General features: G+C 33.6%; 2 protein-coding genes across 2 annotated transcripts; one reads left to right on the top strand and one right to left on the bottom strand.

Annotated features, from left to right (window-relative positions):
• Nucleotides 1–30,798: 30,798 nt before the first annotated feature.
• On the bottom strand, nucleotides 30,799–57,844 carry LOC149529376 (protein PAT1 homolog 1-like). The gene is made up of 5 exons (XM_089810380.1): nucleotides 56,994–57,844; nucleotides 49,458–49,606; nucleotides 49,059–49,124; nucleotides 34,307–34,376; nucleotides 30,799–33,803 (listed from the first exon to the last, which is right to left on the bottom strand). Exons 1-5 carry the CDS (start codon nucleotides 57,082–57,084, stop codon nucleotides 31,744–31,746), a joined length of 2,436 nt encoding a protein of 811 aa, XP_089666506.1. The 5' UTR covers nucleotides 57,085–57,844; the 3' UTR covers nucleotides 30,799–31,743.
• Nucleotides 51,331–53,979, top strand: LOC149529377 (uncharacterized). The gene is made up of 2 exons (XM_089810382.1): nucleotides 51,331–53,626; nucleotides 53,768–53,979. The coding sequence occupies exons 1-2, from the start codon at nucleotides 53,237–53,239 to the stop codon at nucleotides 53,939–53,941; spliced, it is 564 nt and encodes a 187-aa protein (XP_089666508.1). The 5' UTR covers nucleotides 51,331–53,236; the 3' UTR covers nucleotides 53,942–53,979.
• Nucleotides 57,845–72,089: the final 14,245 nt, after the last annotated feature.

Raw genomic sequence — 72,089 nt, 5'->3', positions numbered from 1 at the left:
AAGATTCATCATACAAGGATTCCAACCTACAATAATCTCAAGTGCAATCGCCCTCATCTGCCTATTTGTCAACACTAACCTCCATTTTACCAACATAAAAACTTGTACCCTGGGTAACACTTTTCACGTGATCACTGGAAAGCTATACATCAATAGTAGTTGACTACTCTTCTTCTTCAAAAACCTTTATTTGAAGCTCATGATCTATTGGAAATTCCTCACACATTTTTGTCCTGCCCCCTACAAGAAAATCCTGAACCAAATCCAAATACTCTCTTTTTGTCATCTCAATCTTATTTTGCTGGTCGAGATAAAAATCCACATAATTACTGAATGGTAAAACATTTTGAATTTGATTTGGAATTTTTTTATTTCCTTTGTAAATGTTGAGTATTTTAGTTCTTATATTTGTTGAATGGAATACCCACAGTTTGGAATTTTCAATTCTTTCCTCAAGATTACTATACCCCATGAAGGGTCATCTATTGGCTCATATTTCATCCTTTTTTTAATTACTCAAAGAGATAGAGGAGTAGATTCCTTTGTTTATTTTACCAGGCTTAATTTGGGTGAATGCCAACTTCTATTGTTGTAAGACCTTTGTTCCTAACTTGTAAATGAGATCATCAACATCTTTGCTAGCCTAGAAAGGATCTTCTATTTGTTTCTGCCCCAAAGGAATTTTCTTGTATAATTGCAAACCATCATCTGGCCTTGAGATCCTTCCCACTAGGGCTAAAAAATGTGTTGCTTCCTTTACAATCAAATTTCCTGATGCAGCTGATTGTTGGGATTGTGAACAAGAAATCAGCTCATCTGAGTTGTGTACATGAAGTTTGCTGGACTTTTCTAGTGACTTATTTTTCATGGAATGATCATTTAAGCACATTTTTGCCTTTGCAAATACTTGATTCATCCTTTACTTCACATTGCACTTCCATTAATCTACTGGCAGAAGCAGAAACAGCACTACCATTCAATGATGTGCAAGTAACTCTGTGACTTGGAAGAGTATCAACTTGAAGATAATTTTTAGGGAGAGACTTTGAAGATGTAAATTCTATATCCATAGCTTGTTCAGCCTTCTTAATTTTCTGCATGATCATTTCTTGGGTTCATGCATCAGTGACTATAGGAAGTGGCAAAGGAGCAACTGGAGGTGTAGTCTAGACTAGCTATGGCATTGATGCTTTGTCTTTATTAAAAGCTTCTAAGAGAAGCATAGCCTGCTTATCTACTCATTTTTCTCTCAATTCCTCAACTTCCTCCATAATTCTAATCTTTTCATTACTCCTCCCCTCTAGATCCAGATATTTTGCTTCTTTGAGCTTTTGTTTTATTTGTTTTGTAATATCTTCCACCTTAGTTGACTTTGTAACTTCAGACAGAGAGATTGTAGTTGTAGCCTTGGCATCATCATCCTCAAGACATCTAAGGGCTCTTGTAATTTTCCTTTCACATTCACCAATATGCCTCTCAAGAACATCCTTCATTTCTCTATCATAATTATCTTTACCTTTTTCCTTGGCGTCTTCATATTCCTTTCATAGTTGCAATGAGTGGATTTTTGAGTAAGCACCTAAATCCATTTTCTATTTAGTGTAGCCTCCTATACAGGTAATATCACACTAAAGTTACCATCCTGATAATATCCAAACCATGTAGTCTCTCGTGGGATCAAAATAGTATCATGCTTGAACATGACCAGGATCAAATTTTTAAAACTACTAAAGTGCTCCTTACATGTAGAATTTCTATGACTAGGCAACTCATTATTAAGCTTTGGGAGAAATCTACACCCTTTTAAGTAATTAGATATATCAATTGGGATTTTGCGATAACCACTTGGAGCTAGGTGTTCCTATACAAATTTAGAATACAGTTCACCCTTTGTCAAGGCATCAACAAGTGCACAGATAAATGATGTCTATAACCTATAATGTTCCCGCCTATTTTTGTCTGATTCCTTAGTCGACATGTCTTCCTATGTTGGCTATCTAAACAGTCTGGAAAGTCCCACGGTAATAGTTTTGGCTTACTTTTGGCATTACAAATTCTTGCATGAACTCATACGTTACACTTTGAAGTTATCAGCACGTGGATAACCCAACTATCAAAACTCGGTGACCACCACGTTGAAGAGTCGTAAGTGTTGATATCGCCACGTATACCAATGGCAACACCTATCCTTAACAAATTTTGAAACAAAAGAAGCGTTACAAAGTGTCATTTGGAATTCCTGCCACATCCTTCCTCATAAGCTTCAAAGTAATTTATTTCAAAATATGGCTTCAGCAGTTTTCTCAGCACAACCTTTACCCAAAATTTTCAAATAGCAGCAACACTTTTGATTTGCTAGATTCGGATAATAGTGTGGAAGCACATAAAAGTGAAGAATTTGTGACTTCCTCTACATCAGTTGATGCTAGCGTAGACCAAAATGGTCTAGAAGACATCGATGATGATGTTCTCCATGTCAATCAATAATTTTCTATAATCAATGAATCTTAAGCCTATATATGAACTGTTCTCAGAAGTTGCAAGCCTGGGTTTCTATATACCAGCTTCCCCAAGCTACAAGAGGTGTATCTATATTTGTAGAATGACCATTTCCATGACTTCCTTGTTACTCATCCTCTGATCTGGAGTAAAAATGTACGTAGTCTAATTATCTTTGTAATACTCCTCAATAAGTTTGTATGCATCTTCAATGCCCTTATCGACAACCTTAACATTATTCAAATAGATTGATGAATAGGGGCGATGTGCATGACCATTTGTATCATAACCCAACAAATGTAAAAATATGACTAATTTTATCTTGATGCAACAACTACTTCAATACATGATCCTTGTTTGATTTGATTAATAGGCCACAAAAATGATCATACAACCACTCATCCATGAATGATGCATCTATGAACAATAGCTTTGAAATCACTAGCAACTATTGTTCTAGACTTCCCAACCTCTTGCACATACAATGGCAGCTCAGAACTACCTAAGGTATTAGTTAGATTGTTGCCTCTTTGAGCATCTTTATTATTCAAATCATTTATACTTGAATTGTTCTCTTTAGTTGCACTATTTTCATCTGTACCTGTTTCACTTTCTCTAGATATAGTACAAGTTACTACCAAGTGAAGTCTCGTTATACAACCAAAGAGTCTCCCACCAATATTCCCAACCTATGTGTCCTGGCCTCACTATTATCCTTTTGCACTTATAACTAATGTACTGTAGATAATGTTTGTTGTCATTGACCCGTACATTGCTAACCCAACAATATCACTACTAACAAATCTCCATGAGCCATTGATAGCCTCCAATATCATACACTTCAAACAAAGTTCACAAATACTAGTGATCAAAAGAGAATATCATTCATAAATTTGTACTTTGTCTGCCATGAAACCTCTAACTGTACCCAACAAGATGGCAGGTTTGAAACTCTGATACCACTATAATATCCCAAATAGGATATTTGCTAATTTTTCTTATTAACAATACATTTAGAGATAAAAAATTATAGATAATTTCCAACACATTTGAAAACAGTAGGAATGCCAATCGACACTTTTCTAGCCACTTCTTGAATACAATATCAAACTCAAATATAAACAAAGGTAATATGAGACATTGAATAAAACCAATGGTTCTCCACAAGATAACAATTTGTTATTTCCAAATTAAAATTCAAGATCTCAAACATATAACCATGAATTATCAATTGATGAGATGAAACCAGCAAACTCTTATAATTCCTTAAACAACGTTATTGCCTTAAACAGCAACAATATAACAACCAGCAACTAAAACATCATTATATTATACAACAACAATGCAATAACCAATACACAAAAACCAATCCTAAATACGGATTTAACAGTTAGATTGGAATGATAGGATAAGAACCTGTAAGCGTGGATAAAACACCTGAAGTGATGTTTTCTGAGACAATGGGTTTGTGTCCACTACCTACTAGCATGAGGGGCTATGTCCTCCAACTAGCTAGACACTGAAGCTTTCTAAGACTCTCACAAGAGAAAAAATTGAATTGAATAATAAATCAAGCATGCCTAGCCATGAGCCTTTTTTCCCTTTTTAATACACAAATTGAGACTCTTCCACTCCCCTCTGGCCTTTGTTCTATTCCTTGACTCTTCAACTTCTCTCTAATAAATCATCTTATTCTCTTGTGAACACATGGAATATTAATTTGACCTTTAATAATAAATATCTAGCTTACATAGTCAAATTTAATATTGTAAATTTGTTCTTGCTTGATAATTATAATGTCCCCAAAGAAGAGACATTACAAAATGCATAAACATGAATGTAGTAATGCCTCTATATGTTGGTTTTAGGACAATGTATGTAGACATTATGCATTGTATTATTTTTGGGGTTAGAGAAATATGTGCAGTATGTCATTGTTATGATTAGATTATTCTGATTGGTGGGTACTATTCATCTGACATGAAAACTTTTACAAATAAAGCATGGGCAAGTGGAAATTTGTATGTTTCAATATTGTTGTTTTTCAAACCTTTTGGGTCGGTGATTCTCTCTTTTCCTACTATTATAAGCTCCTAAAAAGAATGTGTTGCCTTCTTATATGCATAATGTTATGGGTATATGCCTCATTCTATGATTCATCTCTATGTTGATTAGATTAGATCTCATATGAAGAATTTACGACATTCATTCATATATCTTGCTTCATCTTCCTTCACCATATCAATCTACAATGATGAGATATTCGACGATCCACTAGGATAATGTCATTGGTTAGCCTTAATGTCAGTGAATAATGCAAATGTTGTAATTAGCTAGATCTTAGAATAATAATGTAGAGATGGTAATGGTCTATTATTTATTTCACTCAATTTATTTTGCATATTCAAATTTCAGAATTGATTTTCATGAGTTTTATTATATGTTTAAGTGTTAGGATTTCCTAAGACTAATATGAGAAACTTCTTCTGTATTAGTTTTAAATCCATTTTAAATCATTCCAAATTAAAGGGATTACTCATACAGTTATACTACTTCATGTGTTGGTGATTGAAGTCATGTGTCCCAAATACCTAAGGTTGGATAATCTCCTAACTATTTGGGTTTCAAATCTGGAAAGAATATCACAAAACCTATGTTTTGGTTGGGTAACCAAGGATAAACTACTAAGGTGGATAATACTTCCTTCACTTCTGGTTCTGTAAGGCCAAGGGGGGCTTCCCTAATGAGTTTAGTCAAATGAATCTATATGCAATCAATAAATTCCATGTTGCAAACCACATTTGTTGCACATTTTACTCCCATATAGTTTGTCATGATTGATCTATGTGTTGGTTTGAATTTGCAAGTTGACACCTTTATATGACAAAAGAAGAGCTTATCAAGTAAAGTGCTAAAAAATGGATCTACTCACTTTCATTGCTTTTATACATCTTTATATGAAGGCATGGAAGAACAACACAACTAAAAATGTATATAAAGTTTTGTTTGTTTTAAATGTGTTGAGATAATTGAAAGAGGAACAAATCATATTTCGGTGCTTGTATGATTGTATCCTGTTGGGCACAGAAAATAGGCTTTATGCAAAACATGAAACAACTAAAACCAAATGGGTTCCTTGATCAACATATATTTGAAAGTACTATATATTCAAAGAAACACATAAAGTAGGTTCTAAACATGCAAATTAGTAAATAGTAGAAGTTATAAAACTCTATAAGTGTCATATCATTGTTAGGATAAAGAACTTTGCTTCTTTCTTTAGATCCTTAACACCTTTGTGTGGGGAGGAAAAGAGAAAAATGTGCATCAATGTTAGAAACCTTATTCATACATTTTTAAAGGAAACATGCACCAATGTTGTGATACATTAGTGCATCTTATAGTTAAACACATGGGTGAACAAGAGCCAAGCTATAGTACAACAATTATGCATTAGGATATAATAATCCTTATAATGGAAAAAAATAGCACACACATGCCCTTTCCCCTTACATTTTAAAATTTCATACTCTTGTGCAAACTAATAACATTGTCGATAGTTGACATTTTTTCACATTTATGTTGGCCTGGTATATGAAGTATGTATTTTGAGCCACTATTTGTACAATGAGGTACTATTATTTCAATACTATTTCCTGTATGATATTGCTACAAAATTTAAATGTTGGCCTGATGAATATCAAAATCCTTAGGATAAAGAAAAACATTAGCAATCCACTCATAATCTTGATGAATTTCATCAATGATAATTGGCTAATCTTCTCAATGGTACCTAATTTTTTCCATACATTTTAAGAAATTAAAATTGAAAAAAAAATTAAGAAATGAGAAAGTAAAGAAAATTGAAATACTGACCATAGTCTCCTTGATTTTTGATAGCAATGACAACACCCTTTTTCCTCCTTGATCGTTCAATGGATTTTATTAATGATATAGAAGTTCAACGTAGCATTGTTAGGAAGATCAAGCTCGTGTGTGTACTTTCTATTTTTCTTTCCACCCAAGTAGTATTCATAATAAAATCTTTCGAAGATGTTAGAATACACAGATGCAAGAAAATAAAAGTTGCATGTCCTTTACATAAATGTATTGTATATTCCAATGAGACGGATTGCCATGACCAAATACGCATGAGTAGAGGAGCTTTCATCAAACTCACCAATATTCTAAAGGGGAAAGGGAGCATTAAAAATAGGATAAACATGAAATTGGAAGAACAACTAGTCATGTCCCTCCATACCCTTGGCCGCAGTCAAAGGAATCGTAAGATTGGCCATAACTTTGGTCACTTAGGAGAGACAGTTACTTGCTAATTCCATAAGGTCTTTAAGGCTATCATACCACTCCATACCAATTGCTTTTTTCCCTCTTCTCCATCTATTCCTCTAGAAATTGTTGGGAAAACTTGTTTTGATCCCTACTTCAAGGTAAATCTCCTACTGACATTTATTTTGTTGCTTGAGTATTTTGCTATTTGTTTGATAATAATATCTCTTACATTAGGATTGTATTGGAGCTACCGATGGAACCCATCTACCAATTACCATTGATGTGGACAGCCAAGAAAAATATCATGATAGAACAAGGTAACCTGTCACAAAATGTAATGGGTGTATGTTTGTTTGACTACAAGTTTTCGTATGTTCTTGTTGGTTGGGAAGGGTTAGTTGCAGATAGTCATGTTCTTTCTTTGGCTCTGTCAAGAGCAGATCTACTACTAGTTCCCCCTAGTATATTAAATCATATTTTTAATGATTATATAGTCATTATTGTAAATGATAGTTTTATGCTATTTTTAATCTATAACTTATTTTTCCTTTGTATAGGAAATTTCTATTTAGTTGATGTTGGCGGCTATCCAAATGTTCCTAGATTTCTTACCCCTTATCAGTGTACACAGTACCACCTAAAAGAGTTTTCCAAAGCAAATCCGCTCAATAATGCACGTGATTTTTTTAACCACTAACACTCCTATCTTAGGAATATTATTGAGCACACATTTGGTATTTTAAAGCAATATTTTCCTATCCTAAGGCATGTGACATCCTATACTATCATGACTCAAACAAAGATTGTGTTAGCATGTTGTATACTACACAATTCCATTACGCTAGAGGATGGCATTCCACCCGATGTGGAAATTAAAGAGGAAGATGATTGTAATGGAATATGTGTGCTAATTCTTGATACTTATGGGATGACTCAGTGAGAAAGAGATGACTGGAAAATTTTCCAAATGAAATATCACAAAGAATGTGGTAGGACTGCAGATTGCGACATTAGTTGTTCTTTTTATTCGCATTGATAGTTTTATTGTTGGATTTACTATTGACTACAGTTTCAAATTTTGTACTAGTAATATGTCAAATACTAAGATTTTACTCTTTCTTATAAAATATTGAATAAATGTATGCTTGAAGGTTTGAAATACTAAGATTTTACTCTTTCTTATAAAATATTGAATAAATGTATGCTTGAAGGTTTGAAAATTTTTGGGTAAAACAAACATTTATTGTTCATGTATACCCCTTTTTGTTTTTGTGAATTCTATGTGGTACTACTTAATATTTTATCCTCTGTGGTTTGCTATCGAATTAAAATCTTGCATTTTCACTTTATCTTTCTCTATTCTACAAATGTTGGTGCCACTAATATGAACGGTTTCTACTCTTTAAAATGACACTGTGAGCATTTCTTTAAGACTATAATCTCTAGGAAAGTTATTTTGTGAGGCTTAAATGTATTATTAAGATATTCTCATCTCTAGATATGATATTGTCACGTGTGTACTTTGCTTTCAGTTTTCTTTCCATTGTTTTGGAACATCAACTATCGCAATTTGTTTACCCATGCTACCAATTGACAATTGCTTACTCTATTTGAACATTTGTATCAAATCCTTGCAGTTGTATATGATTCTTCAATTGTAAACCAAATGTTTTCTAGATGATATGGTGAACCTTGATTTACACAGGTATTCTGTCATTTTTATTCTTACTTATCATTATTCCACAGTGTTGGTTTTATTAATGCAATTTTGAAACAGAATTTTGTGAATTTTTTTCTTCAAATCCAACAACAATCTGATCAAATACACCAGTAATAGAGAAGTAATTATATGCCCAGCAACTGAAAAGAGGAGAGTGGTACCCAATTGTAATCCTTAGTTTATAATAATCTGTAGCAGTCATGGTGATATCGAATAGAGATGAGCAAGTAATCTATTTTGTGAGCAAACTCCTTTGTGTTCATTCCTATCACAAACATTACTACATATTAATGATCTTCTATTATTACATCAGCCAGTTTCAGTTGAGGTCTTATAACAAATTCAGATTTCCATGAGAAAATTCAAAACTTAAGAATACCTATACATGCACCAAAGTTCTGTCTGGAAAGTCTCCCATCAACATCAATCTGACTTAATCTTCTCTCTACTATTTTCCAAGCATCTTCCTCAGCATTTCTATCCAAAAATCTCAGACTCTTCAACCCCTTCTCTGCACTCGATGTAGTTCTACCAAACTTAGACCTTTTAGTAGCATCAGAGCTTCTAAAACTGGAGTTTTTGTTGATCTTGAAGGTGGACATCCTTGCCAACATCTCAGATTTAACTCTGGATGAAAATGAAATTTTTTGTCCCAGATTAGTCCTCAAATGCACCTCTAAGAATGTGGATATTGATGTGAGTTAACCCCTGTATTATTTGTTTATTTTTATAGGAATTGATTTTGTGCTTGTGATATTTGTTGTGTGATTTCTCCTCAGCAATTGTTTCTTTGAGGAAAGAGAGTACTTACTCAATGTAATGATTGAATGATGTTTATAAAGATTGCATGTTTATTGTTCATTGTGAGCTTTTCTACTCTTAGTTGATATTCTATGAATCAATCATCTATCTTGTACTTCATCTTATTAGGATTTCTTTAGAATATGCATGAGTTTCAAGAATATTAGCTCATGGAAGATCAAGATTCTGATACAAGCTAAATTTAATAAAAAGTTTCACTTGTTTTGCAGCAATATAATAGCTTCTTATCTTAGAAGTGAAAGTGTCTTTCACAAATCTATTGATGATCGTATATAAGGAGGTTTGTGTGCCCCCCCATTGTTACCCATGTTTCTATCTCTATTGTTAGTTCTTCTAGAAGTTTGAAAGTGGTATGGACAAGAGATGGAAAGAAAACTCCTGGATTTTCTCCTTGAGCAAGTAAATCTAAGAAGGAATGGCGAACGAGGTTTTTTGGAAAGAAGCATGGATTGCCATAGAGAGTAGATTAAATGAAGAATTGAAGTAGAATCTTGGAAAAGAAAACTTCAAAAACAAGTTGAAAACATGGAAGACGGGGTATAAAGTTACGAAAGACTTATGAAATACAAGTGGATTTTCTTGGAATGAGTCAACTCAATGTGTGGATGTTGAGGACAGTGTATAAGAAGATATTTTGAAGGTAATGTCCTCTTCAAAGTGTTTTTCAATTCTAATGTCAGAAAAATATCTAATTATGTAATCATGTCAACTTGTAGAGAAAAGAATTCAAGACTGGAAAAGTGTACAAGAGGCAATCATTCAACTATTTTAATGATCTAGCAGTCATTGTGGGGAATGACATGGAGGAAGGAAACGCAGTTGCAACGGCCATCGATTTGGATGATGATGAGGACTTTAATACACTTGTGAATGTTGTAGTTAATTTGGATGAAGATTTCCTTCACTCAAATCAGTCCATTGCATCCACTAGAAACAATCCTTCTACACCAACTACAAGGAGGCTAAAGAGGAGGAAGGCAAGCATGGCCACTTCTTTGGATGTAATATCTGAAAGCATCCATATGATACATGAGGGAACCAATAACTCTCACACTATCAAGGTTAATAAAGAGGATACTAAGAAAGATGTTTCAAAAGTGTTAGTTGCCTTGAAAGTCATCCCTGGCCTTTTTGTGCAAGAACCTACAAGAGCCATTTGGTTCTTAGAGATGGATGCAGAGGTGAGGGAAGATTATGTTAAATATAAGTTTGGAAGAATATAAAGGTGTTGAATTATGTTATACCTTGTGAAATTTGTTTAAAAAATCTACTAGAGCCTTGGGGCTTATTAAGCAATTCTCATGAGAAGACTTGCTTTACATAAGGAGAATATTTCAATATAACCTGTTATCAATGGGTTTTGAAAATATCATCAGATCTTGTTGATTTTAAGCTAATTAAATCCATTTTTGTTTTGTTCAAGCTCTTGTATGCAAAGATGAGTACTCTTTAATTTATTTTGAAGTTCATTTGTCCACAAATTTATGTGCACAACTTCTACTAATAACATTCTTTGGCTAGCTTGAAGTACATTTTCCAATTTTACTGTGTGAGCTTTAATTTATATCTTTTTTTCTTTTCAATCTCTATCCTTTATCCTCTCTTTCAAATGCTCATTTTTATTGTCTAGTTTCTTATGGAGATTATCATTTATAAAAAAACTCCCACCATTAGTATTTTTTCATGTATGGAACTTGAACTCGTTAAGTTTGTAGCTTCAATCAGATTGTTTTGATTATGAGATTCATTGTTGATGGAAAATCATCATATATATATATATATATATATATATATGGTTAATTATATTATTGTTAATATATTTATAATTATATAATGATGATTAACTGTAGAGACATGTCTCTTCATGAGACGTGTCTCCTCTCATATTTATAAGTCTTCAAATCTACATTTGGAACACACCAATAAAAATGGCAACGTTATTACTTTTGCAAAAATTGATCCTCAAAACTTAACATTGTATCAGAGCAATAGGTTACAAAATGTAGAAAATAGAAAGAGGAAATGAAGGGGGATTGTGGAGACATTAGAGAAATTTAAATACTTCTATAATATTTCCAAGTATTAGAGGCCACCCTTAAACATCACAAATTAACAGAAGAATTAAGCTTGGGAAAAAAAGTCAACTTTGACTATTTAACACTTTTAGTCTAGGAATTAAGCTTAGTGTATGATGTTTAGGCCGTTCCAGTATTCAATAGCTATTTGCAAAAGTGTTATACATCTATTTCCATCTCTAACTGTCAGATGCTACAAATGCTTGGATCAAAGCTACTAAGGATGGTTAGTACTTCAGTGATAAATAATTCTAAGTGCTACATCATAAGTAGTGATCAGGAGCATTAAGAATCACAAAGAAAAAAAATCCAAAGGTTACAAATAAGTCAAACCAGTCACGAGGGAGATTTATTTTCAAGGGGAACTCTACAAACTCAACAAAAATATAAATGTATTTTACCTACAAGTTGAAATGAGAAAAATGTAGAAGTCGGGAGGATACAGTCATACTGGAAAAAACAATGCAGAAAAAGTATTAACGAAGCATAGAATAATCCTTGTTTGTAACAAAATGCTATCACCAACAGATCTTGCAAGCACACCCAACACAACTACTCATGTGAAGTTTGGACCGCTAGGGCATCATATCTATTTTGTATTCATTACATACTCAAACTTAGATTGGTGCAATTAATAACAAAGCCTAAGAATGACCAGCTCCTTTTTGGTTTGTTGTAATTTTGTCTATGTGCTTATTGTATATCTAAGTTGTGTACAGGGTTTCAGGCACCCTTCAAAACCTATTTTCCTTAATCAAAAACAAAGCCTAAGAATGACAGTTACATCATTGGCGTACTAGGTGACTCATTAAAAATATCAAATCAAGAGAGTACAACCAAAACTAATAATTAATATTGAAATAACATTGATCGTATAATAAGACTATGCAAATAATACAAGCCAAAGATATCCATATCCACTCAATCATCAATGAAGAGATCATCAAATAAGTTATCAACCATTCTATTGAATTCTGAGCTAACTATTTTATATTCTCTATAGACATAAGTGGCAATAATCTACTAAAAATTAGAAGTTTCAGCAAGAGCTCTGTTTGAGCATGAGTCCCTGCCTATGTAGCAAATAGAAAGAAGGAAATAGATTATTAGAATGAACCTTCTTCATTAAGATTTTTATAAAAATCTTGTCTACATCAACAGCTAGTTTTGTCTCCAACTTGCAATCCAAATTGTAGTTGTTATACCTTTGACATGTGGAGGAAAAAAAAAAAAATCTTTATAACAAAGATAACAAACTTATATAAGAGTTTAATGTACTTAACCACCAAAAGCGTCATGATTTTATTCACTCTCAATAGTTGCATCATTGTGCAAAAAAGAGAATTGATTTTTAAATGATTTATAGGATTCTAAATTATGGTTATATTTTATAGGAAATTATTACAGTTTCTTTTGATTATCTTTTTTATCATAATTTAATAGCTCGGTAAAATTATTTAATCTAGCAATCAATTGTATGTTATATTCTATGTTACAACTAATTCATACGATTCAGGTAATTGAAATTGATTTTTAAGCAAAAAGAGGGGTAAAATTTTATTAAGATAGAAAGAAATACAACAAGGAGAGCTCAACAAGGAGCTCGATCCTGAGCAACAAGATCATCAAATTCTTGCACCATCTCAAAGGACAGTTGCCTCCTATCCCTAATATTCCAACCCGGATCATGACTAGATGCCCATTTGGCTAAACAATCAGCAGTTCTATTCCATTCACGAGGAATATACGTGAACCTAATGAACTGAAAAGAGGAAGAGAAGAAAAGAATCTGCTTAACAACAGTGGCCAGCTGCCAACTAACATCCTCAAGCTCTTGCGAAGAAAGCATGTTCACCACCACCTGGGAATCAGACTCACAGATAATCTTACTCCATCCCCGCAAGCAACACTGTTCCACAGCATATAAAATAGCCTGAGCTTCCATGAGATTGTTAGTATAATCACCCTTATGAACTAAGAAGAAAAATTTAACATCCCCAGAACTACAAAGAGCCACTCCGCCAATACCAGCCGGACCAGGATTCCCACGGGAAGAACCATCAGTGTTAATTTTCAGAACTCCACAGGGAGGAGGAGTCCAGTGCCCATCCCGGTTAACCCGACCCTTCCTCTGATGGTGAAGCTACCTGGACATGGAAGGAAACCTATGAGCTGCAGCCCCATCCTGCAGATGAAAATTGAGGCGATTACAGATAGCAAGATCAACCGGATCCATACCCCCATCAAGCTCACACTTCACAAGAATAGTTTCTTGAAGAGAAAGTGATATTTTCCACCAAAGATGCAAAACACCAAGCCGAACATCTTGGAATATGCGACGATTCCTCTCCAACCAAATATGCCAAAGCATGAAAGATGGGCCAGCAATCTAAGCAGCATGGAGAAAAGAAGACTTGGAGGGAGCAGTACCCAAGCGGGCCCAAAACTCAGGCAAAGAGGAAGCATGCCGACAAGAGCAACCCCAAGCGCTCCACCAAAGGTGCCATATCTGAGTAGAATAGGAGCAATGGAAGAACAGATGGGAGACAGACTCCTCTCCATTACCACACAAAACACAATAAGAGGGGCCCTGAAATCCACGTTTACAAAGATTATCCCAGGTAAGACAACGGTTGTGAGCCACTAGCCACATGAAAAAATTGCACTTGGACCAAGAAACTTTATTCCAAACTTGCTTCCACCAAGGGACCTCAGCATCCCCAAATAATTGTCTAGTTATCTCCTGATACCCAGCAGAGACATGATATTTACCAAACAAGGTACCGCCCCAAGCCAAAACATCCGGACCAAGCAAAGAAGAACACTCTCTAGAGGCCAGAATTTGAGAAAGCTCCTGACGATCCATGTCTGTACCTCCAGGAGGCCAATCAGAAGAATGCTTCCATCTGTAACCAACAACAGGTCCCAATTGATAAGGAGTCTTGTAATGAGCCAGTTTATCCCATCCAGCGGCAAGAAAAGAGTCACAAAGAGGCTGAAGATGAGGGTATATGGATAAAATGGAAGGGAATCCATCCCAAGCATCAAACCAAAACAAAGCCTGAGAACCTCCTTTACATATCCAAAACAGACCCCTCTTTACATTTTTTAAAAGAATATAAAGCCCTCTATATTTTTTTATTTTAAATTAGGATATTTAATAAATTACAATATTGTATTTGTTAATATGTTTATAGTGAAATATATGTATATCTAAGGTAAAAATTGGTATTTCACTTTTATAAATGTGAAAATTAACTATTTCAATTATGAAGAAATTAGAAAAGATGATTAATTTAATTAGTGAAAGTAAATTAAAGAATTAATATTCAAATTATAAAAATATTAAAAAACTAAATGATAGAAATATTTGTTTAAGAAAAATATATTCATAATGAAGTATGTTAATTGGTACTTTAAAAACTCAATCCACCTATCTATAATTAATAATAATATTTCATTTTTTCATTTTTAAAATATTAAAATTATCAAAAAAAATTACAAACATATAATCTAATTTTTATATTTCTAAACTAGAAACTAAGCTTAGAACATATTTATTATAATTACTACATTAAATTACATAATATAATTGAAAAATAATAATAATTTTCATTCTATTAATCTATTGATTTTTAATATTGTGAAACTAAAAATCTATTTTTTTAATTATAAAAGAAATTGATATTTCTCCTAATTTAAAATCTAAATATAAAGAATGTAAAGTTTATAATTTTTTTAAAATATTTTGTAAAAATGTCTCTATACCAAAGAGGAAATTTACTATTTATTTCAAGAGTTAATACTATAACCCCCAAAAAATACCTCTCTAATTACATAGCACTATAGTCCTTCTTGTTTTTAAATTAAACAAAATTTCTTGTTGTATAATGTGGAAGGATAGTGTCTTAATGTCTTTGCTGTGGATTAAAATTAGAATGGATAGTTAACAACTTAACAGGTGCGATCAAAAAAATCTGCACATAGGTAGAAGCAAAATGTGATCATCAATGCAATTCAATTTTAATGTGTTTTTTTAATTGAAAAAATATTTTAAACTCTCAAGGAAAATAGATAGGAACCAATAGAAAAATAGAAATTAATGAAATTAAATTAATTTAAAAATAAAGTTTCTTTAAACTTTAGAGATGCAAATTTTTTAAAGTGCACAAACTAATTGATAAGGTCTACTAAAAACATTAGTTCCCTACCTATATATAGGCAAGGACTAATAACATTAGTACAAATATTAGAATTAGCGATAGCAACATACATCTAAGTAATAAAAAGCTATTCAAAACTAATATTCCATATCCAAGATCTTTATAGACTATCATCAATCATACCACATATATCAAAGACAAAGAATACTTTCAGACCACTATAGTATATATAACATTTGCATTTTGATAAACCAGTAACAACAATCACTTTGTTGGTATTACAAACTACTCTACTCTAATCAGCAGCAATTAAGAGATTAGATAAAGCAAGCAGAATATTATAAAGATCATCTCGTATGTTGCATCGTGACAAATCTCACATTCATTGCTTCCATTGTATTAGAATTCATGGAGTGTGTTGCTTCAAGGCATATTGATTATTGTTGGACGTCATTCTTTATCAGATATGTCAACAAACTAAATCTAATAAGATGAGGTAAGGAAGGGTTGTGCAGATCATTCAATTCCCAAGGATTAATTATTTACAAACAACATTCATTCTCATATGGGTGAATGTATATAAGAATTCTTTAGTGAGAATAGAGTTTACAAATCTATAGTAAATTATGTTCTGGACATTGTATATACGGAGAATCAGTATATACAATAATTAAATAGCAAGAAGTGGGAGAAGCCTGAAATAAATATCTTGCAATTAAAGTTCAAAGCAAATAATCATATAACAGTTATATCAAATAATACAAACAAGGATGAGAAAGGCATATGCATTCTTTGTGAATTTGGAGAATTTACAAAGATAGATGCATCAGTACAGTGGAAAGTTGGAAAGAGAGATAGCCCAAGTTAACAATGTTAAAAGTGAGATCTATATTGTGCATAAATTGAATGATATGCATACAAATAAATTATTGAACATGCTTTAGAAAATATAAAGAATATTCTTAAAAGATGACCTAAAGTTTAATGAACATCGAAGCATGAAAAAATCACTTTTTTTCTTTCATCATATTGTTCATTCTTGACAACTAATTAAGAGTTTATGATTATTATCAAGCATGTAAGGATCGAGGACAAGAAGCTTACGTCAACATCAACCAAAGCTCCGATATAATAAATTTTTCATATGATGGATAATATTAATTACAATTAGAATGGCCAAACTATCCAAATCATATAGTTGTGGTTACAAAGAATTTGAATTTGATGACCAAAGGTCTGAGTATGAGTAATAGATTCATTATCGTGTCATGAACACTCTAAATCAAAATATTGGTATATGGTGCATGGGTTTAGAGAAATGTCAATACTCATTTGCCTATATTGATAAGCTTAATGAATGTTTAGATCTTCATTGGATGAAAGGACCAAACTAGAAAGAATATTAATACTCGGGAAGAAGAGAGAAGTTACTAACAGAGATAGAGGTTGATATCATTATGGGTTATTCTCTCTTATTAGACTTGGTATTGATTGAAAACTCTATAAAAATAAAATATGGGGGAATATTACATTGTGAGGGGGAGAATAATTACCTTAACAAAATGTTTCATTCCCATTGGAGGAAGTTTCTGATTTGATGCAAATGGACCTTCATTGGAAAAATTAGTATCAAGAATGTTGATGTACAGATAGGTATTTTTATGTATTGCATTTATCTACTCATTATAATCTCTCTTTTATTTGTATTTCTATATGTACTATATGAGCTATTTTCCTTGATCTTTTCCTTTGTATCTAAAGATGATCTTGCAGGAAAAGAAGGCTAGTACTTTACACATGCTACCAATTATTGTGTAGGCTCAATCTTATGATAGTAGCTTGAAAGAAGCTTGTGATCTAGAATTTATTAGTCATTTGTTGATCAATGAGGTTCTTGAGTTGAATATTCTTGATGATTGAGATTATGAGTATTCCTCCATTAAGAGGGAGTTTGACACTTATTCAGAAGCAACATAGGAGCTCAGAAGATTGATACTCAGAGTGAGTCTAAAAATACATGTGTAAAAATGCATGATTTTGATTGGCCTACCCCTATGTACATCATGAGGAAATAATGACTTATCACCAAAAAGAAAGAAGATTGATATCAATTTTAGAGGGAGTTCAATAGACATCCTTAGGCAAAGAGAGCTCTAAGGGAGTAACTAGAGGACCTAACTTTCCAGGATTGTTGTTAAAAGGGAAAATTTTAAAGTGTGATCTCTTCTCTATAAGGGAAAAGATAAAAGTGATATTCTTTGTAATGCATTATTCTCTATGAGAGAGAATTTCAGGTAAAGCCCTTATTCCACCCTCTAACTTGGTTCATGGTGGTTACTATTTTGCATATGTGGATTATGTCATGAAAGGTGAATGATCTTTCATTGATATGTCTGTGTGTGTGTGTGGAAGGTAGCTATTATAAGGTGATGATCTTATCAATAGTTTTCCATGTTGCCATAACAAACTTCATTAATTTGTTGTCCCAAAGTGTCGGAAGTCATGATAAAAAAATGTATAATGATTAGATTTCATTAAATTGTTGCCCCAGAGTGTCAGATATCATGACACTTGTCATGATAGAGACCATGACATTGTGATTTCTTGTTATCTGATAGACCACATTAAGTTGTTGTCATAGAGTGTCGAAAATCAGATAACTCATATCCTACTAGGATATATCCAGTGCAAGGGACCACTTGAAGACAAGAAGGGTCACTTAGGTGACTAATGAGTTTGAAGGTGATACAAGATCTATAAGGTCTTTTCAATGTTGTAACATGGCTATTAAGACATTTGATGTAATTATTTGATCCATGGTAGATGGAATAACTTGTAATAATGCACTTGGTGCATATATTGAATGTAATTGCCAAAACATGGCATAATAGGCCTAGAAGGTTAAGGATGAGTCTATAGGTGAATTTAGAAGTTTGGAAATACTATTGAGGTCCTAAAAATACAAAATACTTAGTTAGGAGTCATAGGGAATTACATTTAATGAGTTTTAATTCATTTTCATAGTCTAAAAAGTTCAAATATCCAAGTGATAAAAACTAGTGGCCATTTAGGACGGAAATAGAGTTTTTATGGTTTAATCACTTAACTAATCCCTCAAACCAGTTGGAAGAGGTTGGGGAAGTTGTTTTTTGATTCCTATTTGTAATTGGAACTCCATTGTATGGGCAAGGAAGCTTGGAGTGTATGGACAATAGTGAGGTTCAATGAAATACATATTTGGATCAACAAATTCATTGTTTTAACATTGATAGTTCTTTTTTTGATTGAGATCTAACAATAGAATAATGTGGGAAGTTTTAATAGGGCATTTGAAGGCTGAGTTACATGTTTTGAAGGGTTTGAGAGTCATTTTACATGACTATACTTGCACTTCTAGTGGATTAGACTGATTTTCTAAGCTTTCGTTTCTTTGTTTTGAAGTTTTCTTGTAACTAATAATCATTCCATGGACTCAAAGGCCTATAATACATGGAATGATTATTTCTAACCTTGTACCATATGAATTTAAATTAAAACTTATAGAAGATCGTATGCAAAGTGTGATCACAGGTTGTGGCAAGGCATGTTCCATTGAAAGTTGACGGCACAAGTGTAGCAGCAGGAGTTTGGGTTGAATGACATGGTATTTTTATGATTAGAATAGTTTTATATGGAGTGAATGGTGAATAAATCACCATTTGATCCTAGAAAGGTTTGTGAATATGAGATTGGAGAAACCCTCAACACTCAAGGGGCCTAGTTGCTAAGGCTAGGAGTAGTGGAAAGTGGGTTATGATTTGGAATCTCAAGGTAGTTATCTGTGATTTCCTCCTTAGTGGTTGGTTGTCAAGATAGACCGACAAGACCAAATGATGTGCATACCAATAGTCTAACATGAGTGGGTTCTCCTCTGGCTCTATTCTTGTTAACTACTGGAATGGCAATGGCTCGCTATGGTCCCTACCTAGCCTATTTTAGGACGCAATTGGCTCAGCAGACATCCTTATTATTAGGGAGACTCATGAAATTTTTAATGGTCCCCTTCCATGGTTTGCAGGCTATCAGTGGCTATCCATATGTAGAGAGGAGGTTCGTAACTCTGGCGGAGTTCGGGGATCTCGAGGCATGTCTTTTCTAATTAGAGATGATCTTTTTGAGGCTACCTTGATCATCTATATTAATGTCCATACCAGATTCCTTTGGATCCACATTAGACATACCAGTCACACTAGACATCGTCAGAGAGATATCTTCATCGATGCTTTCTACTTCCTACTTGCCTCTTCTTAGTACGCTATTCATAACATAGAGGACAGAGAACCTTTCTCGGATTTACAGGAGTGCATTTTCATGTTTGTGGATAGGGTGACATCATCATTTCGGGAGATTTTAACACCTGGACCAGAGACTTGCAGACACCTTTACATGACCTTCGTTTAGACTAGTCTTGCACTTCAGAGGTTGATCCAGCTAATCTTGGGCTCCAATGCACCTACGAAGATAGTTGTGGACTTCTATCCAATTATGGGCGCCACCTCCTCCAAATGTGTGAGTCCTTTGATATGGTGATTCTAAACGACCTCTCATGCTTCCCAGGTTCTGAGCTCTTCTATGTTCTTGCTTTAGCCTCCTACATTTAGTCAGTTCACCACTTCTCCATCTCCTTCCTTCCCCTAGTCGATCACGCTCTCCTCAACCTTTCGCTTAGCTCTTCCCCCCGCCCTCAACATCATCCCCCCAACTTCCCCTTCCCCACCCTCCTATTGTCCTAGCCTACACCTCTGTCCACTTTCGCTTCCCTAAGAGCAACCCTACCCTCTTCACCTTCCATCTCAGATGACTTCTTCTCCCTTGTAGCTTCTTCGAGATCGACCAAGTTACCGCTATGTTTGGCTTGCTGTCAGCTGCGATATGGGAGTTCACTCTCCTTTCCATACCTCATCATCCTTTTTGTTGCTCCAAGCATTGTAATACATGCCCTATGAACCAATGGTTCGATGATGACTATAAGTCTTATCATCGCCACTTGCATTTGAACTTTGAGACTTGCTTCGCTGCTTTCACCAGCCTTTGTCCTGCTTATTGTTGTTTCCTTTGCTCCAAGAAAAAGTTGTTCATTAATTCCTAATGTCACTTCTTGTGTGCCATGCTTTCTCAAGATCCCAAGTTGTTCTGGTGCACTTTATTCCCTCACTCCACCACCCTACTCTCCTCCCTCACTTTCATCTCCTCCACTGTCCATGCCTCCACTTTGTACAACATCCCGTGCCAACCCCTCCATCACCCCACCCCGCATCCCCATTGCCACCATCTTTTTACCCCGTCCAACATTCTTGAGGCCATCAGATACATGAGATGCAATAGGGCAGTCGATGAGGAGGGTTTTTAAGCAAAGCTCCTCAAGCTTGGCACCTTAGTGTTGTGCTCATTTCTTCCCACACTCTTTAACAAAATGGTAAGTATTGGCTTCCTAGACTCCTAGCTGAGGCATGTTATCTACCCGATCCACAAGTTCGGGCTAACTTCGGACCCTGGCAACTACAGGACTATCATTATTGGACACACCTTTACTAAGCTAAATGTCATAGCACTAAACATTATTCTTACTAGAGAGCTTGACAAGAGAGATTATAGAGCTAGAGACTAGGATAGGTTTCAGACAGGTTATCAGACCATGGACCACAAATATCTATAGACAGTACATCACCACGACTTGGACTAATCTAGCCAGGGGGTTACATCCTAAGATGGCCTTTTATGTTGAGCACTTCTTGGTTATCACTAATGGGGTTATTGTGTGGCCTAGCTACTTATCACAACATTGGTGTCATGCCTTATGCATCACCCTTGGATCTTTTAGAGTTGGCTCCCATGAGTTATGGATCCAAATTGATCATCATATGAGCAAAGAGGATTGGATATGCCACTTATAATCCTTATCTGAGGCCAGACATAGACCCATTTCATCTTCTGCTTCTCATCCTACTATGAGATCAGAGGGAGGTTTCATTTCCTATTCAGAGAGTGTAGTTCCCTCACAGCTTTCTTCATGTACACAGATCAGAGATGCCTGGCACTCTATCTCAGGGAAGTGATGTAGTTTCGAGACTCCACTTTGGAGTGCTTGACCCCCCAGAAGGTCACGGATCATCCCCTCATCACCACCTTCTTCTCCCTCTTATCTCTGACAAGGGGGGTGAAGCGGACCTCCAGTGCCAGTAGTACCTCCATAGCTAGCCACTCTGGATCAGTGATACCCCACACCAAGTTTAGTACTACTACTACTCTTACTCCTCAGCGACACCACTCTCACAACTCACAATGACATACCAAAGGTCCTTCATGCCCAGATTCATCTCGTTCAATGTTGGAGTTCTTTCAGCAAAGGAAAGGTCCCTAGTTCTTGCCTCCTTGTTGCCCCCTTTGTTGTTTTGTTTATTTTGTTCTCGCTTGCTCTTTCCTAGACATCATTTGGTGTCTTGTAATATGTTGCTTCCTTGCTTGTATGCTTTCAATCCCTTAGACCCATGGTGGCCTTTTGTTGGAAATTAATAGATTTATCTTATCTTATTAAAACAAGGGTTTGAAGCAACCAAATTGGGGCTTGTAATGTTCCATATGTTTTGGATCTAATTCCTCTTAGATTTAGAGGTTTTGGGACATTTCTTGAGACTATCCAAGAGTTGCGATCTTGGGGATATGTCTAAGTGGTAGTTGATTTGTAAAATCACCTTCTTTTGAGTGTATTTGCAGGGGTACAAGTTGAATGCTTCTATTCAGTCCAAAAGACTAGTATCTAAATTTAAGCTATGTTATAGAATGGCCAAAAGTGTATTTGAATATGGTTTTAGTTCTTTTGGTGTTTTGGGAAAGTTTTGTGTTTGAGGACCAAAAAGGTCGTTGCTGGGCTAATTGTTGATTTCTAGGCCTCTAGGCCAATTTTTGAGTCAGTTTGCCTTTGTGAGTGGAAGATAGGTCAAGTAACCTTGAAATCACCTTAATCTATCCTTACATACCTTAAATACCTCAAACACATCATTGGTTTGTGTTTAGAGTCACCTTGGTTGGGTTGAGTCTCTTAAAGCCATTTTGAGCACTTTAGGAACTAAGTGGGTTTGTAAGCCAATTTGAATAACTTATCTTATGAAAAAGGTCCATCACCATTTTCTCTATATCAATATAACATATTCAAGAAATTGATGCCAGTGCACATACCAAAAGAATATAAGTAAGATGAATATCATATGATTAATATTTTATGATGAATAAATGTTGATATCCTTAAATATGTCATTCTAGGAATATTATACTAAGAGGGAGTATTAAGTTTGTAGCTTTAGTCAGATTAGTTTGATTATGAGATTCATTATTGATGGTAAATCATGATTTAGACAATTATTATTATTATTATTATATATATGGTTATTTATATTATTTTTAATATATGTATTATTATCCAGATTAATTCGATTATGAGATTCATTGTTGATGGTAAATCATGATTTAGACAAATATATTTTTTATACATATTATATATATATGGTTATTTATATTATTTTTAATATATGTATTATTATCTAATGATGATTAACCATAGAGACATGTCTCTTCATGAGACATTTCTCCTCCTCTCATATTTATAAGTCTTCAAATTTGCATTTGGAACATACCAATAAAAATGGCAATTTTATTACATTTGCAAAAAATGGTCCTCAAAATTTAATAGAACTAATTTCACAACTAGCACAAGTGGCACCATGATTCTATAAATTTAATCTCGATCTAATCATAGGAACTTGAACGTGTAGTGGATGGATAGTTTGGCTCATGTTTTATTGTAAAAACCTTGTGTATTGAATATAGAAGGAATGAGTAAGGAGGTAATAATCATGAGGAACTTGGAAATGTGTTTCTTTGAATGATCAAATGATTTAAGTGTATTGTTTTGTTAAATTTTCTAAACAGTTTTATCTGACTTAGTCATATTTATATGAGTTTCTGTGCATTTTTTGATATGTAAATTTTAGTTTGGAACATGTTATATTGTGAGTTAATTATCACATAATCATCCTATAAACTATTAATGTCTCGATAACAATGCTTAGCTTTCATCACATTAGATTATTTCAATGATCAATCTCTAAAGTCTCCAACTCACTAGAACATCTTGACATCAAGCTTTTAAACCTCACATTGAGCCCTAAGGGCCAAACCTATACACATAAGACCACAACACCCTTGTAACCTTATAAACCCTCTTACCAACCTTGGCTTCACTACTAGCATTCTACTGGTCATATCAAGCTCTGATCCAAACTCTCAATTACATTCATCTTCCAAGTCTAATCAAATACACTTTGACTATTTGCATCTTTCATCTTGACTAATTGCATTTGTCTTCCATCTATTCACACACGCTTTGCATTTTCCCTATCACACCCCTTGGAGACTTAACACCATTTAGGATTGATATCCCTATTATTCTACTCATGATTCTGGTATTTTTATACCCCAAGCATTACTAACAACATATTAACTAGTGAATTGTGATTGTCTATATTGTTTACTTCTTTCAATAGTTCGTTATTTGACATTTCCTTACACCCTAGAGCCTAGACTTCTATCACCATTTAAAGGAACCTTGTCTCATCGTTTTTAACATCCTATGAAATCTCTTAATTAGAAATTGACCCTGCTATAGTAATTTTGATTCTTTATACTATATAGTGTCAAGGTATTTGTTTAAAGAGAGAAGCCTTAATCAAACATGAAAGATACGTCTTTGGAAGTGTTCATAAGGTATGTAAAATATATCTCATTGTAATGAGCCCAGCATATAAAAATGGTATATCACTATATCAAAAAAGCATGTTAAGTTTAGTACATGTGATAGCATTCGCATTTATGGTTGATGCAATATGCAATATATAGTTTTACAGTTGAGGAAGTATGCATATTTTAAATTTGGTTTGTGGTTGATGCTTATTCAATTTCAATAATGAAGAAAGGTAAATGATTACATGGTTAGGCTCTCAAGTTGTGTTATGAACTGCAAATATATGGGCAGTCGATGGTTGATATAGTTGTTGAACAGCTCAAGCTCATAGATTTGTTCGTGGTTGAGGTAATGATCTTTCATATGTTTTGAAAGAGTTTTGAATTTGGTTCAACTAAAACTTTTTATATGTTTGTGTTCAATTATGAGAGCTTTTTTTATTCAATTTTGAGTTCTAAAATGTGTCTTGAGAAGCAAAAGTTTTTTATAAACCTTATAAACAAAAGATTTTCAATGGAGCCCAAACAAAAGAAACCATAGACAAAAGAAGAAATAGGTCCCCAACCAACAAAGGGTGACCAGGGCGGGCCTGCAGATAACACAGTACATTTCTGCCACCAATTACAACTCAAAACAGTTAAGACCTCCTACTCCCAAAAGAGTGAGATCTAAGAAGACGGTCTGAGGATTGTTGGGAATGTTTGTATTTTTTGTCTTTAACCTTTGTCCAACCTTCCTCCACCTAAGAAGCCTCCTTCTCCCAAACCAAAGCCTCACCATCTAACCCAATCAGAGAAATAGGTAAGATCACATCCAAACCTTTGACCAACATAACCCAAATTGCAGAGGAAGGGGAGATCGTTGCCGCCATATCCTTCAACGAATCAAGATCTAGACTAGCTGGTGCAAGAAAATTGTCGCCCTTAGCACCCACAAACTGAGGAGCATCCTTAAGAGCATCATCTTTAAGGATGGAGTAATGTCGAACCAAAGCCTCAAACCACCAAGAGGGTCTTTTCTTTGATTTCCTAACTTCCACAGGGCAGCTCGTAGCAACATGACCAGTCTTGGAGTAGACCTTACAATGAAAAAGAATTCCTTCATAGTCAAGAGTTTGAATCTAGGAACCATTAGGGACCTCAAGTTTGATCTTCTTAGGTAGTCCCTACGATGTATACACCACCACAAAGGATGCGACCATAAGTAGAATGCAGGATATCAGATGATTTGGAGTCCACCATTTGAAAGTCACCAATGGCATCTCCCACAACTTCAAGAACCAAATCCAGCCACAGGTGAAGGGGAAGATTAGGGAGTCTTAACCCAAAGAGGCATATGAGAAAAAAAAAATTGTTGCAGGATCGAAACCCTCATGCTGGGATTTGGCCAACAAAGGGTAACGATCCTCCCAGCTGAAGCAGCTGCATAAAATAACCCTCCTATTATTAGCAGCATCGAATTTTATGATGAAAAAACCCCTAGCCATAGGGAAAATCTAGATCGATTCTAAAATCAGAGGGTCCCAGTGCTTGGAAATCCAAGCATGAAGAGCTTGTAGTGAAGGCCAAAATCCACAAAATCTAAAGATAGCGGCCCTCTGAGAGAAGTCCTCAGATGTGTGAGAAATTTCATATGTGATATCATCATCCAAAACCAAATGAATCAAGCAGCTAACTGCGACAGGATTCACTACCAAGGACAAGATCAAATGTTCCATGGTTGTAATCCCCAAACCATGGACTGCAGCCTCAAAAGCTCTGCCACATCAGCAAAAGATTTGTCCATAGCAAAACAGACACTGAAAGTCAATCAAGCAGACAGAGGATCCCCCGAGGAACTATCGAGAGGGGCCATGGTCTGAGTGCAGAGTGTCGAGTAGAGTAACGGCGTCGAGCAGGATTGGGATTTCAAAAGCGTCGAGCAGGAGTTTTTTCTTGAGAAGCAAAAGTTGAAATGGTCATTTAAAAGATTTAGTTGAGGTTCATATTTATTTTCTTGTTATCATTTTATAAATTGGATTTTTCTGCAATGAATGTATGTAAATCATATCATCTTGTTAATTGAATTTTTTTTGTGTTTTATTTGTTCATATTTTATATAGGGTGGATGGATTTAAATTTGCCAATGTGTGAGTGTGGCGTTGGCTCTATAGTAATGAAGACCTTGCACACTGCAAGTAATCTAGAACGTAAATTCGTGTGTTGTCCAAATAGAAGAAAGGTTGTTACAAACAAAAATGTATGTTTACATTTCATGTAACAACTAATTATTATGGTAACCACTTATTTAGATTTGGTATTATAGGGGGTAGTGGTTATGTTTTCTTTCAGTGGATCGATGATGTCCCAACTACATCTACCGTAGCTAAATCTATAGCACATGAAGGTAATGATTGCAAGTTGTACAAGGTTCAAGAGAGTGAAAACATGTTTCTCTGAGGCATGTTGTGCATTATAATTCTTTCAATCTTACTAGTCAATTGGGACTATATGCGTAAATGCAGTTAAAAGTTAGAGCGACTATTGTAGACTGTAACTTAATCTATGATTTTGTATAGAAATGGTGGACATATTTAATATTGATTTGACTATTTTGTTGTTTACAACTTGTTTATGACCATATAGTGGTGACTAATTCTATATAAAATGATGAATAAATTCCACTAGTTTCACGACTATTTTAATGTGTATAATTGTTCATGATTATGTTTAGTTTTTTAAATTTTAAATTTTAAAAAAAAAAAATCCTAATAATTTAACTTCACTTCATAAAATGAAAAATAAAATAAATTATATTTTTAAAAAAGAATAAACCTAGCTAAGGAAAATCATTAAATAAAAATAAAAATAAAAAATAATCTTATTCCAATTCTAATTTTGCACAACCAAACTTAGAATTAACATATTCCCCATCATATTCTGGGTGAACCAAATAGAAAAGAATACGTATTCTCATTTTATATTCCCATAATATGTATTCTAATCCTATTCCCGCAGCGAAAACAGACAATGGTTTACTTCCCTGGACTAAGCAAGATGTATATGGTAATGGACAATATGGATGTTGAAGAGTCTACTTAAGACCCCAAGAGAGTTGCCCTCAAGGAAAAAACCATTATGACCCCTCGGTGTAGATTTTTTAAAGTTAGGATGGGAGCCCCTTTCAACAAATACAATCTCAGCTCCTTGATCGCTGAGGCTACTAGGCTCAACTGTCACTCTAGGTTTTAAGGGGCCCTTTACTTATGGTCTTTAGAGCCTCTGGTGGCTCATTGCTTTCTCTCGATTTGCTGCTATATTTTTCCTGCGATTCTCGTGCTGCATCTTTTTGTTCGAAACTGTGGAAGGTCCTCTTCCTGACTAATTTTAATTCAGAGTATTCTTTTGCGAAGGATTTCAGAGCACTGCAAAAATCTATTTTTCCCCAGAATAAAATATAAATTATCGATGTTATTATAGCTATCAAATTTGAAACGATGGTTTCGAATGCATGCAAAAGCTAGCTATGTTTATAATAGATTTGATAACAAGAGTTTGGGATTTCATATTATGCCTTTCTACTTATCATAACAATTCAACAAGATAGTTTCGTAATGTCGAGAAAGCTAAATAATATGCAGATGCTGGAGATCATATTTCATCATAGTTTCGTAATGTCGAGAAAGCTAAATAATATGCAGATGCTGGAGATCATATTTCATCAAGATTTACAAGTTCTTTTTCTTAATTTATTTCTGTTTAACGCAAACTATGCTTGAAATCATATTACATCAAAGATTTTGTTTGCATTACCAGTCTCCTTTTTAATTTATTTCCTTGTTGAGCACAAGTTAACTTCCCCGCCTTTCTATTCACCTTGGAAAAAAAGAGTAGGAATCTTCAATGTAAATACAAACCATTCAAGCTTGTCTGATAGTACAGTTTTTAGTAAACATATTTCAAATGCCACGAAGGATATTATATGTATTTCTTTTTTTTTTATTTAATAGCACCTTCAAACATCTATTACTCATTAGTATCCCTATTACTCATTAGGTGGATACTAATGCATCCATTGCAATCAATTATTTCAAAAATATATATGAACCATATCAAAAAAAAATTAACATTGCATACAAATTGTATATAAATTAAATTCTCACAAAAAAATCTAATTATTTACTAAGTGTAGTATACAAATGTGACAAAAAATAAATTTGATGACACAATGGTCAAATTAATAAAAATGTGAAAAAAATAAATTTAAGTGGACGTGAAATTATTAGGAGTCAATTGTTTTTATTAAGCATTTTTTTTGTTTTTTTCAATATTTTATATTTTATATTATAAAAATATTTACTATTATTGAAATGGTTAATATTAATTGAGTGTTTATTATGTATAATTATTATTTTATAATTTTTAAAATAAGCTTGTTATATTATGTTAATCTTAAATGAATAATATCTTTGTTTAAACTTGATAGAGTTAGCTTTTAATTTTTTATTATTTCTTTCTATCATAGATTAAAAAAGTTTAAAGAAAGACAAACTAACTTGTCAAGATCAATATATTAAACAACATCGAAGTAAATTGGTGGCAAACCTTTTATATTAATAATTTTAAATTCTCTATTACTTCAATTCATTCAAACACTCTTTCAAGTCAACATTATTTTTCCTTCATTTTAAATTGGACATTATCACCCCCTTTCATTACCTAAAATGAAAAATTAAAGTTTTGAGTATAAATATTTAGTAATTTAGTTCCAAAAAATATCAATGAGCTTATTGTTTTAATATTTCATATAATTTATTTGTGAATTTTTTTTATTTAAACAATACGATCATACTAATTCCACCAAATCTAAATTCAAAGTATTGGCATGAACTTTGACACTTTGCTTCTCGTGTTAAATTGTCAAGTTCCAAAAAAAAAAATTACTTCTTGTGCTCTTAGAGTTGTATTTCGCTTATTAATTTTTTATAATTTAATTTTTAATGAATTTTTTTTATAAAATTAATTTTTTCATATTTGATAAATTGAATTTAAATATATAATATTTATTAATCTATAAAAACTAGTTACTCCTCATCTCCACTTAGCTCATGTTATGATCTCTATTTCCTTAACTTCTGATTTTTAAAATTAATTTATGCTTTAGTTTTTAAATTATTTTTATAGTAGTTTAGTTTTTCTTTAAAGATTGATTTTTAGTTTCTATTATTTATTTAAAGAATATCTGTTAGAGAATAGAATAAAGTTTTTAAGTTAATTACTAATAAAGTTTATTAAATGATTTTTAAACATAAAATTTGCATTAGTAATAAGCAGCCTTCAACATAAAATAATTTAGATGGTTAAATTAAATAATTATTAATTTGAAATGCACTCATCTTCATAATTTGAATAATTTGTTTTATCCATAATAATACATTAAAATTAAATATGTTTATAACTACTTTTACATTTATTTTCCTTATGTTATTTTGATATAGTTATTTCATGTAAATGTATGTATATTTGAATGTGTATATTTACAAACATACATATCTATTATGTTAAAGTAAAAAATTAAATTATTTCTTCAACCAATGGAAAAGTGATTATTTATATTTTACAAATTATTTATCTACATTATGAAATAAACTCTCCCTTGTTTAACAATTACATATATCTTCTCTCCTCTCCTTTTCTATTTCCATTTCTTTACCTATTGAAAGAAACAAAACAACATTCTATACACTAAAAAAATACATTGTACTTGAGACTAATATTTCATATATCAAAAATAGCAATTATATATGATATTAACTGATTCCATCACTGTAACCATTGCACCTCCTCCTCGTTCTACATACCATTTAATGACAGTGAAACCTTCCCACTCTATATTCTAATTAATAATGATAATGAAAGACAGTTTGCGATAAGACAGAATATTGCTACTTTAGGAGGATCTGCAACAATTAACGTGTGGATAATATTATAAAGATTTGCATTAAAAAAAAAAAAACCTTCGCTGTTTCCCATAATTAAATGAAAGTGATGACTAACCTTCCTTCCGTAATGCATGTCCAGAGACCCCGGTTTGAATGGAAAAAATAACTTCCTTTTACCATGATATTTTTTAAACAACAAACCATCCTTGCATATTTGGTCAAGACTCTGAACAACAGCTGGCGGCAATACTACCATCTATTAGTATTAAGAAATTTGGAAATAAAATTTCGGTAGCTGATAGTTTTTAGGTTATGCAAAAACATTTGCTGGTGCCATTGTCAGTGATCTAATCACAAAATTTAGCGACCGTTAATTGTTTTTTGACATTGACAAAACAGCCGTCCATCCTTTCAATGTGCTTTTCTTGTCTACGAAATACAGAGGGAGTTTTAGCTACAAGCGTCTTATTATTAGCAGTCGCAAATAATCTTTGAAATTATACATCAAAACCCAATAATGTACAGGATTCATATCAATAAAATAATTGATATTATAGTATATGGTAAACTTCAGACTCAGCAGCTGCTGACAACGAACAGTTCAGTGTATTTATGGTAACATAATCTCAGTGGGAGAAACATTTAGATGTCAAATCTGCAATTTAGGGATGGCAAAAACTTTTCGGGTCTACTCCCTGAAATTTTCAGCAAATGATTCTCAAGTACAACTGCCTGTTTCCAGTATATTTAAATGAACATACATTTTAAAGTTCAAGATGTTCACTCGACAAATATATGCCTAAAAGATGCAAACTAAATGCATGCCTATTTGACTTATGCCTAAACCTTTGAGCTTGTACTTCATTACAGAGCACCCCAAAAACCTGGCTCCAGAAAAAGTCCAGCCATAAATATTGATCAAAATTCAACAGCTACTGAACGATAAGAGAAAATTTTGAGCCCTAGGATAAAGCCACACTCTAGTAAAGCAAGACAAGATTTTATTGATCACAGCTCCAATGGCAGCAATCCTTTGACCAGGAATTTCTTTAAAAGTTGCCAAGACTCCGAAATGCCAACTAATGGTGGCTTTGGAATAAAAGCATATGGGTAGAGGAAACCAACTAATGGTGACTTGTGAATAAAAGCATGTGGGTAGAGGAAACCATGTGGCTATCAGTTTCTCCCTAATAACCATTGATACAAGGTTTTCATGGCATATACATTCTGAAGAGACGACCTTCTCCAATGAATATATTTGGCATACAAGTTGAACATGATTGTTCAGGCCGGTTGAATCGATAGCTAAATTATACATCTACTGAAGCATAAACACAAATCAATTCCTTATGTAAAGTTGTTGGGAAATAGCTCAAAATGAACTTCCCATGAAAATGTGCTGGAAGAGCAACCAATATACACACCTTAAAGCAGCCTCTCTATTGGTAACCAAAGCAATTCTACAAATTCACACATGATCAACCAGGGACTGATGCAGTACTCACGTGCCCACCACCACTCTGAGAGTTGAAGGCACCTAGTGGCACTGATCTTTGAGCAAAATCCAGAAGAAGTTTGCGTTGCTGCTCATTGGTGTGAGGAAGACTAGCCTTCAGAAGTTCCACAGGCATCTCTTTGCTCATGGCAATAGCTGCAGCTGAATTGAGTGCAGCTGTGTTTCCTGATGTTAAAATCAGGGACTGGGTTATACTGTCATATTTATTCGTACAATACTTTGTGAGCACACCAAAAAAAGCATCAAAAGATGCCTGCCAAAGATTTCTATTTGGTCTAGACTGGGGAGCACGGGGATCTGTCAAGAGTTCAGTAGCTCTTTCCAGAACAGATTTTAGAATAACAGATGCACCATCACCAGCAGAACTGCCAAGAGGACGAAGTGGTGGTTGTTCTGAAGAACAAACTACTGCTGCTAAGCAAGCACTGAGGGAACTCAAATCCATGGTTCCAACACACACAGCAACAGTCCTGGCAAGCGATGTTGTAGTAGCAGAAGCACTGGAGTCTGCGCCTGTGGGTAAGCCACCAAACAAGAATCGCAAATGACGGAAAACAGCCATACAAACAATTCGTGCAAGTTCATTTCCAGGTGTCAGAAGCTGAAGGTATTTTGACAAAAGCTTCCTGCCCTTGGGAAGAGAAACCAAATGTAAAAAGACAAAGTCATCCTTTGGTGCTAACCCAATTGAATGACCGCTTTTATCTGATCCAAGAGGATCAACTAATTGCAAAGATGCAGCTAAGCCTTCCAATAAAATCTGCCGTCTTCTTTTGAATTGGGCTCCACCATCTTGAGGTGGAGATACTTGCAAAAGTCTATCAATATCATCAACATCAAGGAGGAGGCACAGTCCATCCTCTATAACAATCCTGGCTGCCAGCATTGGCTCCTGTTCAAGGGGCCTCTCACTCAACTTTGGCTCACTTAAGTTATCACCTGATGCATTGGGTGTGGAAGGTGCGTCCACTTCCAGGAGTGGACGAGGTCTACGAATAGAAGAAAATGGTACTCTCCCAAGTGCATCTACCTGAAGATAAGCATGTGGCTCTGCAGTAGCTTTTGTGCGCGACGGCAAATCACGTAGATAAGAAGGTGCAAACTGACTTTTCCCTCGAGAATTTACAGCTTTCTTGGCTTGCACAGCCTGATGATAATAATCATCTACATAAGGATCATTGCTATGAGTAGCAGCAAGTTGCATCCGTACAATGGTTTCAATTTCTTCTGCAGACATATATTTTGATCGGAACTGTGGCCAGCCACTGTTAATCCTGCTTAATTGATTGTTTGTCTCTGAATTCTGTGGATAGTTTCGCTGGCTTTGCCTTCCACGTTGTTGGGACTTGATACTACGTGGATCCCTAAAATCCCCAGCCAAGAGAGTTTCACCAAATTTGTGCATCATTGAAGGGGAAGAGGGATGAGAATTAAACACTTGTGTTTGCATGGGTGGAAAATGAGGCACACCTTGCATTGCCTGAAACCTTTGCTGCTGCAGCAAAGCCTGGGGCATTTGCTGATGCATCATATTGGGTATCATCCCTGTTGGACCTCCTGGGCGCATGTTAGGTTGATTCAGCCAGAGACCTTGTGGAGGTCGTGCACCAATAACGTGAGCTGAAGAATTGAATTGAGATACCCCTCCTCCGTATGGCATCATATTAGGCAAAATTCCTCCTAAATGAGGCTGGGGTCCCGGAAAATGTGGCATGTGAGGTGAGCCAGGCAAAGAGACTTGTGATGCTTGTCCTGGCGATGACCTGTGTCGTACCTGATTTGGTAGAGCATGTGACCTTGGTGGAAGAAATGAACTGAAAGATGGAGGAAAAGTTGGATCCCCTGACCATGCTGGGGGAGGATATGATGAATGCCGGTACAACGGTTTAGGCTCTGGCGCAGGGGAAAGCGATTGTGGCTGCAACCATTTATTTCCTTCTTTGTCAATATCTGCATCCAATATCTGTGGATCCAACCAGTTGGAAACCTCTGTTTCCCGAAGCCATTCTGGGGCTGAGGTATCTGCATTATATGAGTCGCAAAAGAAAATTTAGACAGGCAACTGTGTGAGACATTTTTCAAAATAATCAAATTAAAACTTATACAATGGAAATACGTAACAATAAATTATTGTTTGACACGCTGGTAGATAAGAAAGCAAGATAAGTATAAGAAGGATTTTCTTGCTTCTGAAGCAAGACTTTTGACTACATGGCTACCATTGAAAAGAGTCATTTAATCCAATTACAAATTAGCCTAAATAGAATCCATTATAAGCCAATTACAAACAAAAAAATATCAAAATATGAAAGTCTCCAAAAAACAGGTAAGTCATTGTAATGGAATCAATCAAAAGGGATAAATGCTTGTCCCATCTAGCTCACAATCACAAATCCCATTGAGATATAATACTGACCTCAGAACATAGAGTTCTAGGTTTCACAATTCGAAGCTTTGCAAATGTCTTTCATACTAATATGCATGTGTGATTCTCTGTTCAGGATATTAAGGGAACATATACTCACATTTCCTGCTTTCAAGTCCCGAATCTCCAAAACTTCCATGAAGACTTGTTTCTCCAGATACCTTGTTCATCTACATGACAAAAACTTGCTTAAAAAGATGGGCATAGAAAGAACAAATATAGAGAAACATGCAGAGCTGGTAATCCCTTCAAAACTTACTTTAGAACAAAAGATATGTTCTTAACACTATCTTGGAACAAAAGATGTGCCATCAGCACTAAGTTTAATCTCCATGAACAAACTAAATTACAGAAAGCTGCAGATTCTATCAAAGATGAACAGCAATTTTTCATATACAAGAAATTTCTTTTCACTAAGGAGACAATAAATTTAAGATGTTCTTGTTGCTAAGAAATTGAACATAATAAAAAACTTATCCAAGTCATCCATACAATTTCATTGAGATGCATTAGAAAGACGTCAATAGAAGGGGTTGAATAAATGTGATCTTTTAAACCATTGTCCTTCCATCCAGAAAGACATAGGGATTTGCTTCATTTTTTTAATTGACTGTTGAATTTGAAATTCAACAGAACAAGTTAGTTGTCAAATATTATCCAAAATCTCCATTAAAATGTGTGCCATAAAGCCCTTGTGCCATCTATCCTATGGGGATGCTGCAGCCAGTATTACTGCATCCTGCTTCAACAATATTAAACAAAAGATGCATTATAAAAATGAAGCATCTTTGAAGTCATTCTCTCATCTGAAATTGTTTAGCAATATCAACATAAGATTACACTTTAACAGGCAACCCAGAGTTTTGCCTTGACTCCAAAAGGTTCAAGAAGTTGAAATTTTATGTTGAGTTGTCGCCCGTTAATAGCTAATGAGTTAACTTGGGATATTGGTTCAAGGCAGGAAGCTTTATTTTGGGAAGATTAATGGGATGGGCTCCCTTCTCCAGATAGTGTAAATCTACCTATAAAAATCAAAAACACTCCTTCAGCTCCGTGGGGTAAGAATGTGAGTGATTATAAAATAAAAATTAACAATAATCAGTATGGAAGATGGCAATGGAAAGCCCTAGAGGTTATTCCACTTTCATCCCATGAAAAGTAAATTTTTAATCAATTTTTAAAATGTAGGCAGGCAAATCATAAAGATAGGAAGGAGTCTCGAAAAACGGAAATTATAAAAGTTAAACTAAGGTATGAAAAGATAATAAATTCTCAACAATGGGATTATATTGACATCCCTCTAAATCTATGTTGCGATCCAGCATCTCTTCAGAAAGTTGGTATCTTCCTTTGGGTTGCTCTTCAAAAGAGAAATCTAACAGCAGATATATTTACCAAGATGGGTTTTGAAGGACCATCTAGATGTCCACTTTGCGAAAAAGAATTTGAAACATCTACACACTTGCTTTATGACTGTCCCTTTGCTAAGGATTGCTGGTATTGGTTATTTAAGAAATTAAATTGGCAAATTGCATTCCTTGATAACCTATTAATTTTTTTTAAAAGTTGGTCAAAACATGGTTGTTTTAAGGTTTATAGTAATTTATGAAAAATATCCCTTTTCATACTCCTATGGGAATTATGGAAAGTAAGGAATAGAAGAATTTTCTATAATGAAAATATGGATCTAACATCCTTTTTTAATAAATTGGAGGCTTGCATTATTGAGGTAGTTAACAATAATCTCAATAACTCATATAGAGAGGAAGGTTCCTTTTTAGACTGGGATGCGGAGATCAGTAAAAATTGGTTTAAATTAATTAATCGACCAATGACATACTCAAAATCTAATAAGATCGCTAGCAAAGAATGTAAATTAGAACCTCCACCTATAGAATGGTCGAAGTTAAATTTTGATGGGGCCTCTAGAGGTAATCAAGGACCAGCAAGCTTAGGATGTATTACTTGTTCAGAAAACAGTCAATGCCTAACTAAAAGTGCAAAACCTTTAGGACTAATCTCTAATAACTTAGCCGAATTAAAGGCCCTAATAGAAGGCTTAACTCTTAAGTAGAGAGATAGGTATTAATAAATTAGTTATCAAAGAAGACTTGTAAATTATCCTAAATTCATTAAGAAAAAAAGAGATTCCAAACTAGATTCTTAATTCTAAACTTGAATATGTCCTACCCATCATTGATCAATTTGAAGAAACAATCATAAAACATATTTATAGGGAAGGTAATAGAGAAACAAATAACCTTTGCTAACAAAGGAGCAATTGGAGAAGAGATTCTAATAAGACAAGCTAATATGATAAGTATAAGTTAGACACTTGTTCTTGAAGTGAAATTGGTTTAGAACTATTATTGTTAAAATAAACATGTTAAATTTAGTGGATATCATGAAAGCTTAATGTTAATAAGTGACATATTTTCAATTATTCAAAACTTTTCCTTATATACTATTTGATTTTAAAATTGAAGTTAATAGGAGATAAGATTCATTTTTTACTATCACAAGGAAGTACAAGAACAAAGTTATCAATTTGGAAATAAAAAACAGGTGCTAAAATTGGTTAAATTACTATTTATGTAAGGGTTCTACCAAGGATACCTATCCATCTCTGATCTTTGGTGCCCAATTGAGATGACTTCTAGAATCTAATCACAATCTTGGGCCTCATGGCCTTTTACCTATCAAAAAAAACAAAATACTGCATATTTAAATTTAAATTTTCAAACCATTTCACAATTATTATTGAACTGCGATTATAAAACTGTTTCTGATTTCATATATTATAATTATTTTTATCTTATTTACCAATAATGTAAAAACAAAATTCTATATAAAATATAATAATATAGCATTAAAAACAATTCAAACCTGAAATTGAAACAATTGACGAAGTATATGCTAGTTATTAGTAAACATTTTCATTTATTACTGATTTAATAAATTATTAACTAATTTATAAAATAATAATTTATATTTATCATTAAACTATTACCTTGTACATTTAATAGTTACTATTAAAATTTTATATTTATTAATAAGGTAATATAGCCTTTAAAATATATTATGGTAGTTTGAGGTGTATTCCGCACACCATTTCTCCTTGGGACTGCCATTGGGAATGACACATTTTCCAGAATGATCTCACCGGGTTTGCACAAGCAAGAATTCTTTTGGTAGTCTACAGCCATATCTAATTGCAATCATTATTGCTTAAATAACACAAACATTTAGGGGCCTTTATTTTCCCAAACAAATATAAAGATTCTTCAGCTCAAAATTGTGCTCAAAAATATTCTTTAAGCCTCAAAATCACGTACACTGGCTGACACTGACCCCAAATGATTAAACCATATAAATTTTGAATCCTTCCTGACTCTATATCAATTCAATCCAACCCCAAGTCCAAAAAGTTTTGTGCCCCAAAATTGGCCTTATTTTTAAGCAATTCAATAAATGAGCCAATTTGATTTGTGACATACACATGTAAGATGTACATTAAATTATGAAAATTGTGTGCGCCATGAAGTTATGTAGTTGTGAAGGGCTTCATTTGGTATGGTGGCAATGGTACGTACACCGCATAGATGAAGATCAGTGCATCCTATCCCTGAGAGGAACCTGCCTCTCAACCCTACCAAACTAAGTCTGACCTAGTCACAAAATCTACAAAATACCTATCCCTTGTTGTTTATCTCTACATCTTCAATCAAAGTAAGGGGCGAGGATTTTAATTCATACATTGGACAACTTGTTCAATATACAATCACTGTCACAAGGAAATGTCACTTTCATATTCTCAAATGTATCAATCATGTCCTGTACAGACAACTCACAGAACAATACCATCTATTGGTATCTCAAGTGCAAGCAAACTAGAAAAAGACCAATTATCTTAAAACTCAGACAATCCTCTTCCTTGATGAGTTTGACAACAAAACATGCAATATTGAAGGTTTTAGGAAACTTTCAATGATAAATCCCTCACCTAAATACACACCATAAAAAACATACATTGTAATGTCCCCTTTTTGGAACATTAGGAAATTTAAAAACATATTCATATAATATTAAAATTGACTATGAGAGCGTGAATTAAAATTATAAAAGGTCAATTTGATATTATAAAGTGGGCTAAAAGTGACAAGGAGGGATAAGACCAAAAAACGGGGAGTCGAAGAGTCACAACTTTGAGGATTAAAAGGAAACAAACTCATTCATTCAGATTATGCTTGGTTTATGATTCAGATTTCAGTTTCTCTCTCGCAAGAGTTATCTGGAAAGCTTCAGCTTTCATCCAACATGGACATAAACCCTCGTGTCGATAGACAGTGGAGAAAACCCATTGTCTATGGAGACATCACACCAGGTGTCTCGTGTGCGCTTACAAGTTCTTTTCTTAGTATTCCAATCTGACTGCAAAATGGTGTTTAAAATTGGACTTTTGAATAATAGTTATTGTATTGTTGTTGTACAATGCAATAACATATTTTAAGGTATTTTACAAGAATCTATTGGTTTATATTGTAAACTTTAATAGATCTTAGTTGTTGGAGACTTATCAATAGTTTCAATATGATTTCTATGATATAGTAGAATGGTGTCTTCCTTATATAATGCTAAAGTCCTTATTCTATATGTTCTTATTGCAGTAGTATCCTATTCTAGTCTGAGATCTATATGCCACTTTTATTGATATGATTTGCAGATACAAAATGAACTAATATATATACATAGTGAAACACAACCGAGTAGGGGCATGACCCTACCTGGTCATGCCTCAATATGCATATACATTAGCACCTGTTCATGACAATTAGTTAAACCCGATAATGTAACCCACATCAAAGAATGCCACCCAATAACACAAAGGGTGCGATCAGATTAACGATTACTAAAGACATTTAGTAGCAACCGATAGTAATTTGTCTTATGTTAATTGTCACCACTTGACAATGCATTATCAATGGTGGTCATCAAAAATGCAATCGACATCTTTAATATATCCGAATGCACAAGGATTATAATGATGACGTATTTAATAATAGAAACACTGCAATATTATAGTGACAGCAATTATAATTATAATATATATATATATTACCAACTTCTGAGCAAATGTTTCAATACACTTAACTACTAACATTCTTAACACTCCCTCCTTAGCAATGAGGGATTGAGACCTCTTCATACAATTAAGTATGACTCAATTATGTCTAATAGAATATAGTGTCCAGCAAAATCTGGCCTAAAGAACCATAACAAATGATTTTCATCATGTCCAGCAAAATCCGGCCTAATAACCATGATGGGTATCAATGTGTCCGGCAAGATCCGGCCTAATAACAATGACACCAATAACCTTCATCACTTTTGGTGTTAGAAGGTTGGTAATCTATTGATAAGATCATCACCTTACAATAGAGACCTTTAAACATATATGAAAGATTGTCACCTTTCATTTAACAAGTTTGCAAACAATTTAATTTAATATAATATTCATGAATAAATTTACAAAAAATGTAATTACAAATTTTTCATACCAAGTTTAGTTCTAAAATACTCTATTTTTACTCTTGCAAGAGGTTTAGTGAAAATACCAACATTTTGATCCTTTGTGTCAACATAGATCAGCTTGATCACATTCTTGTCGACCATGTCTTTGATATAGTGGTAAGAAATCTCAATGTGCTTTGACTGATTGTGTTACACCGAATTTGTAGAAAGTTTGATGCAGCTCTAATTGTCACAATGGATCACAATGAAATCTAACTTCTTTCCAAATAATAGCTTCCTTAACCAAACCGCTTCACGTGCTCCCATGAAAGCTGCCATATATTCTGCTTCAATGAAACTCAAGGCAATTGTAAGTTGTTTTCTACTGAACCATGATATCATTATTGATCCGAGACTGAAGCGACATATAATGGTACTCATATGGTTTATAGAACAACCAGCCCAATCAAAATCAGTATAGCCTTCAAGTTTGATTTCAACATTTTTGTACTTTTGTCCAAGACCAATAGTGCCATGTAGATATCTCAAAACAAATTTTGCAGCCATTAGGTGTATTTTCTTAGGCTCACACATAAGTGACTTAGTGCATTTGTGGAATAGCATATATCAGGCCTGGTGTTTACCAAAAACATGAGAGATCCAATGATTTTCCTATAAAAGTTAGGATCAATAAATTTTGAATGTGTTGCTTCCTCTTTTAGCTTGTCTAGATTAGTTTCCATTGGAATTGCAAGTGGTTTGCTATCTATCATCCCAAATCTATTCAGAATATACTAAGTATATTTTCCTTAATTTAAGAATATGTAATCTTCCTTTTGACATACTTCTAGACCCAAAAAATAATGTAGTAAACCTAGGTGTTTCATGTCAAATTCAGCAACAAGATCTTGTTTGCATTTAGCAATAAGATGATCTTCACCTGTTGTCAAGAGATCATCAACATAAAGGACCAATATGATCATATCTCCATTAGAAACTTTAAAATAGATGTTAGGATCAGCTTCGTTTTTAGAGTATCCCAATTTGGTGAGATAGCTATCAATTCTTTCATACCAAGCTCGAGGTGCTTATTTAAGGCCATACAAAGCTTTCTTTAGTTTATATACATATAGGTTTTCATTTTTTATTACAAAACCTTCAAGCTGTTCAATATATACTTCTTCATTTATGACCCCATTTAAGAATGCAATTTTCACATCCATTTGATGCACCTTCCATCCTTTCACTGCTGCTATTCCAAGAATTGCCATGACCGAAGTGAAACGAGCAACTGGGGCAAAAGTTTCTTCATAATCATTACTTTCCTTCTGTGAAAAACCTCAAGCAACAAACCTTGTTTTATGTTTCCCAATGCTCCCATCTACTGCATATTTCATTTTATAGAGCTACTTTGAAGAGACAACAGAAATGACTTTAGGTCTAGGTACAATATCCCAGACATCATTTTGTAGTATTGATTGATATTCTTCAACCATAGCATTCTTTCCACGCTTGACAAGTTAGAGCTTCTTCAACAAATGTAGGTTCAGATTTAGTAAGCTCAGTTACTAGTGCACTATAACATGATTTATTTCTGGTTTTCTTGACTTCCTTGGTAATTTCATCTGGTTCAATATCATTTTCTTCAAGCATTTTTCTTGCCCACGAAGGTCTCTTCTTGATACTTGAAATGTTTCTATTTTCTACATCTTGTACTGGTCTAGTTTCTTCTAATATATTCTCCCTCTAAATTTCAGATAGTGGACTTCCAAGTCTGTAATGGGCTCATCATCTGTGTTGTAGATAGTTTTAAGGCAATGTTCTCCTTGAATATGACGTCTCTACTCACTTTCATTGATCTTTGTCCAAGAACATAAATTTTGTATCCTTTCGAGTTTTCACTATACCCAAAAAAAATTCCTTTCTTTCCGGATGGTTCTAACTTAGTTCTTTCTTTAGGCATATGTATATACACAGGAGAACCAAAAAACCTGAGGTGACTTAAGTCAAGTTTATTTCTTGTAAAGACTTCTTCAAAGGTTATATTTTCTAGAATGGAGTGTTGACATCTGTTTTGTATGTATACAACAGTATTTGTGGCTTCCGCCCAGAATGAGAATTCTAGGTTTTGATCATGGAGTATAGCTTTTGTTGCTTCAACAATAGTTCTATTTTTTCTTCTGCTACCCTATTTTGTTGAAGATTATAAGGTACTGTATACTCCCTCTTAATCCCAATAGATGTACAAAAGGCTTTGGAATTTTCAAAAGTATATTTTCCCCCATTGTCAAATCTTAGAGTTTTAATTTTCTTTGACACTTGATTTTCCACCAATTCTTTGAATTTAGATAACACCTCATTTGATTCTTTAACTTCTAGAAAGAAAATCAAATTCTTCCTAGAGTAATCATCAATGAATATTACATAATAGAAGTAACATCCTAGAGAGCAAGTCGGCATGGACCCACACAAATCAGAGTAAATTAGTTCCATGATTGATTTAGTCTTGTGTTCACTAGGAGGGAAAGGTTTTTTAATGTTCTTTCTTAGAGCACATCCTTTACATAAACTTATGTGTTTAGAATTTAGATTTAGTATTCCAGAGGTGATTTTTCTATCTTTGGTAGTGAACAGAAACCAATATGCCCAAGTCTCCTATGCCAAATTTCATTAGAATTTGTTATTTCATGATTACAAACTTGTTTTTGAATGTCGCATAGTTTATATAAAGTTTGGTCCCTATGGTGATGGTATTTTTTAAATTTAAGTTTAGGCCAGTACAAAACTTTGTGAATGTAACTTGAAATCCTTCATCAGTTAATCCAGAGATTGAAATTAGATTTATTTTTATGCCAGGTACAAATAGAACATCTTTCAACTTTAATGCAACTCCAGTCCTTAGTTGAATAGAATAGGTCCCGATACCTTTGACTAGATGAGTGGAGTTGTCTCCAATAGTAACTCCTTCAGCTCTATAATTTTCAAGGGTTCCAATTTTTTCTCAAAATCCTGTTATATGTCAGGAAGCACCACTATCTATTATCCAGATTCCACACACTTTCATTAGAGTTTATCTCGCTTGATAAAGCAGTGTAAAATAATAGATTTTCATCTTTCTTCCTTTCAGCTAATGAGGCTACATTTACTGAAGATATGTCCAAATTTCTCACATTTATGACATTTAACTTTGGAGAAATCAATTTTGTTGAACTTATTATTCTTTTTCTTATAGTCATGTTTCTTTCCTTTAAAATTCCTCTTTTTCCTCTTGATTTCATACAATACCTCTGGAGATTAATCTTGACTCTTTTGAAGTACAATCAGTCTTTAGTAGATCAAACAAGGGGATTGACGGTCTACTAACAACTCGAATGAATGCTTCCCATGATAGTGGTAATCCTCTAATATAGAGAGTTCTTGATCTTCTACTTCGTTTCCAATGGAATTTAGATGATTTTTAAGTTCAGAGATCCTTCCAAATTAGGATGAGATTGTTTCTCCCTTATTCATTTTAGTATTCATCAGTTGATTCTTTAGAGTAATCAATCTGCTTGAGATGTTGATTTCAAATGCATTTTTTATTGTTGTGAATACTTCGAAGGCTTTCTTTAGATTTGATATGGATGGAAGTATGTGGTCCTTTATGGAGTCTACTATGATTTTCTTGGCTTTGTTGTCTCGCCTTTTCCAAGTGGTTTTTTTTGTTTCATCTTCAGGAATCGGAACATCTGATTGAATAAAAGATTTTAGTTCTTATTCTTCAAGAATCGTAGTAATCCGAATTTTACATGAGAAGAAGTTTACAGCACCTTCAAATCTGTCTTCTACTCTTACGTTATTTGACATATTTGATTTTATAGTCTCTCTACCAATTAAGCTCTTATACCATGTAAAGTTTAATAGATCTTAGCGGGTGGAGACTTATCAATTAGTTTCAATCTGATTTCTATGATATAGCAGACTGGTGTCTTCCTTATATAATGCTAAAGTCTTTATTCTATATGTTCTTATTGCAGTAGTATCCTATTCTGATCTGAGATTTGTATGCCATTTTTATTGATATGATCTGCAGATACAAAGTGAACTAATATATATACATATTGAAACACAACCGAGTAGGGGAATGACCCTACGTGCTCATGCCTCAATATGCATATACATTAGCACCTGTTCAAGACAATTAGTTAAACCCGATAATATAACCCATGTCAAATGATGCCACCGGATAACACAAAGGGTGCGATCAGCTTAAAGATTACTAAAGACAGACAGTAGCAACCGATAGTAATTTGTCTTATGTTAATCATCACCACTTGACAATGCATTAACGGTGGTCATCTAAAATGCAATCGATATCTTTAATATATCTGAATGCGCAAGGATTATAATGAAGACGTATTTAAGAATGGAAACACTGCAATATTATAGTGACAGCAATTTTATATATATATATATATATATTACTAACTTCTGAGCAGATGTTTTAATACACTTAACTGCTAAAATACTTAACATATATTGTTACTTTAAAATGCATCTTCATATGTTTATGTTCTAAGAATTATCTTGAGATAAAATCAGTTCAATATCCATTTGGGATATTTCAGACGTGTGTGTGTGTGTAGAGAGAGAGAGAGAGTCATAAGTCCTATTGAATTCCCAATGCTAAAAAATGGTTCCCTTAATGTCTATGATGAACACCTAGGCAATAATATCATATGAATATTTGAAATTTCCTTATATTTTATAATTTTATGTATCTTTAAAAATTGTCCCCTGCTCTCCCAAAAAATGGCCTCTACAAAAAAAAAAAACTCCCCAAGACACATCCCCATCCCTGAAACTTGGAGCATAGATATTTTACTTAGTGACAAGTATGAGCATCACTGACTCTTTTATAATTTATACAAAAAAAATTGCAATGCCAGCATACCAGAACACCGAACCCATGCTGAGAAGAGGGGGAAATATTCATACCAGTGTACCCATCCCCTTACCACAACCACAAACTTAGCTCAAAATCAATACATATGATCAACTTCTGATGTTTACTGAGACTAGAATTTTTCTGACATTTAGGCTTTCTGACCTCCTTTCAGTTGTCACGTTCATCGTACAGTAACCTTCCCTTGTATATTATTTATTGTATATATTGCATACTTTGTAAGATACACCTATAACTTTGTACACACATCTCTTATAGAAGATACGTTTAAGACCTCAATAATTTTAGCTAGTATGCTACTGCAATCTTAATTAACTGCAGTGAGTTGGACAGCGACTCAGGCACAAAAACAAGATGAATGTACATATGCCTATATTATAGAAATAGTAAATAAGTTGTTGGTTTCAGTTCAGGTTTGGGTTTGGCTATCCTGTTCACCATTACAGCTAAAGTTTTTTGGTGGATTTGGGTTTGCTAGTACAAAAATAATGTAAAAGTCATATACATACATTTATGTAATAGTATACATTAGATGTGAATATAATATAACATATATTCTTATAGAATGTGCTGCCAGTTCTACAGCATCTACTGCACCTTCTTATGGGCCGGGTCACTTGGGGCCTCGTGCTTATTGACTTTGTCCCTAACAAGGTTATGAGAACTTTGGAGAGAGAAGTTGATGCATAGACTGTCCGACCAAACTTATGGGAGAACTGATGCAATATTGAAGGTGATTGTCACAAGTATAAATTCTGTTACTCTACAGGAAGGCTTAAAGATAAAATATCTTGGCATTATTTGACTTGTCATTGGCCACTTTAGAGTTCTCTTTTATCCTGCTCAGGGAAGGTATGATTATTTTATGCAACTGCAGGATCCTAAAGTTGGACCCAGTTGATCCACTGTAATCATTTTATATATCAACAAAAGACAGCTGTGCAATGTTACCTTTCTAAAATGCAATTTAATAACAAATATAAAAACAAATAAATAGATAAGTATAATAAGATACACATACAAGTTAGGTTAGTTAATGAAAGGTTAAGAAATACATAATGGAGTGTGACTCCCTCAACATAAGATACAAAAGGAAAGAGAGTTCATTTGAAAAGAAAGGGAGAAAAGAAGAAAGAAGGGAGCATGGGAAGGATTGAAGAAGGGTTGTGAATCTTTCAAAGATGATACTTAGAAAAGGTTGTGACTCTTTCAAAAGGTGTTAGTTATGAAAGGTTGCAACTCTTTCGAAGCGTATAAAAGGTGAAAGGTTGCGACTCTCTTGAAAGGTTGTAATAGTGAAAGGTTGACTCTCCCATCATGAAGATACAAATACGAGGGAAAGTTATTTGTTTTAAGGCATGGAAGAAGGTTGTCATCATAAGCAAGGTAATCATAGTAAGTTCTGTTCTGAAATATAAGACAGTTCTGATCTGCATAGAAGGAGCAAATACGGAAGTAACTTCCAAAGGGACAGCGATGATGAATGGTTGTGACCCTTTCAAAAGGCAGTTTATTGTGACAGAGTGTGAACATCGAAAAAGGCAGACATAGTAAAGAGGTGTGACCCTTCTTCACAAAAGATATAAAGGAGAAGAAGGATCAAATGGAATGGAGGAAAAAAGGACTAGAGGAGATCTAGAGCAGATTCAGAGCATAAGGAGGGATTTTATATAAGAATTAAGGGATTAAGAAAATAAGACCTGTAGATCTAGAAGAAGAAGAAATGCAAATCTTAAATTGAATCTGTACAGATTTGAAACATAGTAAAGACAGATTAGAGAAGTGAGAGGTAGGGAGTGAAGGGGGCAGCAGTTGATGCCAAACAGATTTAGCTTTTCTTAACAAAGGGTTTCACCCTTTCATAAGGGCATTAAAAAATGTGAAGGTGTGACTCCCTACACTCAAGAGGAGATCTAAAAGAGAACTCCATCGAAGAAGGGCAAGGAATCAAAAAGGGAGATCAGAGAATAATATATTGATCTCAAAGGGAACAATGAAAAGTGGTGACTCGTCTTATGACAGGTGGTGACCCTTTTACTTAAAACTTATAAAAGGGAGATCATTGCATGCAAACATCAATACATCATCATGCATCAATGCACCACACAATCAAGCAATCTATTGATCAGCAAAGGTTGAACTAAACAATCTATCAATTAGCAAAGATCAATTCAACAAAGTGAATAAACAAGCATTCAAATCATCATCAATCAATACACACCTTGGAATCAGAAATCAATCATTCAATTCATCATTTAAGTGTCGCCCTATCAAACCCACATTCATTCATTCAATCATGGGCAGGGAGAAATATATAAGAAAAGAGACAGAATAATCCAAGCAATCGATTTTTTGGAAACAATATCATCTGATAAATATATTTAATAACAAGTATTTTTAGGAATATTCTTGTTTGGACTGTATGTTTCAGAGATATATATTTCAATCAGAGATTGTTTGTACGTAGACATTCCAACAGACCTATATGCATCTATATAACAATGATCTAACATGCATTTTATAATTATCCGACTTTAACAATAATAGGTATATTGGTATAAGGACTTCATATAAAAAGTGTGTATAAGATGTTATGTATATTTCAGTTTTATTGCTGCTGTAATCAACAACAATAAGTGAAGTAATCACAGTTGGGAGAATGGTGATGAGGCTACCTTCTTAGCACACCACCTCATGGCTGTGACTGGGGAGCCCCCATCGGACCAAAAGAGGAATAAAGAGGACTGTCTTTGGGCTTAGAAAGGATAGGCTTTCAGGGCTTTCAGGGCACCCTGCTGTGAAAGCTCCTTGCAATCCTTACCATGGTTAATTGGGTGTTCAATCATTAGACCATTAGGAGTGGCGAGATGAAAGAGAACTGCAATACGACCCCACACTAGGTAAGCCACCTCATATGTTTGGCATGGACCACATGAGGCCAAGGGGGGTTATAAATCCACTCTCCGGCCTAGGGTAGGAGATTTCCGGGGCACTTCATCAAGTCACCCTACCTTATCTTTTATATCATTGGGTCACCCTCAAGTTAACTTCAACAATCTATCGAATTGATTTATATCCCTCATATATAATATTTCTAATTTTAGGATATCTAACTAAGATATTATTTCATAGTTACTGAAAAACTTATTGATAGCCTTGTGTACTGTGATTTCCAGGCAAATATGAGACTAATCAGGGAAGGGACATTACACCCTGCTTCCTCTGGCAGCACTTAACAGAACATATATAGTATATATATCAAACCCTTTCTATCCATTCTCTGTTCATTCCTGCCTCGAATGCTTCTATCTGTACAAATGCTTCTAGGGATAAGTTAAGTCAAGGCATTCCCTCTGGTCGGGCACTTGATCGTGTCTTTAAAGGATTCCATTCTTTTTCCGACTGGACTGATCTCACTTTGCTTTGGGTTTCTGTCATGCTATCTGCAGCATATACTCCTGCTCACAAATTCTACTAACTGAGCGGTCAGTTCTTGCAAAGAAGCAGGATTTATGGTTCACTTTAGCCATCACCATTCTCATAATCCTGCAATGGTTAACCCTGAAGAAAGTTCCAGTGCATGTCATACCAGATTTACCAAATTCTAATTGAATTGTAAAGCTTTTCTGGTCATTGATTTTTCCCACTGCAAACCCAAAGATGCACCAGGAACAGACCCAGACCTGCATCCATGCTCCCGATGTTGGACCTAGTAACATGGTAGAAATATATAGAACTGCAGATGCAAGTATACTGGAGTCTCCTGGTGACTACAATCTTAAAACTCAGTACAAGGATAAGGTTTATGGCATTTCAAACTGCCTGGTCTGTTTCACTTATAGATAAAGAATTTTGATGCATAAAACAATAGTTTTGTCCTTCGCTTTGTTTTGCTCTGACGATTGGAAAATTTCTTATGAGTTAAATAAAGAATTAAGAAAAACTCAACACATTTTGTTTGGTAGAAGGAAAAAACACAAATTATTGAGCAAAAGTAGAGTGAGATGACTCAAAACATAAGAAGTGATTAAACAATACATCAAAATGCATGTAAAATAAAATACAGATCATTAATACTAGCATTATAAGAGAACAAAAATTTTGCCAAGGTTAATTTATAAGAAGAAGCTTTGAAATAGCAAGGACCTAAAATATATAATACACAAAACTCAAATCACAAAAAAAACTGTCAAAAATGATTGTAAATATAAAATACAGATCATTAATACTAGTAATTTAAATTAATATAAGGACTGTCATATTTTGCCACAGTTCTTTCACCATAAGAAGATTAGAAAGTTTGAAACAGCAAAGACCTAAAATATTTAATAACTCACTGGCAAGAATTATATAACAATTATTATTTCCTTTTGCTAGGCTTAAAAGAAACACTAACCTTTGTGAAGGAATTTGATAACTCAGACATATCATCAGCTTCGGATAGAGCCTCAGACTGTTCATTCTGCCACATTCAGAATAATTGTTGGATTTTAAGCAGAAGGTTGGAAGAAGATTTTGTAAAAACATGATTCAGTATTTCGATTTGTGTCTATAATAAAAAATTATTTTCAATTGCCTTCCCAGTAATAGTTATAAAAAAATCCATATATTTAACAGTGGGTGGCAAGCAATTACAGTGTTTATAATTTGGACCAAACCAAAATTTGGTATTCACGGTTATTAAATCCATATATTTAACAGTGGGTGGCAAACAATTACAGTGTTTATAATTTGGACCAAACCAAAATTTGGTATTCACGGCTATTAATAATCAACAAGATACTTCAAGCATTACCTCATCCCTGTCATAAACTGAGGACAACCCATCATCATCAAGTCCGCCCAATTGACCAGCATCATCTTCTTCCAAACCTCCCAGTTCAACCTCCTGAGTAACCTCCTTCCCAAAAAAGGCATATTGTGATGCATCAAACCTTGCAATTGCTGTGTGTCCATAATACATATAACTTAGATAATATCCACAAGAGAACTCATATAAATTACAACTCAAATTGAAATCCTGTTATAGTATGCAAAATTATATGACTTTGCAGAAAAAAAAAAATCTGCAGTACCCTTTTTCAGACTCATATAACTCATTTCAATTTACGATCATAGTAATGACATGGAAACATGTTATTTAGTTGTCCCAGATACAAAAAAAAAAAATCACAACATATATATATATTTTGGAAGAATAAGTGTTACAATTAAAAATCCCCAGGCATAAACTCTGTTTCCTTTCAACAGTGCCCAATCCTTCATGGGCCTATTGCTACAGTCTAACAACTGCTTCCCTGTCACAGATAGAGGTACTGCTATATTGTTTTTCTCACACAACAGAATGTCAAATGCCTCTTATAATATATAAGAAGTCATAAAATGCAACACGCTAGAGCTTACTTTCTAGAATTTGGCAGCACAATAGCCTAAAATACCATATGAAAATTCAAAGGAAAGTAAAAACAGACATAAAGTGATCGTTCTCTATCACGATAGTGAGTTACAAAACAGGTAACATGCTCTTTACTTAACATGTTTTACCCATCTCTATCATAATTATAAAGCTTTATCATTTACAAAGTGAAAATTTGATATCAATTACAAAATTCTAATCTTCTGCATCCAAAAACAATACAAGTTTTATATCGAATTTCAAGGCAATTTGGTACAACTCTTTCATGACTCGAGGAATTTCTAACAAATGCAGGACTGAATATAAGGACTCAAATTTGTTTTCAAAATATGCCCAAAGACTGGGATAAATCTTTAGCATTTTACCTTGCATGGATTTTTGAGTCCCCAATGTCCACAACTATGACAAGTCAAATGGCATACATGGAACATTCCAAACAGTTTGGCTATATGATGTAATCGTGAACATTCCAAAATAATGTATGTCCAATTTTTGACTTCAGAAAAACATATTGTCTACAAAAACAAAGCATGATCATCTTTTATAAATGTTTTCCCCATGCAAGTTATTTATATTTTAGACTCTCGCAGATAATTTGACTATGTTAATTGCACCCAGCTCATTCATATATTAAATAGCAAAGTGGCACAATAAGAATGAGCAATGCACAACAGCCACTTACACAAATCTTTTTGTGGTTTTCAGGGGTTAAATTGAAACTGACCATTATGAAGTTTCAAAATTCCAATGCCCATAATTAAGACAGAAATTCAAACAGGATACATGCCATCATTCCAATTTCCAAACATTCTTGCTATATGATGTAACCATAAATATTTCAATACACGGTATGACCCATTTTCAATCAGGGAAAAAAATATTGTCTACAAATCAAAGGCAGTCATCTTAAATAAATGTTTTCTCCATGTAATTATTTTAGTCTCTAACAGACAATCCAACTAATCCATAAATACAAATTATGAAATGAAACAGTAAGAATGAAAGATGAACTTAAGAGCCCAACTTAGAGAAGCTGTTTTTTGTGGGTTTTGGGCAGGGTAACGTGACTTGCGGCGAGTCACGTGAGTCAGGCGAGTCAGCGAGCCGCACTGACCTTGCCGAGTCACAATGACTCGTGACTCGCGCTCGCGAGCGGCGAGTCACGAGGAGTGACTCGCGTGACTCGCGAGTCACCAAGTGACTCGCGTGACCCGGCCTGCTTGACTCGGCCGCGACGGGCACGAAACCGGGCCATGAAAATATAATTTTTTACATGTTTTTTTAATATTTTTTTTTTACATATCTCACTCATATAACCCTAAAAGGGCTCCCATAACAGTCTATAGTGAAAAGAAGAAAGAGAGAGAGAGGTAGACGAGAAATAGAGGTTTCTTGTTTTGCAACCAACTAAAAGGAGGAGGAGAAAAGCTTGCATTTGTGACATTGGAGCTTGCATTTAGATCATCAAGGAGTTTATAGGAGCTCTTCTCAACACTTCCCAAAGCATTTGAAAGAGGTAAGACTTGATTGTTTAGATTTTGATGATTTTTTTGTCTATGCTTATGGGTTTTTTGCATGATTTTTTTTTGTTTGTTTATGAGTTTTTTTTTTACTTTAGATCTTCATAAAATGCAATGCTGAAATGGTAATATTTGGTCTAAAATGTCTTATTGCAGCAACCTTTACATTGCTCCTTAATTAAGTCATAATGGCTTCTGGAGGTAAAAAAACCCAAGCTCTCTAAAGGCAACAAAAAAGATGAGTGTTGGAAGTTCACCATAGAATTTCCGGGTAGAAAGAGAACTCAAACAAAATGCCTATTTTGCAAAACCATTAATAGTGGGGGGATAAATAGATTCAAATACCATATTGCTGGCTTATGTGGTCATGATATTGAACCTTGTGAAGCTGCATCTGTTGAGGCTCAACGTTTTTGTTATGTAGCCTTGAAAAAATATGAACAAGAAAAACAATTAAAAAAAAAACAATTAGAAGAGTTAGCTTTGATTGGTTCTAGTTCCCTTCCACGCTCATCTGCAAATGTTTCTGAGTCAGTAGGCTGTGTTGGAGAAGGTTCTTCCCGTCCCCCCTATCGTCCTAGTGCTTCTGTTGCTCGTGCTTCTTCTACATCTATTCCTTGCACTTCTAGTGATGCTACTGTTGCTGCCCCTTCTAGTAGTGCTGCTCTTCTTCGTCCTAGAGTCAGAAAATCTAGTAAGTTGGACAACTTTTTTGTACCGCGTACCACTCCTGGTGCACAACCCTCACTTGAGAGCATGGGTTGGAATAGGGAGATACATGAAGCTGGAGTAAGACCAATTTGCAAGTTTTGGTTTTTCTGCGACATTCCATTTATAGCAGCCAAGTACTTCAAGTTTTCAACTTCATTTATATTTGATTGTTTTACGTTTTAAGTTTTAAAATTTATATTCAATTTTAAGTTGAAAATTTGAAATATGCTAATTAAAATGTTTTTATAAATGTAATAGGACTCCTTATTGGCAAGGGATGATTGATGCAGTTTCCATCTGTGGTGCGGGGTTCAAAGCCCCCACTGAAGATGAGTTGAGTGGCCCCCTCTTGCTAGATATTGTTGAGGAGATGAAACTTGAGTTGGAGGATCACAAAAAGATTTGGAGCCAAAAGGGGTGTACCATCATGACAGATGGATGGACAGATAGGATGTCCAGAACCCTCCTAAATTTTCTTGTTTCTAACGGAGGTAATTCATCATGCTCTACTTCTTGAAGTCTAAAATTTAATGTATACAATTATTGAATAACGAAAATTTTATTTTATTGAGTATTGATTCTTGATTCTTGAATGATAATTATTTTGTTTAATTTTCACTTTCAGGATCCACCATGTTTTTGAGGTCCATAGATGCTTCCTCATGTGTGAAAAATGCAAAATTCTTATGTGAGACTAATGAAGAGGTCATAAGGGAGGTGGAGGAAGACAATGTTGTCCAAGTGGTGACAGATAATGCAGCTAATTATGTTGCTACAGGTAAAATTTGAACTTCTAACTTTCTAAGTTCTACTTCTAAAAAATTTGTTTTAGTTTTTCATTAAATTTTGAAAATTAAAAGTTTTTTAATACATCAAAAAATTTCATTGTTTACTAACTAATTTAAAATTGTTGCAGGAAAACTATTGATGGAGAGACACCCAAAAATCTTTTGGACTCCATGTGCGGCCCATTGCATCGACCTCATGTTAGAGGATATTGGCAAGCTTGTATGGGTGAAATCATGTGTTACCAAGGCCAAAAATCTTTGTAAGTTCATCTATAATCATGCCTTGGTCCTCAGCACTATGAGGAAATACACGAAGGGAAAGGAGTTGGCTCGTCCTGGTATCACAAGATTTGCCTCTAACTTTATCACACTAAAATCCTTGCTGAGTTCAAAGTTAGAGTTGAGGTGCATGTTTGTTGGTCCAAAATGGAGTTCCTCCTCCTTTGCGAGCAGCTCTGCAGGGATAGATGCAACAAAATGCATTTATGATGATGATGATTTTTGGGAGCCATGTTCGAAGATTGTGGAGGTAATTTTAAATTTTAAAAGCTTAAGTCTTAAAATTTTATAAATTAATTTGTCTCGTACATATTTTTGATTTATATTCATTGTGCAACTTTGCAAAGTTTCATCATTCACTAAATTGTTTTTTTGTTTAATTGTTTTGTAGATCACCAAGCCCCTTGTAGCCCTCCTACGAGTTGCTAATGGCGAGAAGCCCTCTATGGGCTACATTTATGAGGGCATGGATAGGGTCAAGGAGACTATTAAGGCCAAATATGTAGGAGTTGAGGAAAACTATGGCCCTATTTGGGACATAATTGATAGGAGATGGCAAAATTAGCTTCATAAGCCCATCCACGCAGCAGCCTATTACCTCAATCCGGCATACCGTTTCCTTAATGATTTCAAGGCAGATGAGAAGGTTCTTAGTGGCCTATACACAGTGGTATCGAAGATGTCTCCTAATCCCACAGATATATTGCTTGAGATGGATGCCTATAATAATGCATCAGGGCCCATTTTTTCAAGTCAAATTTGCAAAGAAGGTTGTACAAAATTGCAGCCAGGTAAAGATTGCAGCTTAAGCCTTATACAATCTAGTTTATAAATTTCTAGCTTTAAACTTAAAGTTCAAATTTTGAAATGAGACTAATATTTTTTTGTTTTCCTTTTTTCAAAATTCAGATAGATGGTGGCAAATGTTTGGGCCTTCAACCAAAAACCTTCAGCAAATCGCCATCCGCATTTTGAGCCAGCCAAGTAGCGCTTCTGGATGTGAGCGCAACTGGGGCATGTTCGAGCACATCCACTCGAAGAGGCATAACAGGTTGTCTGTGCAGAAAATGAATAGTCTAGTCTTTGTGCACTACAACCTGCGCATTAGGATCAGGGAGATTTTGGAAGTGACACCTCTCCGATTACTCTAGAGGAGGTTGATCCAGAGTCTGATTGGATCACAGAGGCTACTGATCCTATCATTGATGATGAGGACCTACAGTGGCTTGACCAGGCAGATAGAGAGGGCCAGGCTAAGGCTGTGGCTATGGTAGCAGAGGAACAGAGAGCTCCTGTTGTTCCTAGTGGCAGCTCACAGACATTGGCAGAGCCAAAGGCAGAGAGTACAGTTGATCCTAGAGGCACCTCACGAGCTGATGCTATGGCTACTGAGACATCCAGGACCTACCTTAGACGCCTTACTAAGAGGCATTTTGTAGATTATACTGAGCCTGAGCTTGAGGTTGAGGCTGAGGTTGGGCATGAGGATGAGGATGACGATGACGTTGAGGATGAGGATGATGATGACTCCGACTAGGAGCCATAGCTGTAGGCTTATAGTCTTGTTTTAACTTTTTGTTTAACAGTTTAACAATAACTTAATATATGATCAGCATTTGGAACATTTGAATTTGATGATGACTATTGAATCTTGATGTGTTGGATTTCATAATGCATAAATGATAATACATATACATTTTGATGGTTTGCATGGATTTATCTTAGTTTGACTTTAATTACTAGTAATATAGTATTTAATTTTAGCAATTTACCTTTGTAAGTTTGTAACTTTGTAGTTTGTAGTATTGTACATATGTAATCGATGTTTGACTTTTAAGTTTTAAGTTTTTAACTTTAAGTATGTGGCATGTGCATTATGATCAAATTATCTTCTATTTAATGATGTTATTGTGTCTTTATGCTTTATTCAATAATGGGTGCATGGAATGTTCTTTAAATCCTAAAAAATCTCAAAATTTCGAAGGTTTTTCACTTTGCCGAGTCACCGCCGAGCCGGGTCACGAGTCAGAGCCGGGTCACGAGTCAAGTTACCCTTGCCTAGTCCGAGCCGCGTCAGAGTCTCGTTACACTGGTTTTGGGGACTAATTGACTCTATAACATGAATACTGTAAGAAAGCAAGTTTACTTTACACTCCACTAGATATACATTTGCTGCAATAGCAAATGTAATGTAGCCCCCCAAGACAGTTAAAATTAAAAAGCTTAGATTTACTTAACAAAAGAAACGGCATTAGAGTGTGAATACTGCACAAGACAGAGGATTTACACAGCTATAATTCATTCTAGAAGTTTAGACAATATAACAGAGGTTTAATTGTGAGACAATTACAATTTACCTAGTGACACTGCCTTAGGGGACGGAGGCACATTGGAATGGCAGGGGGCAGTGGTGGGGGAAGCAGGAGGTGGAGTGTTTATATACTGTATACTATGCATATGGTGCTAAAATGCTAGCTATGAAAAGATGTTCATAAAGATGTAAAATTAAAATAATTTAAAAATAGTAAATTATTAAATTTTTGAACATTGCATTAAGCATTGAACATCAAAATTTTCAATATCGAATTGCTAATTAGAAATTAGAATACTCAAAACTACTTAATGATAAAAAATTAAATTGTTGAATCAGCAAATGGAATTTACAAACATTGCAAGCACAAAAAGCGTTGATATTCCAAAACACAAGTAGAATTCACAAGGATGCCAGGGTACATGGATTATAAAAATTCCCTTTGAAAATAGATTTAAATGTAACAGCAGTGGGACCTATATGCAAGCACAAAAAGCGTTGCTGTTCCATAACACATGTAGAATTTACAAGAATGCCAGGTTACATGTATTAAAAAAAATTCCCTTTGAAAATAGATTTACATGTAACAGCAGTGGGACCTATAAGGCAGAGGCATTGCATGCACATAATAAAATTTACCATTCCAAAACAAGCATATTGAGAGGCAACCGGGACTCTAAAGCAATACACATGAGAAAAGCATTGTCATTTGGAAATGAGAATAATCAAGAGACAAGCAGGGCCTATAAGGCATCAAGCAGGGCCTATAAGGCATGACATGCACTAAAAGCTTTCACATTCTTTGCAGTGGAAGATGTGTAGGAATCTTCACTCTCTGTAATGGTGCTTGTGTGCTGTATGTCCTTGTCATGTAGTTATTTTACCCGTTTTCCACAATCCCTGGGATGCTTGTGTGCTTTGTGGGTGATCTTACCATGTGATTATTTTATCAATGCTTCACTCTCGCTAGGGAGCCTATGTATTTTACCGGTCTCATTGCCATGTGATCATTTGACCAATATGTTCCCCGAGAGGCATATTACTACTCACAGAAATTCTTCTTAGACTGAGCTGACAACAAAACCGAAAAGGGCAAAAAGAATCCAATTATAGGTCCCTGTTAAAGCTTCAATTACTTGGAATATCATGATATTTAATATAAAATGTCTTCAATAAACAAAGAAAATTGACAGTCAGCTTAGAAGCTCAAATTACTGTAACTTTTGCTATCAAAAAACAATTAAGAAGACACGAATATCAAAATGCTAATTAGTTTTTTAGGAAAATACAGGGATCGAATCTTTACCGGAGCGCGTTTGCTCAAAAGTGTCCAGATCTTTCGAATCCTCCGTTGAATCAGACAATTGAGCGTGTGCCGTTTCATGAAAGTTTTCCATGTCAATAAAGTATAAGGAGACTACACCTCTTCAGCCTCAGAAACTAACCCTTACATAATCTGTAAAACTTCAACCCAGATCTAGCCCCTTCTACCAAGTCCGAGCCCGTCCAATACAAAAAGCCTTGAAAATTTTGCACGGAAGACCCCGATATACACAACAAAATAATCCTAAGGCAATAACAACAGGCTGCGATTGAATCTCAGATATTCTCACAAAGCAATAGAAAGAAGCTTTGGAGACGCTGCCCTGCTACAATATCCACAAAAAGAAAGAAGAAAGACACTAAACTATACCAACCGAAACCCTATATATCTCTCTACGACTGCAGCACAGTCAGATGGGCGTCACGGACAATCCAAACGCCCCAAATCTCTCCAGATTTACACAGGCTTCGAAAACTAACAACAATGGACGCCGTTCTGCTAACAAAAAGATGACACGACTTTGCGATTTGTACCCGAGACCTAGAGTTTCTTAAAATACTCAAAACCTGGCCGGGCGGCGAAAAAATTACAAACCTGCAGACTGAGAAGCATGAACGGGCTTACTGCACCCAATCTGCTGTGCAATTCCTCACAAATCTGTGGCGTTTGGGGTTTTCTTCTTCCTCCTCCATAAAAATTCAAGTGTTTAAAATTAATTACGATTGTGATCTTTAAAACTGTCTTCTCTTCTTTCGAGCTCTTGCTCAAAAAGAAAGGCATCAATAATCGAAGAGTTAAAGCGTGTGATTTTATTGAGCTATCAAAATTTTTGTGGTATATTCCATCTTTTGGTTTCATTTTATTTTTAAATGATAATTATTCTATTATTTTATTATTTCTTAACATAAAATTGTTGTTTTGGTCTGCTAACTTTATTATTTGTTTTTCTAAATAGTTTTAAATTTTGTCATGGTGGAAATGATATAGTATGTACCTTTTTCCATTTATTAAATAGGCTTATCTTGTCTTTGACTTGTTGTTTTTAGATATGACAAACGGATGTGTCAAGATTTAGTACATAACTTAAATTTTACATATATTATTTCTATTTATTTTGAAGACTTGGTTTTAATCATTTGTTTATCTATTTCTTATTTAGATTTAGATTGAGGATTTGTCCTAATTTAATAAGATTATTATTGGTGGAGACTGACTAAATTGTATTTTCAGAATAATAATCTGAACAATATTCAACTTTGCTTTTGATCTCTTTTATGAGTTTACTTTATTGTTAGTGCTGCCTATATAGGTGGAGACTTATGTTTTCACCTCGTTTTCTACAATTTCTTTGAGTGCATAATAAAAATATTAACTAATATTTGTAATGTTTTGTAATTTTATTTTTATACTATTTCTTGTTTCTGTTTCTTATTGGCTAGTGATAATTTTGCTAGTGGTTTTTTTCTTTTTTTTTCTTTCAAAAATTCAAAATATTCCTACCTTGCACTTTATATGTTCTCTAAGGTTGATATTAAAAATAGAACGGATTATTTTTCTAATACATATATGAAATTTTACTTTTTTAACAAAATTTGACTTTAATATTTATACAATTTAACATACAACTATATTGGCATGTCTATATTATATAAAATTACAGCTTATAAAATCAATATTTTATTTATTTACAAAATATTTATTAAAAATATATCTAAACTTTCAATTTTATATATAATAATTATGTAAAATTTATTGATAGTAAAATCCAAAAACATATCCACTTAACATTTTATCAAAGTCATAAGAATATTTTTCATTTAATCTTAAATTATAATTGCATTAAGCGAGACTCCAATTGTATCACAACTCTTGTTATATATATATATATATATACTTTGTTTGATATGTGTAGATCTTCCTTCAACTATGTTGAGGCATATTGAACTTGTTGTCAATGTGTGTGTGTGTAGTTCTGTAATTTCTAACTAAGATCTATATTACCATGTTTTATTGATATATCTTTGCAATTATGAATGAGCATATATAAATATTCACTAAGACATGGCCATCTAAGGGCATGACCCTACGTGGATCATGTCGTGTAGAGTCATGACCCTATGTGGTCATGTCTCTCAACTCATATTGTATCAATAACAATCTGCCCGATAGCAAATACCAATAGTAGATACCGATCAGTATTTTATTATAACCGATGTATATTAGATTATTAGTATTTTGGCATTTGATAATATGTAAATATAAGTTTATATGTATGTATGTATGTATATGTATATTTGTATATATATGTCTATATATACACATATATATATGTATATATATGTATACATATACACATATATATAGATATATACATATACATATATATGTGTATATATATATATATATATGTGTGTATACACATATATATACAAATATGTATGTATATATGTATATATCTACACATATATATACATACATGTATATATATGTGTATATATATACATGTATACATACATATATATACACATATGTATATATATACATGTATACATACATATATATACACATGTATATATGTGTATATATATACATATACATATGTATATATATACATATACATATGTATATATATACATATACATATGTATATATATACATATACATATGTATATATATACATATACATATGTATATATACATAGATATGTATATATATATATATGTATCTATGTATACATATATGTATGTATATATATAAAATATACATATATGTGTGTGTGTATATATAAAATATACATATATATATACATATATATACATATATATGTATATAAAATATATATGTATATATGTGTGTATAGATACATATATACATACATATATGTACATGTATATGTATGTATATATATACATATGTGTATATATAAAATATACATATATGTGTATATATATATATACATATATATGTATATATATAATATATACATAAATATATAGGTATGTATATGTGTACATATATATGTATATATGTATATGTATACATACCTATATATGTATGTATATGTACATATACCTATATATGTATATATGTACACATATACATATCTATATATGTATGTATCTATATATGTATGTATACATACATATATAGATATGTATATGTGTACATATATACATATATAGGTATATGTACATAAACATACATATATAGGTATGTATACATATACATATATATCTACTAGGGGAGTATGATGAAGGAGCATCTTGCATGGGGAAAAATAAATTTAAAAAAGAAAAAAAAAATTTGTGGAGGAGAGAAAAAGTGACGAAAATAGAAAGAAAATAATAAAAAATAGAAAAATAGGAAAAAATGAGAAAAGAGAAATTTCTATTTTCAAGGTGCATAGGTGGCATAAATAGAAAAATAATGAAAATAGTTGTTATTCCATTAATCGAGGTGTGGAGGTGGCATTTTAGAAGCTTGTGGAAAGTTCCTTAAATCATGCATTTAATATTTGTTGTGATCCATAAAGCAAATATAATTTTCTAATTGGGCCACATGGTGGTGCTTAGTTGTATTTAGGTGAAAATTCTAGAAGGTTGTGGATATTGTAGAAGGTTGTGGATATTCTAGAATGTTGTGGATAAATCATGCCTTGGGTGGTAAGTGCCTATTTAAGGAAGGCTTATGTTCATTTGCAATCAAGCTCTTTGGATGTAAAAGCTCTTCAAGTAGAAGCTCTTTAAGTGTAAGCTCTTGTAGTAAAGCTCTTTGGATGTAATTTCTTGTAGAAGCTCTTAGTGAGAAAATATCTCTTATATTGTAAGAATTTGGAGTCCTTTCATTTGGAGAATATTGTAATGAATGTCAAGTATTAATGGAAGTTTTATGAAGCATTTTTTTTATCTCTTGTCTCCATATTGTTGTGATCTTGGTTGTGAGTTGGTACGGGTGGTTTGGCCCTTCATCAGTGGTATCAGAGCAGGAGTTCTTGAGTGTACAAGCAGATCGCCGAAGTGTGAGGCAATTTGTACCAGGACCTTGAGTTAGGTGAAGTTTGTCAAAAAATTCTTGATTGTGTAGACAAATCGCCAACTATGAGGCAGTTTGCACAAGATTCTTGTGTTGCACTAGATTTATCTTTTAAAAACTTGATTATGGAGAAGAGAAAGAAGAAGATGACTTTTGTGATTGGATGGATTCTAAGGATTCCTCGACTTGAGAAATTTAGAGCAAGAAATCAACAGTCATTGCTGGTTGATTTGCAGAAGCAAGTGAGTGAATTAGAAGCTGAGTTGCAGAAACGAAGAGTGCATTACCAGAAAAGTGATGTTGATAATTCCTTGGATGCAAAAAAGAAAGAAGATCTAGTGGAGTATCAGACATGTGGTCCAAAAGAAGAGCAAGAGGATGAAGAGGAAATTATTTGCGAACCTAAAGCTGAAGAAGATGAAAGAGAAGAGGAAGAGCATCAAGATGACAAGATTTACGAACCCGAAGTAGATCAAGATGATTTGAAGATTGCAGAAATGGAGGAAAAGTATAGTGCCTTAGTTGGAAATGAAGCAAGTGAAGTTATTACATGCCTTGTTGAAGACACAGAAGAAGAAATCAAAGATGAAGACATGAAAGAGGTAAATTTCTATGACTCATGGAATGTTGCCTTTGAGGTGCATTTGAAAGATATTGATGATGGTTTGCATGAGGATCTTGTTAGTCATGTGTGGTATGCAAAAGAAGATTGGTATGTTGTTTCTAGGTTTACTACAAGTGTGATTAATTCGACAAGATTGGATGAGGATGAGAGTTATAATTGGATAGCGTTCATTGTAGAAGAGAGATTTCAGCAACAAACACTTGTTCCAGCCAAGTGCTAGAAAAGAAGAAAGAAGGAAATATATCGGTACCGGATACTTGTTCCAGCTATGTGTTGGAGGAAGAGAAAAAAAATATGTCAACAGTGGCTACTTTATTTTGTGAATCCATATTCACAAAAATTTTCCTACCATGGGAGTCAGATGCAGGAGCATCATGCATCAAAGAAAAAAATGTGAAAGCCTTTAGTGAAGATGAAGATGGTTGTATATCTTTCTTTTGGCATCAAAGTGTGGGACACACTTTTCTATCTACCAGGGAGTATGATGCAGGAGCATCTTGCATGAAAATTTTTATTAAAAAAAAATAGGAAAAAAAAATTGTGGAGGAGAGAGAAAGTGACGAAAATAGAAAGAAAATAATAAAAAATAGAAAAATAGGAAAAAAGGAGAAAAAAAGAATTTTTATTTTCAAGGTGCATAGGTGGCATAAATAAAAAAATAATAAAAATAGTTGTTATTCCATTAATCGAGGTGTGCAGGTGACATTTTAGAAGTTTGTGGAAAGTTCCTTAAATCATGCATTTAATATTTGTTGTGATCCATAAAGCAAATGTAATTTTCTAATTGGGCCACATGGTGGTGCTTAATTGTATTTAGGTGGAAATTCTAGAAGGTTGTGGATATTCTAGAATGTTGTGGATAAATCATGCCTTGGGTGGTAAGTGCCTATTTAAAGAAGGCTTATATTCATTTGTAATCAAGCTCTTTGGATGTAAAAGCTCTTCAAGTGTAAGCTCTTGTAGTGAAGCTCTTTGGATGTAAAAGCTCTTCAAGTAGAAGCTCTTCAAGTGTAAGCTCTTGTAGTGAAGCTCTTTGGATGTAATTTCCTGTAGAAGCTCTTAGTGAGAAAATATCTCTTATATTGTAAATATTTGGAGTCCTTTCATTTGGAGAATATTGTAATGAATGTCAAGTATTAATGAAAATTTTATGAAGCATTTTTTTTTATCTCGTCTCCATATTGTTGTGATCTTGGTTGTGAGTTGGTACGGGTGGTTTGGCCCTTCATCATATATACATATATATGTATATGTATACATACATATATATGTATATGTATACATACATATACATACATATATAGCTATGTATGCATATACATATATACATATATAAGTATATGTACCTATACATACATATATATATACGTATACATATATACATTTATATGTATATGTAGACATACTTATATATGTATGTACACACACACACACACAGGTATGTGTACATGTACATACATATATAGGTATGTATGTACACATACCTATATATGTATGTATACATATGTATGTATATGTATACATATGTATATAGGTATGTATACATACATATATACATATATGTATGTATACATACCTATACACATACATATATAGGTATGTATACATATACATATAGATGTATGTATATGTATACATATCTATATGTATATGTATACATACCTATAGACATAGATATGTATATATGTATATAGGTATGTATACATACATATATATACATACACATATATATATATATATATATGTGTATGTATATATATGTATGTATACATACATATATAGGTACGTATACATACATATATAGGTATGTATACATATACATACATATGTATATATGTATATGTATACATACCTATATACATATATATGTATATGTATACATACATATGTATATATGTATACAGGCCTATATGTGTATGTATATGTACATATATACATATATACAGATATACATATATACATACATATATGTATATATGTACATATACATACATATTTATGTATATACATGTGTATATATACGTATATAGATATGTGTATATACGTATATATATGTATGTATATATACATATATACATATTTATATACATATATATACATACAAACATTTATATATATACATACATATATATGTATATACATATATAGATATGTATGTATATACATATATACATACATATGTATATATATATGTATGTATATATGTATATACATACATATATACATATATACATTTATATATATACATATACATATATATACATATATGTACACACACACACACACATATATATATTCAATTAATTTTTCATTTTTTGATTCATTGTCAATAATGTATATTATCAAATATATTATATTTACTTATAGAGTTCGCTTCAATTTACTATGAGGCTAACATTCTCAACACTCCCTCTTTAGCAAAGAGGGAATTGAAGCAAATATAATACAAGATTAAGCACCACCTTAAGTGTGGCCTATGATAGATTTGTGTTTATGGTGTCTAGCAAGATCCAGTCCAAAGAACCATAACAAATTGATTTTCATGGTGTCCAGCAAAATCCAGCCCGAAGAACCATGATGAGTTGGTTATCAAGGTGTCCAGCAAAATTTGGCCTGAAGAACCATGATAACACTTGCTCCAACATATTTTGGTGTTAGGAGATAGATCAACTATTGATAAAGTCGTCACCTTACAATAGTGACCTCACACATAGGAAAGATTGTTACCTTTCATAACACAAATTTGCAAACAATCTAATTTTCAATTATTCATGAATATATTAAATTACAAATGTATTTACAAATTTGTCATGACAATTTTACCTCTGAAGTACTTTATTTTCAACCTTGCAAGAGGCTTGGTAAAAATGTTAACATTTTGCTCATTAGTGTTTATATAAGTTAGTTTGATGACATTTCTATCAACCATGTCTCTTATGTAATGGTATGGAGTCTCGAGTTGCTTTGATTGATTGTGGAAGATGGGGTTAGCAAAAGTTTGACATAGTTCTGGTTATCACGATGAATCACTATGAGACTTAGTTGCTTTCCAAAAAGTCCAAATAATAGCTTTCTCAACCATACTGCTTTGTGAGCTCCCATAGAAGATGTCATATATTCAACTTCAGTGGAACTCAAGGTAACTGTTGGTTGTTTTCTACTGAACCAAGATATCATTATTGATCCAAGACTAAAACAACACCCTGTAGTACTCTTGTGGTTTATGGAACAACCAGCCCAATCAAAATTCATATATCCTTCAAGTTTAAGGTCAATATTTTTGTACTTCAAATCAAGACCAATAGTACCACGCAGACATCTCAAGATATGTTTAGCAGCCATCAAATGAATCTTCTTTGGTTCACACATACAATAAATTAAAACATTGGCAGCATAGAAAATATCAGGCCTAATGTTTACAAAATGCATAAGTGATCCAATGATTTGTTTGTAGAGAGTGGGATCAACAGATTATGAATTCACAACTTCTTCTTCTAGCTTGTGTGGATTTGTTTCCATCGAAGTTGCTAGAGGTTTGCAGTCCATCATACCAAATCTAGTTAATATGTCATGGGTCTACTTCCCTTGATTTTGAAAAATATGGTCTTTCTTTTAACATACTTATAGACCCAAAAAGTAGTGTAGTAGGCCTAGATCTTTCATTTGAAATTTAGCTACAAGATCTTGTTTCCTTTTTTCAATTAAATGATCTTCACCTGCTATTAATAAGTCATCAACATATAAAACAAGTATTAACATTTCATCATTAGATATTTTGAAGTATATGTTAGGATCAACTTCATTTTTGGAGTATCCTACTTTGGAGAGGTAGTTATCTATCCTTCATACCAAGCTTGTGGTGCTTGTTTGAGGCCATAAAGAGATTTCTTTTGTTTACATACATATAGGTTCTTATCTTTTATAACAAAATTTTTAGGTTCTTCGATGTATACTTCTTCATTAATGACACCATTCAAAAATGTGGTGTTGACATCCATTTGATGTATATTCCATCCTTTGGATGTTGCAATTGTAATATTTGTCCTTATTGAAGTGTATCGAGCAACTGAAGTAAATGTTTCCTCATAATCAATACCTCTCTTTTGAGAGAAACATTGAGCAACAAATCTTGCTTTATGTTTTTCAATACTACCATCTAAAGCATACTTGATTTTATATAAACACTTTGATGAAACAATTGATTTGTCTTTTGGCCTAGGTACAATATCCCAAACATCATTTTGTAATATGGATTGATACTCTTTGACCATAGCATCTTTCCATGCTTCACAAGATAGGGCTTCTTCAATAGTTGATGGTTCAAATTTTGTAAGCTCTGTTACTAGTGTAGTGTAACAAGACTTATTTAAGAACCAAAGAACTGTAAAGCGTGGAAGGCCAAAGCCCCTATCTGGTAGATTCTAGAGAAGGGTAATGTTACTACTTACCTGGAGTGCCTTCATGGCTACAAGAAGTCACGGGGCTTCCTAAGGAGGGTAGTTCAGCAAGGAAACTAGTATTTCTAATGTTGCATTCAAGAAATTTTCAAAGATAGAAGAGGAAGAGAAAAATTGGAGAAAAACAAAGACTTTTATGAGCTGAATCAAATCAAAGTTATTTGGCAGAATGTCCTCTCTTGCATCTGTAAGTACTTCATTCTAGATGGTAGGGCAAAAAGAGTTCATAAATTTCATTTTGTTTTCCTAAATCATTTTTGGTACAAGGATAGGATCTTGTTTCCATTTTATCTAAGGTACTCCTTACTTCAAAGCCTTCAAGCCCATAGAAAAAAAGATTTCTATCTGGTTTTATATGAAGGGCTAATCCTTTTAATTGAAAATTAATGTAAGAGAAAGGTCATTATATCATCCCCGCCCTTTGAGAAAAAGAGGGGTTCTATTAGTGAGACCCATTCAAGGAAGAGTAAGTGAGACAAAGGGGTAAGTGTGAGAAAGAAAAGTCTAAAGCAGGACACACCTCAGAAAAATGATGAGAAAATTACTAAGTCTGAAAATTCAGACAAAAATGATGAAATGAATATGGAGATCAAGGAGAATACGAAAATGGGGGACTTTAGTTCAAACCTGGATGGTTACTCTGGTAGCAAAGGTGAGCCTAGAAAGGATGAGGCTAAAGAAAGTTATGACAAAAATATAGGGTCGAAAAATATTGTAGAAGAGGATAAAAACTAGAGTGAGCAACCCTAGAAAGCTAGGGAGGAAAATTTGGAGGAAGATACGAGGAAGGAGAAGGATGACCCAACTGGTAAGGGTACTACACTTTTTTAGGAAGATATAGGGAAGGAGAAGGATGACTCAACTAATAAGGGTGCTATGCTTTCTTTCCTTCACACTGCTAAGCTCAAAGCAGACTCCTCTCTCCAAGGTGATTCTTGGATGTACAATGAGTTAATGACTCTGAAAAAAAGAATGAGAAAGATGTAGCAGGACCAAAAAATTGATTGGGCTAAGATCATCCAATTGGAAGTTCAGGTTGGCAATATTCCAAAGAAGTTAAAGGAATATGAACATCAGCTCTGTCTTTTGATCAGAGAGAGTGGTAACAAGATGGATCAGGTCACTTCAAGCCTTTGTGCGACTATTGCCAGCTTGGGTAAGAAAAATAATGAGGAAATCATGTCTCCTGGTGGGCCAAGCAAAAGAACTAGACTGAGTTCAACGAAGAAGGCAGTTGAGGCAATTGGGGGATCTGGGTTCTCTATTGCTGACACTATCCAAAACATTGTAGAGGTAGGCAAGGAGGTGGTGAAAATGAACAAGGAGTTGCAATAGCTGTTGGTGGTGGTTATGGTAACTGGTCTCTGGTTTGGGTTTCATAGTTGGTTTTTCTTCCCTTTGTTTAAACTCTAGGTTCTAAGTCCTTGTAAAACTTGGTTTCATTTTCTGGTTCTTTTTTGTGGTTTCAGGTCCCTGTAAAACCTAATTTTTCTAGTTTCATACTGCAGGTCTCAGGTCTTTGTAAGACCTGGTTGTGCTTATTTTAACATCTTTTATTTTTTTGTTAAGGGTTTCGGGTCCCTTCAAAACCTGTTTTTACCTTAATCTAAAACAAGATTTATTTATGGCTTTTTCTCTCTCTCTGGAGATTTAATCTGGTTCAACATTATTTTCTTCAATCATTTTCTTTGCCCATAATGACCTTTTCTTGATATTAGAGATGTCTTTATTTTTTGTGTCTCGTAATAGTTCATTCTCTTCTAATATGTTCTCACTCTGATTTTGAATTTGCAGATTTTTATCTAATTTTGTGACAAGCTCATCTTCTATACTAGTGGATAGTTTTAAGGCAATGTTTTCTTCAAATTTAACATGTCTGTTGATTTCAACTGATCTCTACCTGGGTATATAGACTCTAAACCCTTTGGTGTTTTCATTGTACCCAACAAATATTCTTTTCTTCTCGGATGGTTCTAACTTGGTTATCTTTTCTTCAGGTATGTGAATGTAAATAGGTTAACCAAATATTCTAAGATGACTTAGGTCAATTTTAATTCATGTATAGGATTCTTTAGGGGTTATGTTTTCTAGGATTGAGTGTGGGTCTTTGTTTTGAATATATAAAACAGTATTAGTGGTCTCAACCCAGAATGAGAAGTGCAAATTTTGATCATGTAGCATGGCTTTTGTTGCTTCAACAATGGTTATGTTTTGTCTTTCTCCCACCCATTATGTTGAGGTACAATATACTCCCTCTTAATCCTACTAGAGGTGTAGAAGTCTTTGATTTTTGTAGAGTTTTAATTCTTTTTTACATTTGATTTTCCACAATTGCTTTGAACTCTTTAAATTTCAATAGAACTTCATTTGATTCTTTGACCTTTAGAAAGTAAATCCAGGTTTTCCTAGAAAATTTACCAATAAAAATTATGTAGTATGGGTATCCTTCTAAAGAAAGTGTTGGCATAGGTCCACATAAATTAGCGTGGACTAGTTCTATAATTGATTTAGATTTGTGACTCACTTGGAGGAAAGGGTCTTTTTACATTATTTCCTAGAGCAAATCCTTTACAAATGCCTATATGGTTTGAATTTAAGTTAGGCATTTCAATGGTGATTTTTTATATATTCGGTAGTGTGTTGAATCCAATATGTCTAAGCCTTCTATGTCATATTTCATTAGGGTTTGTTACTTCATAATTTAGGGCTTGCTTTTGGATGTTACATAGTTTATATAGGGTTTCATCTCTAGACCCTATGGTGATAACATTCTTTAGGTTAGAGTTTCTAGGCTAGTACAAAAATTTGTCTTCATTAAAGGTGACTTGATACCCTTCATCTATAAGTCCAGAGATGGATACTAGATTCTTTTTTATGCCAGGTACGAAAATAACATCTTTCAATTCCAGAGTAATTCCAATTCTTAGTTGTATAGAACATGTCCCAATTCCTTTTACTAGATAGGTGGAGTTATCTCCAATGGCGACTCCTTTAGTGAGATAATTTTCAAAAGTTTCAAACTTATCTCTAAATTTTGTTATGTGACGCGATGCACCACTATCTATTATCCACACTTTTTTGTTAAATTTCATCTCACTTAATAGTGCTGAGTAGAATAATAGATTTTTTTCCCTTTTTATTTTGGTTAAGGAGACTAGAATATTTTCCCTTTCTAGACAAAGTTTGAAGGTATGTCCAAATTTCTTACGCTTGTAACATTGAACTTTGGAGAAGTTTTTTCTATTCAAATTATTGTTTCCTTTTTGTTGATCATTTTTTTTCCCTTTATGTTTAAATTTTCTCTTCTTCCCTCTATTATTAGAAACTAAGAAAAGAGATTGAATTTCTCCCTCTTCATTTAAAATGACCCCTCTAGAAATTAGTCTTAATTCTTCTGAGGTGCAATAATTTTTAAGTTGATCAAAAGATGGTATTGAAGGTCTGCTAACAACTTGGATGAATGCTTCCCAAGATATAGGTAGTCCTCTAAGTGTAATTATTGATAATTCTTGATCTTCTACTTTATTTACAATAGAGGATAATTGATTCTTTATTTCGGAAATTCTTCCAAGGTAGGATGAGATTGACTCTCCTTTATTCATTTTTATATTCATAAGTTGATTTTTTAATGTAAGCAATCTACATGAGTTGTTGATTTGAAATGTATCCTTAATTTTTGTAAATACTTCAAATATTTTCTTGAGATTTTATATGGAAGGAAGAATGTGATGTTTTACTAAATCAACAATGATTTTCCTGGCTTTATTATTTTGCCTTTTCCAAGTGGTTTTTTTCTACCTCGTTTTCAAGTATTGAAATCTACGTTTTAATGAATGATTCTAATTCCAATTATTCAAAGATTGTTGTAATTCAAATTTTCCATGAGAAGAAATTTGTTGCTCCTTCAAGCCTATCCTCAACTCTAACATTATTTTTCATGATGTTTATTTAAAAAAATAAGTTTAGCAATCTCTCTACCAATTTGGCTACGATGTCATGTTAATTTAATAAGATCATTATTGGTGGAGACTGACTAAATTGTATTTTCATAATAATGATTTGAACAATATTCAACTTTGTTTCTAATCGCTTATATGAGATTACTTTATATATATATATGAATGAGCATATATAAATATTCATTGAGACATGGTCATGTAGGGGCATGACCCTACTGTTAGAGTAATAAAGTGTTTACTTATTAATTAAATCATATTCATTTAGTTATTAAGTCACTTATTATCTCTAGTTTACTTAAGCTAAACTTTGGGCATATAATAATCAATTCTTTTATCAATTATTATAATGCAACCTAACTTAGTTACCTATTAGGGTTTTGATCTCCTTTTATAAGGCTTGATCTCTTTGTAATTTATTAATTCACTTTTGATAATAGCAATTTCTCTTTTTGCTCATCAAGAATGTCTCATCTATGGATCTAGGAATTCTCGCCTCCATAGCTTTTGCTTCTCTCGTTTTGTGACAAGTGTTTTCATGTAGGTGATTCTTAGGAGTTGTGAGGTTGACCTTTCATCAACTTCAACATGGTATCAGAGCTCTAAATCTTCATGCCCTTGTTCTGTTTATGAGAGGTCTGGGTTTGGTTTCAAATCTGTGCTTTTTCTTTCAAGGGGTTTCATTTTTCAAAGTTACTTTGTATTTAATCTAGGGGTTGCTGATTTGTGAGTCACTTTGAGATTAAATGGACATCACCATTGAGCTCAAAGCACCCAAAAATCCCTATTTATGTATAAAATTTATCTAATTTGGACAAAGTTGGAATCTGGGGCAAAAAAAATATTGCTCCCAAGTTGGGCACATTTCTTGAGGCCACAATTTGTATTTTTGGCTCGAAATCAAGATTTATTTTACATGAAAATTATGCTTTTTGGGTATGCAAATTGAGATTTTTTATAAAAACCAAGATTTTTGGTGCGTAAATCGAGATTTTTGGCACACATCTCGAGATTTTTTGGGTGGACAAATCAATATTTTTGTGCAAAATTGAGATTTTGCATGCATATCGAGGCAATTTGGTATGGTAATAAAATAGTTTTGTCACAAATCCCAAGGTAATTTCTGATATTAGTGGGCATACTTCTCAATGCATTCTGGCACAGATCCCAATGTAATGATTTTTTTCTTTTCCAACACTTTTTTGACCTACATGTGGTTTTTTGGCCATAACTTGGTCATCCGGACTCTATTTTTCGCAAACAAAATATCACTGAAAAGTTGGTTCCAAGCTCATTGTGATGGTGTAATTGATTTGGACTTTGATACTATTTGGTTGCCTATTCATGCAATCAAAGTCAGAGGTTCTATTTTGCACTCCAAGAAACATATCTTGAGACATTCTATTTTCTAGATTGTGCTCCAAGCACATCCTATTCAGTTTTTTGCTTTTTAGCATTTTGGTGGATATCTTGGTTGTTTCAAGTCCAGAGATTGATTTTTTTGTTTCAGATGATTTTTTATGGGTTGTATTATCTCTTGTATCAACCTAATGTCTCTTTTAATCTTTGTTAACATCCTTTTGAAGTATTTTGCAAACACACTGAGATAAAGTGTCACTCTATTACATTTCAGAATCTTGGATGTCTTTGTGTTTTATTGTACTCTCACTACATTATAAAGTATTTTTGGGGGTTTCATGTTGGCCATATTTTCCATCTTCCTTTGTTAAGTGAGTGTTCCTTCCATGACATCAGCCTCATGATGTGTCGATGACACATGTCATTATAAGTGTTTGTACTTCTTCTACACTCTCAGTGTTCTTGGTTCTTCTTTATGCAAGAGATATTGCATTCAATTTTAGTGTTCATGTCTTACCTCTCAACATTATAGGGGGCTTATGTTGGTTCTATTACTTTATTGGTTTGATGGAGTGAGCTATGTATTTAGTATTTGATCCTATGTACTAGGCGATTACAATGGCTAGATACCCATGCATTTTGGTGAGA

The sequence above is a fragment of the Cupressus sempervirens genome, chromosome 11 (genome assembly GCF_028749045.1).
Source record: "Cupressus sempervirens isolate cs-2001-9-10 chromosome 11, ASM2874904v1, whole genome shotgun sequence".
In the NCBI taxonomy this organism is placed as follows: domain Eukaryota; kingdom Viridiplantae; phylum Streptophyta; class Pinopsida; order Cupressales; family Cupressaceae; genus Cupressus; species Cupressus sempervirens.
This window is presented reverse-complemented; position numbering and strand designations above follow the sequence as displayed.

Bases quoted from the DNA above. Each gene is read 5' to 3' on its own strand.
- LOC149529376 (XM_089810380.1), bottom strand. From the start codon at position 57,084: ATGGAAAACTTTCATGAAACGGCACACGCTCAATTGTCTGATTCAACG. The intron at 34,377-49,058 runs GTTAGTGTTTCT...TTTGTCATGTAG, and splicing joins TATCAAATTCCTTCACAAAG to ATGAACAAGGTATCTGGAGA. The intron at 33,804-34,306 runs GTGAGTATATGT...CATATAATGCAG, and splicing joins GGGACTTGAAAGCAGGAAAT to ATACCTCAGCCCCAGAATGG.
- LOC149529377 (XM_089810382.1), top strand. From the start codon at position 53,237: ATGGAGAGACACCCAAAAATCTTTTGGACTCCATGTGCGGCCCATTGC. The intron at 53,627-53,767 runs GTAATTTTAAAT...ATTGTTTTGTAG, and splicing joins CATGTTCGAAGATTGTGGAG to ATCACCAAGCCCCTTGTAGC.